The following is a 60,948-nucleotide window of genomic DNA, read 5'->3' as shown; positions in this document are numbered from 1 at the left end:
CCCTGCTTAGGCAAGAAACCTACAGCACTTCAGACAAATGGATATCCAACATTTTCTTAAAAACCTCTAGTGTTGGAGCATTCACAACTTCTGGAGACAACTTCTGTTCCACTGATTAATTGTTCTAACTGACAGGAAATTTCTTCTCAGTTCCAGATTGCTTCTCTCCTTGATTAGTTTCCCCCCATTGCTTCTTGTCCTGCCTTCTATTGGTACCTTAGGCTTATTTACGACGGAGGGAGCAGCAAGCGCTAATCACTTGATTAGGACGCCGGTAACTCTACCCGAATACCTGCCGTTCCTCCCTTCTATTTTAAAACACACCAAACTTCACTAAGTGAAACTGAACTTAAAACCCTCACCAGCCATTCCTCCCCCCCAAACCTCCAACCTCCCCCGCCGCTCCCCCCCCCCCCCCACAAATCTCATAGCGATTTCCTTCGAGCTCTTCTTCTGCTCTGGCTCCCTTCCTAATCACGTGCCTCCCATTCACTACATTGCCCAGAGTGCACTGGGGAGGGCACGAGCGAGACCCGCCCATTTTTCCTTCACGTCGACTTAGCGTGGGCCGACGAGGGCGACCTTCGCGGCCGAGACGGCCTCTGATTGGCCCGCGGCGCCTCTTGCGATGATTACGCCATAAGGGCAAAGGGCAAACGGAAAAAACGGAGAGGCGGAGCGGGGAGGCGGCCACCGCGGCGGAGGAGGCGGGATTCCCGGAGGCGCCGGCGGCACCGTGGGGCCTCCCTCCCTGCCTCCCTCCGACCCCCGCTCAGCATCGGGACACCGGAGCGAGAAGGCGTCTGGTAAGGCGGCAGCGGGAAGCGAGCGATGCGGGGTTTGGGCTCCGGTCCTTAGGCCTGGATTTCCCGGGGGTCCCTTCCGTCCCTTCCTGGGGGCGCCGTCGCAGGCCCGGGGATCGGCGTCCGCGGGCTGTCCGGGCTCCCCTCCGCCGGCGCCTCTTCTCCCAGGCGGCGGCTGCTGCTGCTGACCTTGGCGAAGCGTCCGTGCAGTCCGTGTCAGCAGCTACTGCTGCGGCGATAAGGATTCCCTTCCCTTTTCGGGTATCTCGAGAGGCGGTTTAATTTTAAATTTTATAATAGGACAATTTATTTTTTTTAAAAAATACAGTTCCGCATTTTAAAACCATCTGGAAGCCGTTTGGTGTCTTGATGCCCTCGGAGTCCCATTAGCCAAAGGTTTGGCCACCTGCCTGTCTCGCCCTGACGCGTTTCCAACCTGAGCGGGGATTTATTTATTTATTTTTATTTATTCCGTCAAACATGAATTAGAGAACAGATATAAGTACCATTATGAATACATCAAATGGATACAAACACAAGGGAATATTAGAACAGGGACGGTAGTTGCGTGTCGGTAGCCTCCTTAAAGACCTCTTAGGAATCAAGTTGGGAGCAGTTTACCTAAGTTTGTATCGTTTGTATCTATGATGTCCTTGTCTGTTGTTGTGGTTGAAGCTGAAGTAGTCATTGACAGGTAGGACGTTGTAGTGGATAATTTTATGAACTACGGACGGATTGAAGAGGGCGAAGTTCTAAATTGTCTAAGCCCAAAATTTCAAAAGTCTGGTGGCATAAGGTGCACTTATGCGCACTCTTAGGCTTGGAGTGAGGTCGACAGTAGACAGTCTAAAGTTAAAGTTTGGGGAGTTTGGGGAAGAAACCACGGATTCAGGTAGTGCATTCCAGGCATTGACCACTCTGTTGCTGAAGTCCTATTTTCTGCAATCGAGTTTGGAGCGGTTTATCATAGGTTTGTATCTATTATGTGCTGGTGTTTTGTTGTGGTTGAAGCTGAAGTAGTCATTGACAGGTAGGACATTGTAGTGGATAATGTCATGTGCTATGTTTAGGTCAGACTGAAGGCAGCGAAGTTATAAGTTGTCTAAGCCCAAAATTTTAAGTCTGGTGGCATCAGGTTTTCTGTTGTGAGCAGAGGAGCGGATGACTCTTCTCCTGAAATATCTCTGGACTCTCATGATTGTATTAATGTCCAATATGCAGTGCGGATTCCAGACAGACAAGCTGTATTCGAGAATTGGTCTAGCAAATGTTTTGTATGCCCTAGTTGCAGTTCAATATTACCGGAGGAGAAGCTTCACAAGATTAGGTTGACAACTCTTAATGCCTTTTGTGTAATGCTGTTACAGTGAGCTCTGGAACTTAGGTCATTTGAGATGAGTACTCCCAAGGTCCTTGACAGTGTGGGGGTCGTCTACGAGGTTATTGTCCTCTCAGCTTGTATTTTGTGTTCTGATTTTTTTCTGCCAATGTGTAAGACAGAGCATTTGTTGGTTGAGGTTCCCCTTTTCAGATGAGTAGCTGTATCTTTTTAATGCGAGTTTAGCATCAAGTGCAGTAGAGGAACTTGCCTTCCTTCCCAAAGAGGCTGTCAGGTTGGTTATGGGGTGGCAGATATTTTTGTACCTACACAGGTGTGTTCTTTGGAAGTTGTAAGAATAAAAACCAGAGAATCAACAATTTACTTATATTCCCCTTACATTTCTTTAGAGTAATAAAGGCCATAATAGTCTTTTGGTAGGTTTACAGGGTTAGATATTCAACATAACATGTCTGTAGAGATTCTCAGTCATCCAGGTCATGGTTGTCCCAAAGGTGCTTTCTCAGGAGGCAACAGGACTTTCTTGTTGGTTTTTTTTGGAAGAAGTTTCGCTTCTCATCCAAGAAAGTCAGCAAGAAAGTCCAGTTGTCTCCTGAAAACTCACCAATAACAACAGCAACAACAATCTATATTGTCACTGTACATATATACAACAAAATGGATTTAGCCTCTACGGTGCAATCCATAACAAAATATAAAACAACATGAATAATATAGAAAATGGTCCTTAGTAATTAGGGAGAAACCAGTCATATCTTTCCATGTATGTATGGAGTGATTGTAGTTGTATTTAGGAGTCTGGCAGCCCATGGATAAAAGCTGTTTTTAATCTTGTTTGTCCAGCTAGCTTTACTTCTGTGTCTTCTGCCCAATGGTAAATACGTATTTACCATCTTATAGCATCACTGCAGTAATAAGTATTACAGTAAAATGTAATACCTATTACTGCAGGGGATGTTATAAGAGATTTTATGATTCATTCTGTTGTTGGTAGTAGGACAGCCTTTAAAGGAACAGCAACTAGTTATATTTGTAAAGAACTTTAGAGTCTTGGATGAAATCCTGCCTGGGAAAATGGCAGGCTTCAATACCTTTACAGGAGCAACATTGCACAAACTCACTTTGGGTAATTTGAAACTTGTAAGCATTTGGGGATTAAAGTGTTGGTGGATTTTCGGTACAAGGACTGTCAAGATACTTTGGTACATTTCAGGTAACTTTAGCGGCAAAAGACAGGGAGTAATATAGATGATTTGAATAACCAGCTGAAATATTTTGTGCAAGTGCTGGTAAATATTAAAAGTTTTTACTTGGCTTAATAGAGAATTGAGTTATCAACCAGGTTTGATATCAGCACTTGTTTAATAATTTGCCTGGGACTGAAAAACTTATCAATATGTGCAACACGTATAAATATTAGCTATGTATCTTTATCACAGAGAAAAATCTATGGGTTTGATAGGAGTTGAAAATGACTTGATGGTACATAATTGTATATATTTACCCCCAAATTTACAATACTACTTTTTTTAGAGGCATAAGGTACATGGTGACTCTCAACCCGGCTGATCCTTCAGTTCAATTAATTTTGCAAGATTGGAGCAGTAAGCCCCACTGAACTATATGAAGTTTAATTTCCATCAAAACCACTAAGAACTGATAAGAAGGAAGATGGTAATTGTTATCAAACATCACTGAATATGGTAGACAAAAGCACCTTTGAATGTTTCATCAGTTTCAGTGGAAATAGGTGAGGACTGGGAAATCTATCGGTTCCAGCATAATCCTATAGGATGCTGCAAGTTAAATTTTGACCAAAACTGATGGAAATCTTGGAAGTAAGCGATTTAGATGTTTTCACTTCACCACATTCTGTTTTTCTATCACTGGGGAAACAAAAATGAAAGCGCAAAACAGGAAGGGAGGATACAGAGGCACATAATAGAAGTCTGTGTGACTTGGATTACTGGTGACTGCCTGGGCAAGTCTCTGCAGTTTTCTTGGCACCATTTGCAGAAATGGTTGACCATTGCTTTCTTCTTTCTACGCCTGAGAGATAATGACTGGTCTCAAGGTCACCTGGCTGGCTTCATGCCTAAGGTGGAACTAGAATTCATGGTCTCCCAGTTGCTACCCTAAACTAGCTCTTAATATTTTTAAATACATACCCACATTTTCAATATAAAAAAAATAGAAATATTCAGTATGCTAGCTTGTAAACAACAGTGCTTGGGTGTAATTTGGAGTTACTCGGCTCTGCCCATGGCTTTTAAATTGGAAGATCTGGGAAACAATTCAGTGTTAGCTTTGAGGTATTATGTTCGAAGTTTTTAATCATAAGCAGTAACTAGGTTTTATGCTATATTTCATTAAATTATATCCTGTCTTTTTTCAAGGAACTGAGAAATAATTTCTTGCTGTTGGTAGTATACTATTTTGCCATGTACGTACCTATGTCATTAAGCCAAGTGATTATTTTGTTTAAAAAAATATAATTCTAACTAAGGTGAAAATACACACACACACACACACATTCATTGCACTGTGTATGATTGTAGGTAAGAACGGACATAAATGAATATTCCTATGCTTAAAGAAAATCAAATAACTTACCCAGATAAAAAATGAAATGTCTAAAGAGAGGATTCTAGCCTGATTTTCTTTTTCTCCTTGGAATTGTGTTTGTATAGCATTTATAACGATTCCCATCTGCCATGTTTGAGCTAAAACACTTCAGACCGGTTTATAAATAATAGGTATCAAGATATGCTGTAGGCAGCTTGTAGGTAAACAGAGATATACTTTACATATTGTGTAATATGTATACATATATGCCATGAAATTTCATTGTAATGTATGCCAGTTAGCTTACATTCAAAGTAACAATAGTTATTCAAAGTCATATTGCACTGCATATTAATGTCTATATTAGTACACTTTACATACTTCAGTGGAACACTCGTGTATCCCATCTTTCTTCACATTTGTTTAATAATCTGTTCCATATGTTTTGTGTACTTAATAACTGAAAATTCTAGGTTAAATACTGTATGTGTCATCTTCAAAAAATCTTCCCTCTTATACCCTTTTGTATAGGAACATTGCATAATTGATTTGGGTAGAGAATTGTTTTGACCACCTGCTCTATGAATAATGTTAAAAATGATTATAAAGACACTTGCATCACATGAAATTTAAAATGTTAATTGAATTAATGACATATCAGAAAGGATTAACTATGAATTAACTATTGCTTGATACACATATTGTATCAAGCAATAAAGTAAACTGTTCTCATTTCATATTTATGGCAACTTTTTTTTTTACTATTTGTTATCCAGTTGTTTAGAGATACATTGGGGAATTTCATTTGGCTTTTTATTAAGTTAACTGGCCACATTGAAACCCATTGACTTTTTTCTTGCAAAAAAACCCCACCTTTGCTACCTGTGGAGTTAAGAAGTTGAATAAAATTTTCTCTTCTGCTTAAAAAAAACTTATTTCCAGATGATAAATTGCTTCTTGCTTATTGACAAATGCAAAATCTAGTTTTTCTCCACTTTATTTCTACTACATAGGAAAGGCTTCAGCTTCACTGATTACTTTTTGGTTTGTTCAGTACAGGTATCTGAAATAAACTAACCCTAATTCTTGGCTACTAGGCCTGGTTTTAAAAGGCAATTTTCTGATCAGGTAATTGGATTTAATAGTAATTTTAGCGCACATATATTGGATTTCTAATTTAGAACCACAATACTTCTCTCTCTACGCTACTGATTGCTCTTGGCCATGATTGCTCATATGTTATACGTTGATAGTGGCCAGATAAGTAGAAGAAACTCAAGTAGAATGAGGAGCTGTTTAATATAATGGCATCTTTTGATATTTAAATAGCAAAATACCAAATCTGAAGCTAATTCAATCTTCGTGGTTGTATAATTTGGGGATAAAGCCTATTTTATCTACCACTGATAAAATTATCCAATCATACAATTGAAATGTATATGTATGTGTATACTATACATATATTTCTTTGCGTCTTTTATTTGAGAGATATTAAATGAAATAACCTGTATTTACACAGTGCTGCGTAAAATGCAACCTTTGCTTACTGATCTTACTTAGCAGTACCTTGAGTATACATATCCATGGAAAGATATCACTAGTGAGCAATGTTAAATAAAAGTTTTGTCAGCAGCAATATTGAAGCCTTACAGGAGCAAAGTTCACCAAAAAGTTTGTTGACCTTTTGATTTCATAAACTTTGCAAATTAGATTGCTGAATGGTTGTTTAAAGAATATTTGCTCAATAGTGTGCATCTTTGTGTGCCCGTCTTCATTTTTAAGGGGGCATTTGTACTTCAGTGTAAATAACCACAGTTGTTAAAAATTAGGGGACATCATGTTATTTGGGTGAAAATTGATATTTGTTAAATACTCGATATTGGCTGGCTGTCAAATAAACCTGACTCAGTTGTCCTTTGTTATATCTTTGTCCTTCTGTTTTCCCCCCCAATCTAGATGCAGCTATTTCTTCATTTTATGCAATGTCTTCAGTTCCTTGCTTTGAAGATCCCAAGCTTTCATATCATCTAGTTTATTTTACTTGGCTACCTTAAAGTTTGAATGAAACATTGCATTGTAATTTATTTTAACTTAGTGCCATGTATTTTAATGTTTTCGTTGCATGGACTTGGGACAAGCAACAAGTCAGTTATATTAAGGTTGCAGATCAGATTTGTGCAGATTGATTCCCATTGGGTTTCCCCACATAATCCTTGTATGTATTCGGAGAGGTGGGGTTAATTTGCAGAAAACAGGAGCATCAGTTGTTTAGCTGTGAAGTACTGTAGAATTTATTTTGGAGCTAGACAGTGATATATTTTGAAGGAATAGGTTTGAATTTTGGAGTGAGAATGCCAGTCTTATTTATACAATTTTATTTGGCAATTTAATTGTCATTTAGCTTCATTAGTTTACCATCCATCCATTGCAAGGCATTTTTCAAGGCACAGCAACACTTTTATCAAGTTTCTACATGCCCACTGCCCTCTAAAATTGAGACAACTGGCGAGAAGCAAATATTGTACAGCGTTTTCCTGAAATACATACGTACGTACATACACACACACACACACACAGGCAAATGTGTGCTTTTTTTGTTTTAGCTTACGGTAATATTATAGGGTGTTCTTGGTGCAGGGTATCCATTGCAATTAAGGCACTGGCTGGCTCACATATTTAATCAGATCAATTAAAACTCTCATGTTCTGTGAATTTGCACCAAGTACTAAATTTAATTAATTTCAACCTTATCTTACTTTTTATGGCATAATATTTGATGCAATTCCAGCCTGTTTGGTTAATTTATGTCCGTCTGGGTGTATTGTGTAAACCAAGAAAATGTAATAATTCAGAATCCAGTCTGGGTCGGTCACCGGGACCAGAGGTTTAATCCTTCAAGCTTTCGGACTCGTGATCAACCCAGGCCGGATTCTGCAACTTTATCCTGGGACACGTACATTTGCCTTCATTTGAGTAATACTCCAGTATTACCCAATGGTTCCATGTTATACAAACTGAGCCAGCATGTTATAATGGTTGTCCTGCCAAGCAGAGAGACCTGTGTGCAAATCTGTATTCCTCAAAAACAATTACCAGTAACTTTAAATAACTAGCTTGTTGTATATAGTTTAGAAATAAAATGGGAAGTGATGACAGAATGCCTGTAGTCCAAACTTATTTCTTTCCCTATTTTAAAATAGAGTATGAACATACCATACTCTAGAGTTCATACTCTTATTTTAAACTAGGGGTACAATGGTTAAAGAGGCTGAACTTCGAGGTTCGAGACTCAAGTGCTGCACGACAGGGTGAGCTCCCGTTACTAGCCCACCTACCAGTTCAAAGCATGGGAAATGTGAGTAGATAAATAGGTACCACTTTGGTGGGAATGTAACAGCATTCCGTGTACCTTGGCATATAGTCAGGCTGGCCACATGCTCATGGAAATGTCTTTGGACAACACTGGCTTCCTCAGCTAAGAAATGGAGATAAGCGCCACCCCGTAGCGTCAGAAATGATTGGACAGGGGAAACCTTTACCTTTATTTTTATACCATCTTTAAAGTAATCTTTCTCAGAATTCTCTCACAAAAGCATTTAAAGTGTTCAGTGCTGCTTTGTATTCAAACAGCTAGGAGCTCATTTCAGTAGATGTAACATCACGAAGACACCAGCCCTGATTCATTTCATGTAGCGTTTCTTTTCTGGATTGCGTTTACTTAAATAAAAAATTGTTATGTACTGTAAATTTGGTGGATCTTACCGAAATCCGTCCTGTTGAGCAGGTTGTACCTGAGTCCTTGAGGCAGAGGGAACCAAACAATATGGCCCCCAAAACATCTGCATAATTACAGGAAGTTGTCTTCTGCATGCTTAGTTAAATTTACATTTTAGAATAAGTGGCACTTATGACTGGCTCAGACCATATGTTATTAGCAATACTACTACTATGAAGCTAATAACAGTATTTTAATTCAGCAATTACACAGATGTAATGTGAGTACAGATGTACAGATGTGCTGTAACAAAAACACAGAATTATGGGATATGAATTAAGAAGCTTGATATTAGAGAGTCCTGTTTTGATGCTATGGGTATTTAGTTATGACCGATATGCAAATTACTGCATTTATCGGAATAATTTAACTTAAAATGGGATTATTGCCTTGTGAATTATGTAGGAAGACAGGTAGGTGATAAAGTATTTTGCAAGTAAAGACAGCTTGGCCATTAATAAAAATGTATGTATGAACATTTTGGTATATATTTGATGAATAATCAGAATATGTATTCTATTCTAATGGATTATAATTGTATTCAAATTATATTTTAATTGATTTTTCAAATTTAAAATCCTTATTTATTCTCTTAACATTTTATACTGCATTTTATTCAATATCTCTAAGCCTCTGAAAGTAGTGTTAATAGCATTCTATCTGAATACACATGACATGTAGCTGATTAATAGTGACCACACACAATAGAATAGTTGTTGAATTGGTTATCTATGTCTGTTAGAAATCTGAGATGTCAAAATTGTTTTGTTTTTTAACATTGCAGTAATATTAGGTAGAAAGCGTACTTCCCATATTATAGCTCTGTGATGGCTAATCTGTGGCATGCATGCCACAGGTGGCACGCGGAGCCCTCTCTGCGGGCATGCGAGCCATCACCTAGCTCAGCTCCACCGCGCATGCGCGCACACCTCATACCAGCCAGTTCATTTTTGGGGAGTGGGGGAAGCAAGGACAGATGTGGTGCTCTCCCCTGCACTCCGTTTTTGATGCCAGGAGGTTTCAGGGAAGGCCTCCAGAGCCCAGGGGAGGCCGTTTTCACCCTCCCGGAGGCTTGAGGAAAACCTCCGGCGCCTGGGGAGAGCGAAAAACAGGATGTCCGGAAGTTCTGGAATTGGGCCTGTTTTCGGCCTTCAGAGGGTCTCTGAAGCCCGAGGGAGGCCATTTTCGTTCTCCTGGAGGCTTGAGGAGAACCTTCAGAGCCTGGGGAAGGTGAAAATCCCCCCCCATGATGGGGGGGGCAGTTGCACAGGTGGGCAAGGCACATTGTAATGTGGGTGTGGACGCACACGCATGATTTTGGCACGCGAGGACAAAAAGGTTTGCCATCCCTGTTATATAGCACATTGTAATTATTTTTAAAAGGGGAAGTAAGTACACACTTATGGAATTTCTAATATCAAATTTGAGAAATGGAGAAGAATTAATTTCTAGGCTCCGTTTCATTTAAAATGGTATCCTTTTATTTTTTAAACATTATACACTTATGTTTTTTTTAACTTTTAAGTGTAGTATGGGGCATTTCCGTGATTGAAAAGCACAATCTATGTTTGGAATTAGAGGATTGTATTTTGTGTACTTCCAATAATGTCACCTCTTCCCATCAGTATTGGAATATGGCTTATACATCGCTGACGGTTAAAAAACATTTATTGGTATTGGGTGGAGGTGGCACTTTTACTTTATTAAAGCTATCAACAAAATTTCCCCGCTGCTTTTCAGTCCTGTATTCAAGGTCAAGGAAGTTATATATGATTAAAAATTAACAGTTTATGTTGAATGAAAACTCAGTTTATGCAGAGTTATAAGTCATATTGTCAGATAGAAACCGTCCACTATCTAAACCCAGATAAAACTAGATAAAACTAAGTTTATCTTTTATCTAAAACTAGATAAAGCGACACAATGCTACTAATAAAATGATAAAAAGTATGTCTCATGTTTCCTCTAAAATGGTATTCAGCTTCTACCAGACAAAGGTTGGTTCTTGACAAGATTTAGTAGGGATTGCAGTGATCTAAAATAGAAGACTGTTGCCGTAAGTAATACCACTCTTTCCTTTTTTTTTGTTTTTTTTAAATTAATGAATCCTCAGGATCAACTTTGCAAATATTACATTTATAAACCGCCGTTCTCGTTCGGTTCTCCTTAAAACTAACCCCCCCCCCCAATAGGCAAGGGTTGAGAGGGGAACCCTCTCTCACCCAGGGAAATCACTGCTTCCCCCCCACCCCTCTTTGGCCCTGAAATGCCAAAATAGAGACCCCACCACCTGCGATTCTGACTGGGGAGGGGGGCTGAGGGTCCCCCCACCCCTTGTTCTTGGGATACCCGGCCTGTTTCTTTGCCGCTTCCAGCAAAATGAAGGAAAAATAAAAATAAAAGTGCCTTTCCTGCCTCCTCCCCCACCCCCATTTTGTTTGCTTAAAATCAGTGCAATATAACTTTTCCTACCATTTCTTTACACGGAAAAAAATGACTTTTGTACAACCTCGCCAGCGAGTGTGATAAAGTGTGCAGAGAGAGGCAAACGTCTACACATCATGTGAGCCGACCACCTTGTGAGTTGAATTGGGCTGAAGGACTGGCCCAGAGTCTCTCAGTTTCTCAGTTTGACTCCCTTTTTGTTTCATAAAGCCATAAGCATGAGATATAAGAACCGCATTGTTCAAAATCGAGTTGCTCATGTTGTTGCTGCAAAAAGATACAACTTAACGCCAAGCATTTTGGCTGAAGATACAGTGCTCCATCTATCCTTCCCCTGACCTAGAATTCCCCATCTGATCCCTTAAGATAGCAAAAAGGCTTGCACTTCTATTACTTGTCCATATGGCCATTTCATTTGCTAAGACTTACTTGTCATCCACGTTATACATGAGTTTTCTGTGCGGGAGACAAGTAGGGAATACAACCGATGCCTGACTTTGCTTGTGTTGCCCTGAAATGCTTCATTGTCTGCCTGTGCAACCTGCTGTTAGAAAGCGAGGCTGCTGTGTTTCATACAACTTTCAAGTGTGAAAAAAGCAGTAAGTAAGAACATTGATTCTTCCTGCTGGAGACTTTGCTATTGCTGATGTTCTGGTTAACAAAACACTGGATTTTCTTCTTGCCTTCTGATACAACAAAAGGCACATAGTTCTTACTGATTTGTGACATTGAAAGTAACCTCTGCCAGATAAAATGTCTGTTGTTCTGCCCATGGACCAGCTGTAGAAAGCATTCATCTCAATATGGTTAGGATGTGAAAGTTTCGGGAGACAGCTTTATTTTTGACTCAGTGTTTGAATTGTGAACAATTTCCTGACAAGCAGGATTTCTCTAAAGAGTTTGTTTCTGTTTTTAGAGTGTGTGCAGTATAGGAGGCTGCTGTTGTTGTCTGATTTCTGGATCCATTTTGTTGGTACAACACAAAGCAATTATTTTGATCTTTCAGTTGGGTTTCAGGCTAGGATTCAATACTGAGACAGCCTTGGTGGCACGTGGATAATTCACATGGAACCAGATGGAAGGGGGACATCCGCATTTATGCTTCTTTATCTTTCAGCGTCCTTCAACGCTATTGATCACAGAATCTTTTTGGATTGGCCGTGGGAGTTGGGAATTAGGGGCCATGCTGGCAATTGAAACCATTATATTACGGCGACTCTTGTCTTTTCTTCACGACCGGTTCCAGTTGCTGTTGGCAAAGGGGAGAGAGATTATCCTCCAGGCCCCTCTTATGTGGGGGTTCTGCAGGGTTGAATGCTCCATCCCTTCCTGTATTCTTACTTTTTGATTCATTTGATTAGCCAGGGAATAGCAATCCAGCTGAGCATGCTTAAAACTTTGTGTTTAATTGGGTTACAAAAAATCTGATGTTTGTATTGTTATTGTTGTTGTTCCTGGTTATCTTTCATAAGATGATTCAGCATTTGTAGTATGTACCATTATTGGGGTATTCAGGTACAATTGGATGTTAGCTTTAAGGTTTCATGAATATTCTCTATCCCAGTGATGGCTAAATGTTTTGCTATCATGTGCCAAAAGCAGGGGGAGTGCAGGGGGTCATGCGTGTGTGTGCACACCCATAATTCTATGCCCCCTCCCCCCACGCATGTGCACCCCCCTGTGCTCCCCTTGCTTTTGACACACGATGGCATGGTGGACCTGTTTTTCGCCCTCCCTAGGCTCCAGACCCTTTCTAGGAGCCTGGGGAGGGCAAAAACTGCCTTCTCCACAACCACCCTGGAGTCTACCGGAAGCCAAAACAGCCTGTTTCTTGACTTCTCGTGGGTCCAGAAGGCCCGAAAATCAGCTGAGCTGAGCTCGCGTACCCACCGATATGGCTCCGCGTGCCACCTGTGGCATGCGTTGCATAGGTCCGCCATTACAGCTCTATCCTGTTTCTTGTCCGCTGTTTAGAGGAGAGATTATGGTCATCTTGTTTAGGAGTTATAAAAACCAGAAATGTTTACTGGTTGCTCTTCTCGTTCAACGGCCGGCAATAAATGTCTAATCTGTTGTTGCAGAATTATATTCCCTGTCCTTGGAGCTATTGAAAGAAAGTTAAGAAAAAGTCGTTACAAAAATTATCAGCTGCGCTTAGAACTGAATTTGGCTAGTTTCCTCCCATTGTTTTAAAGCACAAAATGTTCTCCCCTTTGTTAAAAAATGAAAGCTATCCATGTATTCATTCTCACTTGTCCTTGTTTTCTTACAGTATTTATTTTATTGCAGAGAATCTAAGTAAAAAAAATTCTGAAACTATGTGGCAGGGCTAATCCTGAAATAGTCCTGTATCAATTCAAATAAAATTGTCTGGACCTCATGGGAATGGACTCAGATGCAGTAGGCCAAGGAATTATTATTTTTTTGTCCCTTTGCAATTCTGTTGAAATCAGTGCTCCCACTCAACTGACCCTGTCTATATCATATGCAAATCGAGAGGTTGAATAATAGGACAATTTTAAGTGACATTTACCAAAGGGGCTTTACCCCATCAAAAAGCTTGTGCTTGTGCATCTCTGCCCCAGATCTCCTGCTAAGTCATGGGAGTCCAAAGTAGATGTAAAGGTTGAAGATACTGTTCTAAATAATTAGGTGGTTAGTCATTTAGTTGAACTTTGAAACATTTGATTAAAAATAGCAAAATCTTGTGTGTGCCCTTTTATGACAATAAAGGAAATGTGAGCTCATAAAAATGATTATCATTGTAATAGCTAATTTCTCAATAAAGTATCATTGCAGTTTAGCTGGGGAAAAACCTGTTCAATTTCTACAGAAAACTTGTGTTCAGACTTTAGACAGTAAGTTTGTCACCTTTATATATAATGCAGGAGTGAAAGGTATTTAGGATAATGTGCAAGAATTTCAACATTAATGTTTATGGTATCTTAAGTATTAAGTATGGTATTTTGTCACTTGGTCCCTGGTGCCAAAAAGATTGGGGACCACTGCTATAGTAGATTTAACAGTTGTTTTGAATAATTTGAATTCTTAAGTCAACAACACAACATCAACAGCACATAAAATGAAGTAGTTTATATTCACATCCCCAAACAACATACCTCCAGCATGACCCAAGTATTATTTACATGTTTATCCATAAATACATAAAATAACCATTACACACACCTTGTTTTTTCCCCTGCTGAGCCATTAGGCTATGCCATTTCTTCCCATGTATGCTCTACTTCCAACACGCTTACTTATCTTATTCAGCAAACAAAGGTAATCTCCACATTCTCACTTAACACTTAATAATTCTAACATGCAGTATCAAAAACTTTCTTTAAATCAACAGATGTGCAATGATTAAAAAAAGAGGTTTAAAAACTTTGCTATTAAACATTTTTATTTTTATTTTGAATGTGTTATAAAGGAATAATGTGATTGGATGATATTGAAAATAGATAAAGGAATGCCACTATGTGGTTTTGTTTAAAAAAAAAACCACATTTTGGAATGTTTGTTATAAAGGGACGTTAAAATAACTATAGTGGTGCCTGTTCTCTTCTCAGTGTAAGTATCTCAATATCATAAACCACCATCATGAAGTCACAGGCAGACTTAATACAAATAATACAATACAATAGCAGAGTTGGAAGGGACCTTGGAGGTCTTCTAGTCCAACCCCCTGCATAGGCAGGAAACCCTATACCGTTTCAGACAAATGGCTATCCAACATCTTCTTAAAGACTTCCAGTGTTGGGGCATTCACAACCTCTGGAGGCAAGCTGTTCCACTGATTCATTGTTCTAACTGTCAGGAAATTTCTCCTCAATTATATATAAATATATGGGATGTTAAGTAGATATTTTGATATGAATTAGAGGTGATGACGGTGGAAGGGATGCACGAAAACTCTGTGTAACCAATTGACACACTTTCTACAACTTTGTAATGGAGGATGATTTTATTTGTTTTTATTTAAAAAATTTAAAAAATTGGGGGGAAAAACAGATGTGCAAGAAACTTTCTCAATACTTTCAGTGACTTGCTAAAGAGCAAAAAAATCTGTGTAGTCCTTGCTATGTTGCACTTCCCAACTTCTGCTCGCTGACAGCTCTCCTACCTGTCAATCAAAATTATGCCGAGTACCTTAAAGCAGGAATGACTCCCTTATATACTACATAGTGCTTTTATAAAATGTATATACAGTCCTCAACTTATAACCATTGATTTAGTGACCATTCAAGGGCACTTACGGTTGATCTTCACCATTCCTACCATTGCAGCATCTCCCCAGTGACATGATTAAAATTTTGGCACTTGGCAACTGGCATGCATGTATGTGTCCTGACAGTTGCAACATTCCAGAGACATATGATCACCATTTCTGACCTTTCTGTCTGGCTTCTGACAAGCAAAATCAATGGGGAGAGCTGGATTTGCTTAACAATTACACAATTCACTTAACAACTATAGCAATTCATTTTACAACTATGTCAAAAATCCAGTCCAACTTCCCTTATATTATTATTCATTTTTATAAAAATGTGTTAAAAACTTAAATTAAAAAAAAATCTTCCAAATACTTTTAGAGATATAGTTAACAGATTAACCCACCTATGGGTTTTTTTAACTTATTTATTTTTGCTACATTTCCCTATTTTATAGGGAAAGAATATAGTCTTCCAATAATTATGGACACACTTTACATGTTATACAAGTTGCACAGATGCTCCACAAGGAAAGCACATTCCTATGTTATCGTTTGTTCTCCTGTGTTAACTGTGTCTAACCTTAACGTCTTTCAACATGCTTATTATAGCATTTATGGTTTCTTTTTGTTGGACAATAACACAGCATTCATTTCTCCAGCAAATCACAGTCATTCCCATACAGGTTTCTAAAATTAGCGACTTTTAGCCTTCTCTCACTTTAGTTTCATCCCAACTCACTTCATTAGTTTTATTTTTAATTCCATTCACTCTGCAGGAGGTTCCCTGTTTGACCTGTTTCAATGGATTCCTGCTTTCATAAACATCCATTATTATCTGAATGACAGTAGTTCCTACTTTATGCTTCACTTTATATGTATTAATCACTTCGTTCAGGGGCAGCAAAGAAAGACAGCAGATTCAAACTTTTTTTGTTTAGTGGTCTGCTAGATGTTTGTTGATGCTTTGTTAGTGCAATAAAGATTCCAGAAAAGAGACTTCTTTCCATCAAAATGTGTATTCTCGTTCCCTCCCCCAGTTGTTTATTTTTTTATTTTTTACAAATATATCAAATCAATGCGTGAACAGTGTTGTATCTGTGTGTCATACATTCATACAAGTAAAACTGATAAAATTAATCATAATTATTTCATTCAGTCCACTTATGTTTTTTTTAAATAATAATACACATTTATATTAGGTTGTAATCTATGTTATTCAATTATTCCATGTTTTCTCTGGTTTTTTTTATTTTATTTTATTATATAAAAATATATACACAAATAGCCCCTCTGTCAGCGTTCCAAGTATCATGTAGAATTAAATCAGAGTCCAAGGCAAAACAATCCTTTCGGTTCCAATAAAGCAGACATCTTAGGCACATCTGTGTTAATCCCAATACTGGAAATGACGTCACAATTCCACCCAGTTAAAAGTTCATGATCTTGTCCCCACACCCACAATCCATCACATGGTCCAATCTTCTTCCATGCTGGCATCCACAACCAGCTTCTTCCGGTCAGGTGTACTGGTGCGGAGACAAAGGATGACCTTGGCTTCTAGTAAAGAATGAAAAACAATACATTCCACAATCCTACTCCTTCTATTTCCCCCTCCCATCGACTATACTAATGAAACAGCATAATGAAATAAGAGAAAGTGTGGCAGGCCAAAATTCTAAAAGGAATATAATTGCAGGCCTGACACCCTCTTCTCTTATTTCTATCACTTGTTCTAGCTTTAGTCCTGTCACCCTTTATTAAAAGGCTTTTTCTTTCTATCTTATCTAATTTCTAATCATGTCACCCACCTAGAAAAAGAAAAGAGACAAAAAAAGGAAAAATAAATCAGAACAATATCAAAAAAGAGAAATCATCTATCCATCATCTCTTGCCCGCTTCAGGACTTTAATGTGTATTCTTGATGGCTATGGCTTTTGGTACCTGTAAAAAGAAAAGAAAAATACTAGGTAGGTTTATATAGCTTTGGGGGTGACGTGTTTATCGTTATCAACTTTGTTTTTCAGAACTAACCAATTCGTCACTGCCTCTTGCTGGAGAAAATAAGAACTTTTAAGGAAGAGCCTTGATCTCATGAACGAATCAACAGATCTTGGGAATGCAAGCACTCTGGAGCCAGTTATACGGCTCAGGAAGGGACACATGCCCAATTCTGCTGGGCAAGAACATGATCATAGCAACAAGTCCAGTGAGCAGGAACCTCTCTTAGTAGAACCATCAGCATCATCTGAAAAGGTAACAGTGAATAATTGTTATACTGAAATTTGGAAACAAAGACAGAGTTCCTTGGATTATGAGTTTACTTGAGTTAATGATTACAATTGTATAAATCTGAAAGATGATTTTCTAGAGTACCTTGGGAATAATTACGAACCTGTTTTAATATACTTGATTCCCAAGCTGTAGGCAATGGTCATATTGCCCTTTAGAGTGGCTGACATTTTTTTGCCGTTTTAAAGACCAATCCTATATAATCAGTTTTATTTTTGTTAATATGTTTACCAGGGCAGACAATAAGAAGTGAAGTCTTAGGAAAATGACATATCGGTGTATTAGCCACACTGGATATAAGCCCCTTTTCTATATCGGCTGTTGTTTGAAAATTCAGGATAAATATTAGATCCAAGACTACTGAATTGCATCTCCATCTATATACCTAAGTTGTACCTACACTCACTTTTCTGTAGCATTGAAACAAAACAACAAAGCAACCAGTAACTATCCTGATGAACTCATTTTGTAGTCCTTCATACAAGGTATTGCACCTAATTGACATAGACGATGCTCTTTCAGCTGTTGGGCAGAGTGTTTATATTATTATTTCGATCCTTAATTAGGTTCCTCATTTAGCTGCTTTGTGTCCTCATGAAGAGAAGGAAATATTGCTAGCTGGCTGGCTTCAAACAGTTCAAGTTTGTAGATCTGCATACAGACTCTATGCCTCGAAGTCCACTGCTAGTTAAATTATGCATCACAAAATGGCTACTGTCCAAGAACTATAGTGCAGTGTTACTAAGGTTTATAAGTGGAATTTAGTTTAGGTTTAGGTTTATTGACATTTGTATGCCGCCCACTCCCTAGAGACTCTGGGCGGCTCACAGACAAGACAAGGGACATATAAAAAAATTAAAATAAGAATACAATCATTAAAATTACACAACATGCATGCTGCTTAGAGTGGGGCTGGATACTAATCATCAGCCCCAGGCATGCCGGAACAGCCAGGTCTTAGTAGCTTTACGGAAGGCCGGAAGAGTAGTAAGGGTCCGGATCTCTACGGGGAGATCGTTCCATAGGGCCGGAGCAGCTACAGAGAAGGCTCTCCCCTGGGGAGCCGCCAACCGACATTGACCAGCCGATGGTACCCGGAGGAGGCCCAATCTGTGTGGTCTTATTGGTCTCTGGGAGGTAAATGGCAGGAGGCGGTCTCTCAGGTAGCCAGGTCCTAAACCATGTAGGGCTTTTAGTCCCAATCAGTCCTGTCATAAAAATAGGCTGTTTATTTGGAAAACATGTAGTGTAGATATTTCTCTGCCCCTATTTATATTAAAACCTTGGTTTGATTAGAAACAGGAGCATATGAATAAAAATATAAGAAACTAGTACTGAATGTGATTATAGAAAATATATGATCATAAAGAGAGCAATGGATCCATTTTCTAAGACCACCTGTGGTAATGAATCTATTAGTGATCTTGAGGCATTGCCTCATCTCTTCTTTGAGACAGGATGATAAAGCTGTTTTATTGGACTATTTATTGGATGTTCTTTGAATTTTTAAATGCTCCAGCAAGTGCTTTTCTAAAAGAAAGAAAATGCTATTTGCTAATGGCATCTCAAAAAGTGAATTTGCATCAGATGTAACTTGCCTGTTGCTTTTCCTTTTTAACTGGATAAACGACTTTTGAAATTTGAAGTAATCTCTGTATGTACTTTGTTTAAAAAAAAACAGTAAGACTTACTAGGTGATAAGTATTCAGGAAGTGGGAAGGGCAGAATTCTTTATAACAGTGTTTTCAAACTTGGCAACTCTTAAGATTGTGGACATGAATTCCACATGCTGGCTGGGAAATTCTGCGAGTCAAAGCCCACTCACCTTTAAAGTTGCCAAGTATGAAAACTACTAGTGCATAATATATTGAGGATGATATTTGGATAGCCATTTGTCTGAAACGGTATAGGGTTTCCTGCCTAGGCAGGGGGTTGGACTAGAAGACCTCCAAGGTCCCTTCCAACTCTGCTATTGTATTATTGTATTATATTAGTTTTTCTATCCCAGTGGAGGTTAAAGATCTACCATATATAAATAGCAATAAATCTAAATGACTGGCTATTGCTTTAGAAAACAATATGTTTAGTCCTGGACTTTGTGCAGATTTTTTCTTTCTTTCTTTCTTTCTTTCTTTCTTTCTTTCTTTCTTTCTTTCTTTCTTTCTTTCTTTCTTTTTGCATTTGTGGGGATAATATTTTGTGGCACATTGAAATTATATGGCCAGCAAACAAATGTGGGCAGCAAATTTGTTTGCTGCCTAGAACCATATGGATTGGGTGGGGCTATAGGCAGTTTTTAAAAATAACTGAATAAACATTCAAGTTTCCCATCAATATTGCTGCTTTCTTCTCTGTGTTGGAGCTGTCTGTCCTTCCTTACTTCCTTTATTTTTCTCTGCCCTTTGCTCTTGAATAGTTGGAGTGTCTTTGTTTCCCCTGCTGTTTCTTCAGTTACTGATATCGCCTAAACAAATGCCTCTTACTGTGGTTTTTGTTAAACTGGCACAATCAAATGCATGTGACTTTTATCACCTGATGAATGGGCTTTTCATGTACAGCTCTGAAAAACCTGCACTTGACTCTCTCCTTTCCCCCACCCCCCCACCCCTTATAATCCTCCAGTGGCCAAAAAAAAAAAAGGAACAAAAGGCTGTTTTCTTCTCATTTTTTTTCCAGCCACCCTAGTTTTTTGCTCTTGATGGATGGTGGGTTTTGTCTAAAAAGCCAGCATCTGTGGTGTTCTGTGCATTTTTAGTGTGTGGCCTAGAAGCGTAACTGTGAAATTTTGGATCCGTTGCGCTGAGGCCTTCGGTACAGTGTGAAGAATAACGAACCATGGCACTTGACTCTTCCTCATGGCAAAAGCCCAGCTGGGACATTTGTTAGAGAACCGGGGCCTTGGTGACTTCTGAATTCAGCTGTTTGACCTTTTGGAAAGGATCTGTCACTAAGCCTGCTTTGAAAGTGTTTTGTTTTTTTAAATGCTTTTTAGTTACAGCAGAGTAAAAAGGAGAAAGAAGATATACAGCAGTAACAAAGAGAAATTAAGCTAAAATATTAAAAAGGGTAAAATATTTAATTTTTTTTCTTAGAAGTACAGAAACTGTTTTTAGTTCTTGTGAGGAAAAGGAAACAATAAAATTTCATGTTAACTTTTCAACAACCAGTGTTTAGCTATTTTTCATTTCTGTTCAATATTCTAAATATATTTGTAGTTACTTTCCTTCACTGCCTTTAAATCTTACATATCATTTCTTCCCCATCATGTTCTGATTTAATGTGTGTGTGTCTGTGTGTGTGTATTTACAACTCTTTGCAATACACACGCACACACACATACATATACATAAGCATATACACAGATACGTATATACCAGAGGTGGGTTCCTATCAGTTCGCACCTGTTCGGTAGAACCGGTTCGTCAAATCTACCAAACCGGTTAGAAGTGGTTCCATCAGTGGACCCAGAAAGCAGGCCACACCTACAGAAGAGGTTCCAAAATTTTTTGAAACCCACCACTGGTATATACATATATACATTGATATAGGTAGGTAGGTTAGGTAGGTAGGTAGGTAGGTAGGTAGGTAGGTAGGTAGGTAGGTAGGTAGGTAGGTAGGTAGATAGATATTGATATATTGCAAGGAGTTGCAAACATTCAGTATCAAACCCTCAAACATAACAAGGTTTTCTTTGTGCCCCTCACAAATGTATAGTGGGAAATTCCTAACTCTGTAAAACTGCTTTGGGAATTGTTAGGAAACCAGGAGGAGCTGCAGCTCACCAAAACTGATCTCTTTTAACAAAATTTGTTAGACTGAAAAGGTTTCACCAGATCTCTCTTAATTTTGGTCATGATAAACTAACATAGCTTTACTCTTGCAGTGACTACAGTTGAGGAATGCTGAAGAGGAGAATTCATTCTCTCAGTGATGGGTATTCTGTTGTCAAATAAAATACACAATTTCATACAATCCTTACAATGTCTTAAATTTTCTTGGAAACTAGTACAGTACACATTATAGCAAGGATGAGCCTCAGGACCTATTTATAAATCCCCCATTATTTTTCCTCTTGTCTTATATGGGATCCCAATATACTATCCATAGTAGAAGTAGGTTTGTACAAGGTCTCAGGATGCCTACTAAATATCCTTCCCTTCTTGATTCTTTTTTGGGAAGTCCAGAAGGAAATTTCAGAATTTTTCAGAACATTGGATTCCCAGATTGACATATATTTTGAATATCCCGAGTGTTTTATATCTGAAATTATGCTCGGTTGCAACTGATTTGTACAATTAACTGTAATGTATTCTCCATTTCAAATATGCCAGTATCTCCCCAAATTGGAGAGCTCTATGCTACGATATAGATAGCTGAGCTCTGCAAGCAGAGGTATTTGCTGCAGATATATTTTTGCTCTTATGCAAAGTTTACTGAGTTCAGTTTCAGAAGTTTATTGAGAAATCTTGCCACGTAATATAGTTTGCTCAAACACCACCTTGACTAACACCACTTTGAGAGTGGTGCGGTGGCCTAGAGGTGGAGCTCTCGCCTCACAATCAGGAGGCTGAGAGTTTGATCCTAGGTAGAGGCAGTTATTTCTCTTTCTGGGCACAATGAGAATAGATCTGCTAAACAAAACTCTGCATTGGCAATAGGAAAGGCATCGGGCCATTAAATGTGCTGCTAGAGCCAAGGTGGCGCAGTGGTTAAATGCAGCACTGCAGGCTACTGCTAGATCAGCAGGTCAGCGGTTCAAATCTCACCGGCTCAGGGTTGACTCAGCTTTCCATCCTTCCGAGGTGGGTAAAATGAGGACCTAGATTGTTGGGGGCAATATGCTGACTCTCTGTAAACCGCTTAGAGAGGCCTGAAAGGCCTATGAAGCGGTATATAAGTCTACTGCTATTGCTATTGCTAGCTCCATTCAGTTGCTCAGACTCCACCCCGCAAGGGATTATGGGGTCGTTAAATGGTGATGAAACACCACCTTGACTATGTGCTTGAGATTGCTTTGGTGCTGCTTTGCAGCATCTGTTCTCTGTGTATTAAAGTTATTCAAAGCTTCATTTGATGACATATCCAAAAGACAAGAAAAAACGCTACTTGTCTTTAAAAGTTAAAAAAAAAAAGCATGGTTGCACGAAGATTGTGTAGCAGGACTTCGGGAAGAAAAGCAGAAGTTTTTCAACAGCTGATGTAGCTGTGGTTTCGCTCCCCCCCTCTTGTGCTTCAGAAAGCCAACTTATGGCAGGGAGCTTGTGGCACTAAGGCACAGCTGCTTTGGGAAGTAACATATGGTCTAACGAGGTGGGGGAAGATGTTTTGAGGGCCTCTATGGCAGCTGCAGTTCTTAGTTCTGCCTGGTTTCAGAGGGCCTTCTCCAAATAAGTTGACTACACAGAAGCCGTTGCTTGCGTTGCTGTTGAACAGATATGCAAAGGTTGGTTATTTTGTCTGACACAGACTACGGGGAAAAAGTCATTATACTGAAACTCTTCTTAAGAAGGAGGACCGATTCATATTTTCTGCCTAAATGATATAAAACTATTATTTATTCATCACATAGTTCTCCATCTCACCAAAAGCAACTCTGGGTTGTTTTTAGATAACAAGGGATAGTGGAGAATTGGAATCTAGTAATTTTACCCATTTAAAAAAATACCGTAGAAACAAAGTTCAGGGGATTAGCTGTGTTGGCATGATAGACCAAATACAAGTAATATAAAATATTTTGATAAAATGCAGTCTGTTGCACTTAAAGCCGAGGTGGCGCAGTGGTTAAATGCAGCACTTCAGGCTACTTCAGCTGACTGCAGTTCAGCAGTTTGGCTGTTCAAATCTCACCGGCTCAGGGTTGACTCAGCCTTCCATCCTTCCGAGGTGGGTAAAATGAGGACCCGGATTGTTGTTGGGGGCAATATGCTGACTCTGTAAACCGCTTAGAGAGGGCTGAAAGCCCTATGAAGCGGTATATAAGTCTAACTGCTATTGCTATTGCTATTAAAGAATGTAAGACTACAACTGGGAGACATTTTGCATACAGTACTTTTGATTGCCAGATTTATTATTTAGCACCCTGTAAACAAACTTTTTTTTTTGCATCATAATGAACCTGATGACTTTAGTTTGATTTATAACCTTTCTTGACCTGATGCCCTTCATTTGGGAAGAGAGGTCCAGTAATGGTCCAGTATACATGGAGGATATCAGGATATGTAGTGCTGACTTGTGTCAGCCTTATATACGTCTAATATGTACAATGGCAGTGTAGTTCTTCTGGAATCTCTTGCCACCATTTAATGTTTCCATATAGCAGTAGACATATAGCCAGGGACGCAGTGACTCAGTGACTAAGATGCCGAGCTTGTCGATCAGAAAGGTTCTGCAGTTTGGCAGTTTGAATCCTTAGTGCCGCGTAGTGGAGTGAGCTCCCGTTACTTATCCCAGCTTCTGCCAACCTAGCAGTTCGAAAGCAGTTGGAAAGTAAAAAATGCAAGTAGAAAAATAGGGAAGGTAACAGTGTTCCATACGTCTTCGGCGTTTAGTCATGCCGGCCACATGACTACGGAGATGCCTTCGGACAGCGCTGGCTCTTTGGCTTTGAAATGGAGATGAGCATCGCCCGCCTAGAGTCGGGAACGACTAGCCCATATGTGCGAGGGGAACCTTTACCTATAGCAATAGCACTTAGACTTATATACACTCCACAGTGTTATTACAGTCCACTTTAAGGGGTTTACAGAGTCAGCCTATTACCCCCAACAATCTGGGTCCTCACTTGACCCACCTCGGAAGGATGGAAGGCTGAGTCAGCCTTGAGCCAGGAGAGATTTGAACCGCTAAATTGCAGTCAGCCAGCTGTCAGCTGGAGTACTGTGCACCATCGCACAGTGATAAATTTATCATCCATCCTCTTTGTGCATATTTCTCACTCATGACTTTGACTTCTACTATATTCTGCTCCACCTGCACAGATAACTCAAGCCAGCCTTTCCTCTCCAAAGTTTTTCTGGACTATTTTATTTTTATTACTGATTTTGTTTTTGCTTAATTGTTTCAGTCTCCTTTCACTTCTCTCCTGCTGTCCTGTCTTCTCCTGTCCTGTTTTCAGGACAAGGGAAGCATCTATTCTACAGAATGGGGAATAGCCTAGCTGTGTTCCTCCAGATTTCTAGTTTGCAGTTAGATTGTCCCTAGAAGATATAGCCAAAGATAGTAGATGCTTGAAGGTATACTTCAACAGTACTGGGAATATCCTACGTTGCTTTACGCCTACAGTAGAGTAGTGTTTAAGGCTCTGGTGGGTATTTATTTAGATGGCCATCATCAATATCATTAAATTGCAGAATGCTGTTTTCCTCACACTTCATTTCTACAAACTCTGACGATGTTAACTGACAAGATAATTTGCTTATCTTGTTCTAAACCTCCTACAATGTTTGCTGAAATTTTAAGTTTGCCAAATCTGGAACCCTGGCAATTCACAATCGGTGCAGGCATCATTGCAGCCTTAATTCAGAAGACAAAAAGTCTTTGCTCTATTGTGTGTCAATTTAGAATAATAATTAACTGCATCCAGATGGCATGCTTCCATTGGGTTACGTGCCCCTTTTGCAATCAGCCCTCAGAGCAAAAACACGCCTACGGAGCTGTCACACAAAATATCCTTGGGATTGGTTAGATAAGCAGCTTCCTTCTTAAGAGTCGGGTTGCTGCAAAAAAACCCGATGTGGTCACTCTTTTGAAACATTTCAGTTAAGCTCCTTTTCCCCTACTTCTGTGGAATAGGCTGCTCAGGATTGCAGTAGTTGGCCAAGAGGATAGGGGGAAACTGAGCCATTTTTTTTATCTCCGAAATCCTTGCAATAAGGCTGTTGAGCCAAGTTAATTACAGTGGGTGAAAAGGGGGAGCCACATTTTAGCTAACTGCCATAAAGTTTTTAAGTTTCTGCATGGCTGAGATCTTGCTCTCTGTCTCTCAAAACAGTGGTTCTCCACATGTGCAGGTGAGAAATTAAAACTTTCAAAACTTGTATTATTTTTTAAAAAGTATTTTAAAGCCTGGTAAAGCTGTTTTAAATGAGTAAGGAGCATGTTCCCGTACTCTATCGGTGCATTTTAATAAGGGTAAAATTCCATAGGTCAGACCCAAAGGGAAGAAATTCTCTTAGATGGTGTTTGTAGGGCAGGTATGAAAAAGCCATGAAGAGTTTGCAGTTGCGTGATTCTTCTTCAACTTTTTTTTTAAAAAAAAGAAAAGTGTTAGGTATAGTACTTGATAGCAAAGCTCACTGCAGCTTGCAAACTCTTAAAGGGTGTAAAGACAATACTGTTATGGTTAATTGTTGTCTTACCAAATGCAGCTAGATGCAAGGGAAAAAATAATGTTGCCTGATATGAATTACTGTAGCTATAAAGGTTGGTTCATTCTACAAAGACCTTTGTTTCCATAGATTCTAGAATCCTGCTTGTCTCTTTCCAGTTCCCCAGCAGTATGTTCCAGGTGGATGCACTTCATTTCCAAGGTCCGATGAAATGTTTCAATGAAGCCTGTGCATTACACCGGAGGCACAAGAACACTCTGTTCATTCTCTTACCACCTGAGATGCAGAACAGAGGTCTATTAGTTGATGAAAAAAGGGAGAGAGAGGGCCTACCATTGTAATTTGCTGCTACTTCGCTGTTTGGAGGAGGGGCACATTTTCCTCACTCTTCATAGAGCTATTAAAGAATAGGGCAATGGGAACATGCACCATGGGAAGAGTCATAGGACCATCTCTGTTTAGCTCAGAGGTCTTCAAACAAAACGGTTAACCATCACTGTCCTATAGTATTGTCCTCGATATAGTTCCTCTATCTCCTCTTTTAGATTTTAAACTGTCTGCTACAGTCAAAGGATCACATATCATGCTATGGAAGTTCTACTTTGTAATTGTAGAATACATAAAAGTCTCAAGTCGTATTTTGGGATTTGGTATTAAGCATTTGTTTCCTGAAAGAAAAATATACATTAAGCTCTCTGAAGTTGTATGTATATTAGGCTCTGTTATTAATGATTCTAAAACCAGAGAGTTGTCTAAAGATTTATACTAATTACACAGAAGTGATGTGTGTTCCAACACCTGGTTTATTAAAAGAACCAGGTGAGGTTGTTTAGGACTTTGACTAACGCAAACCAATGACCCTAATCCCACAGCCGTTTAAAACCTTGTTTTTTTTCACCGTTTTTCTTTCATTTTCTTTTCATGCACTCTTCATTCTTATAGGAAATGAAGAAAGAGAGCAGGGAACTACTTAATTATATTTAAATGTGCTTTTCTCAGATCGTTTGTAAAATTATATATCAACTAATATGGAAGGGAGAGTCATATTTTAACTTCTCCCTTTCTATAATTTCTATTCAAATGTTCCCCTTTTCTTATCTTTTAAATTCTTAATCTGTCAACTAACTGCAGTGCAGTGCAGTGATGCTATAATGCAAGGATCTGTTAAAATAATTTTTTCCTGATCGGACACTCTGTACTTTGATAAGGAATCTAGGAATTCTATCAGCAGTTTTGAAGTCATAGCACATTAACTTGTTTTTGTTTGTTTGTTTGTTTGTTTCTGATTTATTATAGTTAGCAAAGCAATGTTCTTACGGTTCCTTGCAGCATCAGGAAATTCTAAATACAAGCTCTAAATAAAAGCCCCAATAATACAAAGAAATCTTGGAGAAAAGATCTAGGTGTTTTATTATTCTGTGGTCATTTATCCCAGTTTAATTATCTGCTCTGCTGAATGGGGGTTTGCAGGCAAGTCTGCTTTTGAAAATATGTAGTGCCATCTGCTTCACAGTTAAGAGTTTGTTTCTGTATAAGAGTATTCATTGTAAAGTCCATTTACAAGTAACTCAATACACGGAAAAGAAGAAATACAAATGCAGGGATGCACACAGTAATGGGTTCTGGATCCCATTCCAACTGGTACAGTTGGAAAGGGCCCAGCGGCGTTCACATGGACACGCGCCGCGTGCATGTGCATCTTACAGTCCAGTGACGCCTCTGCGATCCTCCAGCTGCATGGTGGAGCATCACGCAGGTGCTGTACGGGCCATGCTTGGAAGCACCGAGGACTTTAAAGACAGGTAAGGAGCGCAAGCGGGCGGGTGGGCTCTCTGGAGCATTATACCAAAACGGTACCCGTTGTTCCAGGCAGGCTCCGGTACAACTGTACCGGGGCATACCGCCTACAACCCACCACTGGATGCACATCAACTTATGCTTTGCAAGCAAAAGAATCAAGACCCAATATCCAGCATTCTCTACCTTAACTGTCTCTGAATAGGAAAGACCGAGGTGGCGCAGTGGTTAAATGCAGCACTGCAGGCTACTGCTAGATCAGCAGTTCAGCGGTTCAAATCTCACCGGCTCAGGGTTGACTCAGCCTTCCATCCTTCCGAGGTGGGTAAAATGAGGACCCAGATTGTTGGGGGCAATATGCTGACTCTCTGTAAACCGCTTAGAGAGGGCTGAAAGCCCTATGAAGCGGTATATAAGTCTACTGCTATTGCTATTGCTATTGCTATGACTTAAGGAATCCTTGCCAGTTAGAATACCACAAAGTGAACCAATTCAGCATCAGGCAACTTTACAGGTAGTCCTCAAATTATGACCACAGTTGAGCCCAAAATTTATGCTGCTAAATGAGAACTTTGTGAAGTGAGTTTTGCCCCATTTTATAACTTTTCTTGACACCTTTGCTAAGGGAATCACCGCAGTTGTTAAATTAGTAACACGGTTGTTAAGTGAGTCTGGCTTCCTCGTTGACTTTGCTTGTCACAAAAAGTGATGACCTGACCCCTGAGACACTGCAATCGTCATAAATATGAGTCAGTTGTCAAGCAACCAAATGTCTTATTGCAGGACCATAGGGAAGCTGCAACGATCATAAGTGTGAGAAATGGTCATAAGTTTTTTCAGCACTGTTGTAACTTCAAGCGGTCACTAAGAGAGCTGTTGTAAGTCAACCGCTGCATCTTGGAATTAGACAAGAACAACCTCTCTAAAAAGTTTTAAGATTGTTTTTTTTTTTTTTAAATGATTCCTGGATGCTGTAGCCAAATATTGGATTGCTATAAGCAACAAGCACTTTTACCTTCTTTGCTCCTAGGTAAGAAAGAAGTGCTTATGAATCCATTAACAGCGATTGGATTTTTGCAAGAGCAAAAAGTACAGGTAGCCCTTGCCTCATGAGAAACAACTGCAGGGAGGGAGGGGGAGAGAGAGAGAGAATCAAAAAGCCCTCTGCGTTTTAAGTAAATAATAAAATTCAATGGATAGGTATTCATATCCTGCCAACTGATCTGTTATATCACTCAGTATTGACTTTACCACCCATCCATTGCAAAGCATTTTCTAAGGCACAGCAACACTTTTATCAAGTTTCCACATGCCCACTGCCCTCTAAAATTGAGAAGCTCTACACACACACACACACACACACACACACACACACACACACCAGGCAAATGTGTTTTTTTTTTCTGTTTTGGCTTAATAATATTATAGGGTGTTCTTGGTGCAAGGTATCTATTGCAGTTAAGGCACTGGCTGGCTCACATATTTAATCAGATCAATTAAAACTCTCATGTTCTGTGAATTTGCACCAAGTACTAAATTTGATTAATTTCAACCTTGTCTTACTTTTTATGGCATCATATTTTGGGGCATAATTCCAGCCTGTTTGGTTAATTTATGTCTGTCTGGGCGTATTGTGTAAACCAAGAAAACGTAATAATTCGGAATTTAATCGGGGTCAGTCACCAGGACCAGAGGTTGAGTCTTCAAGCTTTCGGACTCATGACTGACCCAGACTGCATTATGCAACATTATCCTGGGACACGTACATTTGCCTTCATTCCGGTAATAATTCGGTAATGCCCAATGGTACCATATTACACAAACTGAGCCAGCATGTTATAATGGTTGTTCTGTCTTCAAATCTGTATTCCTCAAAAAAAAAAAAAACCAAACCCCAGTAACTTTGAATATCTAGCTATCTTTTTATGGTATATTCATACTCCTATTTTAAAATAGGGGCACAATGGCTCAGTGGTTAAAGATACTGAGCTTCTTGTCAGCTGGAGAACATCCCAACATGAATATGCAACTTGAGTTGGGCCTCCCACGCTTCCAACATCTGTTGTGCCCCACTGGACAGAGTCGGACAGTGAGGAGGTTGGGTGAGGAACATGGGTGAGGCCTGGAGGTTGTGGAAAGCTCAGATGAACGCTCTGCATTGGAGGCAGAGAGGGAGTCAGACAGCAGTGAGGCAGAACAACAGCTGGAGCCTGTTCCCAGTGCGCACATGCGCAGAGCCGTCAGAAAACAAGAACAACTAAAAAAGCAGGGTCTACTTAAGAGTAAAGCCACACCTTGGAGACGATTGGCCCCCTCCCATAGGAAACAAAAGAAGAAAGAATGGGGAGTGGGCTTTTGCAGGAAACAATTCGTTCATTCGGTCTGGAAAGCTCTGTTTGTGATTATAAGAGACTCTGTGCCAAGTTTTGCTTTGCCCTGTGTTACTTATCTTGCAGCACTCTAAACGAGATAAGGTGCGTGTGAATAAACATTCCTCTGAAAGACTGTTTGCTAAAGGCTTGCTGACTGTGAATGAAAGGAATTCACAGTCGTGTAAATAAAAGAGGTTTTGCTGGGAACAAGATGTTGCTTCTTGCTTTCTAAGGAAGCCTGAGTCAGAACAACATCCACCTGAGTGACCCCTGCACTCCTTACCCTACTACACTGCCTCTCTGCTAAAGCGCTGAAAATCCTTCTTGGAGTCTGGCTCACCCTGAATCTCTCGGAACTGCTGAAAGAGCTGCCTGCCAATGGATGTCAGCTCCTTCTGTTCGGGGAAGAAAACTCCTTTTACAGGGTGCAGGAGTAGAGCTCAAATACCCAGGATTTACCATATTTTTCCAAGTATAACATGCACCGGAGTATAAGACCCACCAAGATTTTGAAGAGGCAAATTAAAAAAAAAGTTTTTGCACTCTGCAGACCTCCCAAAAATGGCCTGTTTTTCACGAAAACAGGCCTGGTTCCCCCCCCCCCCCACAAAAAGGGCATGAATAGCCTTTAGGAGGGTTTCGCAGTGCTCCTGGGGGCTGGTGGGGGGGGGCAAAATGAAGCAAGAAACGGCCTGTTTTTCGCTCATTTGTGCCTTCCCCAGCCCCCAGGAACACTCTGAAAGCCTCCTAAAGGCAATGCACGGCCATTTTGGTGAAGAGGGCGGGGTTTCAGGAGGCCAAAAATGCTGTATTCAGTGTATAAGACGCACCCAGATCTTCACCCTCTCTTTTGAGGGAAAAAGGTGCGTCTTATACTCCAAAAAATACAGCAAGCTCTGTTTCTACACTCTGCAAGAGGATGTCAGACCTCCATGCAGATCTCCTTCAATGGATGTTCAGACCTCCAGGATCTCAGCTCTTTTCTCCTCCCTGCCAAAGTAGTTCAGCTCCTTTCCACTTGTGGAAGAGGGGGACACCTTTGGGTGGGCGCAGGAATGTTTTTTTGCCACCCTGCCAAAGGAGTCCAGCTCCCCTCAGCTGGCAGTTCTTTCAACAGACCCCAGAAACAAGAGGGAATCCTCTCAGCAAGTGGCAGCAGCTGCCAGCCTCCCCACTGACTTTCTGAGAAAGCTGCCTGAGAAGGATGCCAGTGACAATCGTGGGACGCTTGGCAACCTGTCATCAGTGCAAACAGTTGCCAAGCACCCGAATCGGCACTCATGTGAGCAAGGTGCAAGGCAGTGTGATATTTTACAACCGCCGGAAGTGCTTTAGAGGCGCTGAAGCAGCCTTCCCAAGATTGTTGTAATCGATCAGTTGTAAGTCAAGGACTTTCTGAAATAGATTATATTCATGCTGCGTACTTGTTTAAATTTTTAGGAAACAAGTAACTTTGAAGATTTTTAGTTCTTCTCCGAAAGATATTGAGACACACAGCAGGAGACAGAATAGGAATAGAATGGGATAGGGGTAGGGATAGGATTGGAATGGAATGGGATGGGATGGGATGGGATGGGATGGGATGGAATGGAATGGAATGGAATGGAATGGAATGGAATAGAATAGAATTCTTTATTGGCCAAGTGTGATTGGACACATAAGGAATTTGTCTTTGGTGCATATGCTCTCAGTGTACATAAATATATCAAGAATCATAAGATACAACACTTAGTGATAGTCAAAGGATACTAATAAGCAATCAAATCATACTAGGAAACAATAAAAATTTATAAATTGTAAAGATACAAGCAACATGGTTATAGACATAAGTAGAAAGAGATAGGTACTAGGAAAGAGATAGGTGTTAGGAAGGATGAGAAGAAGAATTGTAATATAGTCTTAGTAGGTAATTTACAGTGTTGTAGGAATTAGTTGTTTAGTAGAGTGATGGCATTCGTGAAAAAAAAAACTCCTTGTGTCTAGTTGTTCTAGTGTGCAGAGCCCTATAGCGTCGTTTTGAGGGTAGAAGTTGAAACAATTTGTGTCCAGGATGTGAGGGGTTTGTAGATATTTTCACAGCCCTCTTTTTGACTTGTGCAGTATACAGGTCCTCAATGGAAGGCAGGTTGGTAGCCATTGTTTTTTCTGCAGTTCTAATTAGCCCTTAAAGTTTGTGTCTGTCTTGTTGGGTTGTAGAACCAAACCAGACAATTATAGAGGTGCAGATGACAGACTTATAATTCCTCTGTAGAACTGAATCAGCAGCTCCTTAGGCAGTTTGAGCTTTCCGAGTTGGCACAGAAAGAACATTCTTTGTTGTGCTTTTTGGATGATGTTTTTGATGTTAGGCGTCCATTTTAAGTCTTGAGATATGATAGAACCTAGAAACTTGAAGGACTCTACTGTTGATATTGTGTTTTTCCTGTAGATACGGCGGGAACTACAACCATTTCTATGGTTTTGAGTGTATTTAGTTCAAGATTGTTCTGGTTAGTTGTTCATCCTCCCATCTGTATGGAGATTCATTGTTGTCTTGAATGAGACCAATCCCTGTTGTATCATCTGCAAATTTCAGTACAGCTATATGAGACAGCTAGATTCTGCCATCCTCTCTCCTTCACTTTTCCTCCAACCAGGCCAAAAGCAGCTTCCTGAACCACATTGTACTCAGTTACAGCTAACCAAGGAACCTCCGTGGAACAGGAAGCTAGACAAACTATCGTAGTGGTTAATCTCCTTGCGTTTGTGCCTAGACTCACGTTTATGGCTTTGTAATTTACATTTCACTCATACGTTTTGTCCTTTGAAAACAAAGCTTTTGCTTACCATTTTGTCTTTTCCCCCCTCGTTTCAGGATTCTGGCAAAGATGGGGATGACAATTCAACTCAGGAAGATGAGGGCTTTATGGGAATGCTGCCTCTCCTCCAAGCCCACCATGCAATGGAGAGAATGGAAGAATTTGTATGCAAGGTAAGATGTTGCAAAGCCAAGGGAGGGGCATCATGCACTGGTGAGCTTTTACAGAGTTTGTGGGTCCCCGTGGCTAGCAGTGCATGCCCTCCTGGCAACAAAGAGGCAAGGCACGCAGTGGGTGGCCATCCACAAACCGCCGTCACCTCTGTGGTTACTTCGGTTTCGGTGGGTGTATCTTCAGATCTCATGCCTCCCATAATTGGATAAATTAGAAAGCTTAATATGAGGTGGATTACAAGTGGAAATGCGGGATTAAACATGTGGTACCACTGTCGAATCTCCTTTTAGAAACATCTGCAGAAGTCCAAGCAGAATAATGCTCTGTGCTTCCCATGTTTCTGGGTCACAGGACTTTCATTTACAAGGTCACATTTCTCCCCCTCTCCCCCTTTCCTTTAGAAATCCTTGCAAATCTTTTCGAATTACCATATGCCCCTTTTGTATTGGAATCTCATTGTCTCCGCGGTACAAAAAAATAAAGTCCAAATTCTATTGAATCGCTATCTTGGGCAAAGCTATTGTATCATTCTGGGAGCATTGCTTGTCTATTTAAAAGGGGACAGGTCATACTAGGTAGCAGCCTAAATACAATGCGGCTATTAATTTGAGAAATAAGACAATAGAAGAATGTTGTCCTTCTTTTGCAACTTCTGTATCTGCGTCAGTGGAACGAGAGATTTAGCAACCTAGTTATCTAACACACATTGTATTAAAATATAATCCCATTGTAGAAATGTAGCAGAGGAATCTGCTTCTTATTTTTTATCCTGTATCGGAACTGTTTCAAACATTATAGTATATTTGATTCCTGTTTGGGAGGATCGACTTTTGTGTTTATTGAATAAACGGGATGTATTAGGTTAGGAGGGGTCCAAACTTGGGAACTTTAAGATTTGTGGACTTCAACTCCCAGAAGGAATTCTGGGAGTTGAAATCCACAAGTCTTAAAGTTCCCAAGTTTGGACACCCTTGTATTAGGTTGTCATTGCTTTCATGCATTATGTGTACCTCAGGTGAACTATGATAGAGATTTGTAACCCAGAGAGATATCTGCATGATATATCTATACATGCTTATTTCTTCATACATCTATACATGCTTATTTCTTCATTCCTGTTTTTAATCACCTGCCAGATGGCTATTGTGAAAGAACATTTTCTTATGGGAAAGGATTTCACACTAAGCTAACATCCTAGCCATTGTTGCAGCACATGCCTTATGCATCGGTTCAAGAAATAATACATATTTTCAAAATTTGCATATCATCCACCCACTGCGTGCTCTTGAGCAATTTTAGAAGAAAGCATGTGGAGTAGTAGGGCTCGGTTTTGAGGGTAGCAATAGCAGTCGCCCTTAAGATTTACATACCGCTTTACAGTGCTTTCCAGCCCTCTCTAAGCGGTTTACAGAGTCAGCCTTTTGCCCCCAACAATCTGGGTCCTCATTTTACCCACCTCGGAAGGATGGAAGACCGAGTCAACCTCGAGCCGGTGAGATTCGAACTGCCAAATTCCAGGCAGTCAGCAGAAGTAGCCTGCAGTGCTGCACTCTAACCACTGCGCCACCGGGGCTCATAGTAGTTGTCTTCTTTTCGATATAGCTCAACTAGTGAGGAATCCTAATCATCCCGTTTTCTAATTCCACATAGAAAATCAAAAGCACATATATAAATGCAACATATATGTCAATTTCCTGTAGCTCTGTGCCATCACACCATGATCCAGAGTGTAACTTCATATTACTTCCTTCAGGTATGGGAGGGCCGATGGCGTGTCATTCCCTTCGACGTCTTGCCTGATTGGTTAAAAGACAACGACTACCTGTTGCATGGGCACCGGCCACCCATGCCTTCTTTCCGGGCTTGCTTTAAAAGCATTTTCAGAATACACACAGAGACAGGCAACATCTGGACGCATCTACTAGGTATGGAAACATTGAAACTCTTCTTACAGTTCCTATTGGAATAGGAATGAAAGGAATGGAATGTGCCACTCCGGTAATTCTATTCGAACAAATAGTTTTGATCCAGCAGTAATTTTTGTTGACTTCTTCGATCCTAGGTAGAGGCAGATATTTCTCTCTCTGGGCACGCTGAGAATATATCTGCTGAAACAAACTCCGCATTGGCAACAGGAAAGGCATCTGGCCAGTAAACACTCGGCTTCATTCAGTTGCCCAGACTCCCCTGCCCCCACCGCCCGCAAGGGATTACGGGGTTGTTAAAAGAGAATGGTTAATTTTTGTTGACTTGAACCTGATATTCTGATACAGCTCAGCTAGCAAGTTGTAATATGCTCTTCTGCCCAGCTGTGGCTGGTAACAATTTGCAGATTGCTGTTGACCTGCCTGATTGCCACTGTTGATCTGCTAGATCAGGTGGCACGCAGAGCCCTCTCTGCGGGCACACGAGCTGTCGCCCTCACTCAGCTCTTCCATGTGTGCACATGTACCTCTTGCCGGCCAGCTAGCCCATTTTTGCTCCCAGGAAGGGGCAGGGAGGCCTAGTAGGCCCAAAATGGAACATGGGGGGGGGGTTAATGCGCCCCCATGGCCCATTTTTTCTCCCAGGAGGCTGCAGAGAGGCCTACTAGGCACAAAACGGTGGGCGGGGGGGAACCCGGGGGGTGCATGCACATGCGCAGAGGGCTGGGGCGCAGGGTCTGTTGCACACGCATTGCATTATGGGTGCTTTTGGCACGTGACGACAAAAAGGTTAGCCATCAAATGTGCTAGATGCATATGAATGGTGGCACTCAATTTTAATTAAGATCACCCTACCTTTTTCTGCGATAACCATCCAACCTGTGCATTATAGGGCTCCTTTAACAAGCTTGAGTTACAATGTCAAACTAAAGGTGGTTTCTTTCTTTAACTATCAGTATTGTCCCATTGCATCAGCTGAGTTTGTTTCCCTTGGGAGATGTCTTGCATTCATTAAAGCTGCTGAATCAGGATTTCTGGCTCCAGGCTTTGACATGGGCTCTCTGAGTTGCAGTGATGGAGACCAACATTATCCTTTGCAACTCTCTGGGTTGCCTTTGAAAGTCCCTTAATTACCTTTGCTTCCTTTACCGTTGGGACTAATGTTCAGCTAGCAATTACCTTGAAGTGCCATTGCAGTCAGAATATAGCACTGATCTGGAACAAAACTTGTTTTGCTGACATTTTAAAAAGTATGTAAATTGCAGCTGTTTTACTTGGCAGGTTCTGCTTGAGTCAAAGTACATCTGCCCCAAGCCTTAGTGGCTCACTGATCATATGTGTGTGTCAATGCCACTTCTAGTGTGCGTAATTATACTAAGCTGGACCCAGCTCTGGCTTTGATCCCTTGTTTTGTTGGGACTTCATAATCCTGCTAAAATGTTTCATGCAGCAAGAGTAACCCTGAAATAAGAAGGGAGGACTGTAATCAGGTATTAGTGTGGGAGAGCCAGAAATTCTAGTAGGATAGACTTGAAAATCTGGAAGGAGCAGTTAGGAACGTATTGGGGAATGTTAGCAAACCTTTGCCTCTTGTCAGAAAAGAAGCCAACGGAAAGTAGATCAACCATTAGCTGGAATATGCACAGCCATAAAGTGGATGATTTAGGGGCAATATTTTGTGGTTATGCCCCCTTTGCCCGTCTTCTAACACCCATGTCTTCCTTTGTCTAGGATGTGTGTTCTTTCTGTGTTTGGGGATCTTCTACATGTTCCGGCCAAATATGTCCTTTGTAGCACCCGTTCAGGAGAAGGTGGTGGTTGGAGTGTTCTTCTTGGGAGCCATCCTTTGCCTTTCCTTCTCATGGCTTTTTCACACAGTTTACTGCCACTCGGAAGGCGTTTCCAGGCTCTTCTCCAAGTAAGCATTTGAATGAATCAACCATGAGCTTAAAACTCCTTAGTTTGCCTGATTTGACATATGGGCAACATGGGTCAATGTATATAAACGTTTTTGAAAAAATGGTAGTGCATTGTGTGTACATAGGGAGTCCTGCAATAGCACTTAGACTTATATACCACTTCACAGTGCTTTACAGCCCTCTCTAAGCGGTTTATAGAGTCAGCCTATTGCCCCCCCAACAATCTGGCTCCTCATTTTACCCACCTCGGAAGGACGGAAGGCTGAGCCAACCTTGAACCTAGTGAGATTTGAACTGCCAAATTACATGCAGCTGTAATGGGCAAGCTCCATTATGATCACATCTCGAAGGCTACCTGTACTGAATTTCTTAGGGCTAGATGGGAAATAAGGGAACCTTCACAAGCTGAGACAGTTTTCCTGTTTGGGAAAGTTTGCAAAAGTTTTGTTTCAGTGAGCAATGCACTATATATGTCTTACGTTTCAAGTTTACAAGCCAGGTGAATACAGATCTCCAGAATTGTTCTTTCCTATACTTTTACCAGTATCCAGAATTTATTTTCAGAATGTAATTATATTACAAATGAGATCAGGCGTGGTTCTTACTGCTTATAAAATTAAGTGCGTCAGCACCATGAAAGGTGCGTGATCAAGGAGCAGGCAAGGATGTTAGAGGATGTGGAGTTCTCTACAAATGACATTTCTCCCCCCCCCCCTTCCTTTGTTTTAGGCTGGACTATTCTGGGATTGCTCTTCTCATTATGGGCAGTTTCGTCCCGTGGCTTTACTATTCTTTTTACTGCAACCCTCAGCCCTGTTTCATCTATCTGATTGTCATCTGCGTCCTGGGCATTGCAGCCATCATAGTTTCACAGTGGGATATGTTTGCAACCCCTCAATATCGAGGAGTACGAGCAGGTGAGTTTCCTAGAATGTTCTTTGCAACCCGTCGTATGTCTGAGGTGGAATGAGATATTGAACTCGCATAAATGACACCGTCCCCTTTGAAATTGCATGATGGCAATTGTCACTTAGATTTGCATAATGTAACATTCCAAGCATCTCTCTTTCTGTAGTAGAAGGCCTCGTGACAACGTTAAAACAGATCTGTTAACAGCCCATGAATACCACTTCATACACATATAAAGTGTTACCAGTTCCTAATCTTATATTTTGGGGTGTATGTACAGGTGAAACTCGAAAAATTAGAATATCATGCAAAAGTTCATTTATTTCAGTAATACGACTTAAAAGGTGAAACTAATATATGAGATAAGACTCATTACATGCAAAGCAAGAGAGTTCAAGCCGTGATTTGTCATAATTGTGATGATTATGGCGTACAGCTCATGAAAACCCCAAATCCACCATCTCAGAAAATTAGAATATTACATGCAATCAATAAAACAAGGATTGTACATAGAACAATATCGGACCTCTGAAAAGTATAAGCATGCATATGTACTCAGTACTTGGTTTGGGCTCCTTTTGCAGCAATTACTGCCTCAATGCGGCATGGCATGGAAGCTATCAGCCTGTGGCACATAGATTCTCTATGGGGTTCAGGTCAGGCGAGTTTGCTGGCCAATCAAGCACAGTAATTCCACGGTCATTGAACCAGGTTTTGGTGCTTTTGGCAGTGTGGGCAGCTGGAAAATGAAGTCAGCATCCCCATAAAGCTCGTCTGCGGAAGGAAGCATGAAGTGCTCCAAAATCTCCTGGTAGACGGCTGCGTTGACCCTGGTCTTAATGAAGCACAGTGGTCCAAAGTCCTGTTGTTCAGTGGTCCAAAGTCCTCTTTACTGAGGAGAGCAACTTTTGCATCTCATTTGGAAACCAAGGACCCAAAGTATGGAGGAAGAATGGAGAGGCACACACTGCAAGATGCTTGAAGTCCAGTGTGAAGTTTCCACAGTCTGTGTTGATTTGGGGAGCCATGTCATCTGCTGGTGTTGGTCCACTGTGCTTCATTAATTCCAGGGTCAACACAGCCGTCTACCAGGAGATTTTGGAGCACTTCATGCTTTCTTCCACAGACAAGCTTTATGGGGATGCTGACTTCATTTTCCAGCAGGACTTGGCACCTGCCCACAGCACCAAAACCTGGTTCAATGACCGTGGGATTCCTGTGCTTGATTGGCCAGCAAACTCGCCTGACCTGAACCCCATAGAGAATCTATGGGGCATTGCCAAGAGAAAGATGAGAGACAGGAGACCGAACAATGCAGAAGAGCTGAAGGCCGCTATTGAAGCATCCTGGTCTTCCATAACACCTCAGCAGTGCCACAGGCTGATAGCTTCCATGCCACACCGCATTGAGGCAGTAATTGCTGCAAAAGGGTCCCAAACCAAGTACTGAGTACATATGCATGCTTATACTTTTCAGAGGTCCGATATCGTTCTATGTAGAATCCTTGTTTTATTGATTGCATGTAATATTCTAATTTTCTGAGATGGTGGATTTGGGGTTTTCATGAGCTGTACGCCATAATCATCACAATTATGACAAATCACGGCTTGAACTCTCTTGCTTTGCATGTAATGAGTCTTATCTCATATATTAGTTTCACCTTTTAAGTCGCATTACTGAAATAAATGAACTTTTGCACAATATTCTGATTTTTCGAGTTTCACCTGTAGATTAAACCCAACTCCCAAACATGAAATGTTAGCTGTGGATAAAGCTGTCAAATTGGCTACTCTTTGCAAACATTTAAGCCAGAATATATTTGTTTCTGAAAATATCACAAGATTGTTTTCCCTGCCTCGTGTGTTCTAGTTGTACCATTATTCAGCATTGTGTTTGTGGGCCTGTAAGCTAAGAAACTTAGCCATTGATGTCCAGCCTATCTGATGAATAGGACAGGTGAAAGCCTGCCTAACAAATGGGCATAATTTTCTAGCACTGTCTGAATGGTGAATTACACTAGATGTGAGATATTTAGATTTAAGACACTTTATGTAAAAATTCCACAGGCTCAGCAAAAATACTAGCTGGTGATTTTGGGGTGAGTCTTTGGGGTATTAAGACTAAAATTAAATGTATGCAATTTTGAAAAGAGAAAGTGAGTTATTGCATTAAAGTTATGATTGGTTACCTTAATTTTAAGAGGTGTTTATAATAAAATTATGCTCATGAAGTGATTTTGGACTTGGTATTTTTAGATATTTAGACTTGTGTGCAGCATTGGGTACAGGCTACATTTACACGAAACACAAAAATAAGTTTAGTACTGTTTACCAAAGGAAAAAAATTGTCAAAAATTACTTAATGTTATGAATTATAAAGGTGGTGTATTTTTTTTGGGGGGGGGGAGAGTGTGTTGCAGTAGAATGCTTTTGGTTCAGTAGCAAAGCAGGTTTTGTTGGTAGTTAATCATGTAAGTTAATATAAATTAATACCACGTTTCCACGTCTTTTGACCCCGAAATAAGCACTTGGCCTTATTTTCAGGGAGGTCTTACAATTTTTGAGGTGCAGGAGGTGGCGAGCGTGGTCACCTCATGGCTGCTGCTGTGTTGCAATATTTTCGGGGTGGTATTATTTTCAGGGGAGGGATTATTTTAGTGCATGGGCTCAAAAGCCCGATTGGGTTTACTATCCGGGGAGGTCTTATTTTCAGGGGAACAGGGTACTTTCACCACAATGGCAGAGGATATGGCAGCTCAGGGCTTCTGGATTTCTTTCTATTTGAGTAGGTAACGATAAACCATGGTTGGCTTTCCTCTCTTAGTGATGGCAGACAGAAAAGTACTCTTCTAATGGAAGTTATAACCGGAAGAACCACTTTATAGGTAGTCCTCAACGTATGACTTAGTGACCATTTGAAGTTATGAAGGAATCCCCCCCCCCCCAAATAATAATAATACGTATTTACAATCTAGATTCAAAGTTCTGACTGCCAAGTGCCCCCCCTCCCCTGATCACATGATTGATTGGTTGTATTCTGTGGTCAACATGACTGCAATCTTTTTTCCTTTTTTTGCTGGGAATCAGCATTTACTTAAAGTTTCTTGAAAAAACTGCCCATTGGGGACAGTGGATTCATTTTAACAACTGTGGCATTTATTTAACAACCGGGATTTGCTTAAATGGCAACAGAAAAGTTTTAAAAGTGGATCAGCCACACAAGGACCCTTTTAACAGCCAGCACAACCTAACGACTGGGCTCAATTACGGTCGTAAGTCAAGGACTACTTGTAATTAATTGGAACAGTTAGTCCTATCGGTTGATGAAAGCCAAGGGGGTCTCCAACTTTGGCAACTTTAAGACTGGCGGACTTCAACTCCCAGGATTCCCCAGCTAGCAAAAGCCAAGGTTGGAGACCCCTGCTTTAGACAATAAAGAGCTTTGGTGTTTTTTCTTTCGAGACCCTGAGTTTTAACCCTATGATCTCATTTTTTGCCCTGGTTCACTTTATATGCAAGGTTGACTCTGATACCCTTCCTTTGTCTCCTAGGAGTGTTCCTGGCCCTGGGCCTTAGTGGCGTGATCCCCACCCTGCACTTTGTCATCTCGGAAGGGCTCCTCAAGGCTGCCACCATGGGTCAGATTGGGTGGCTGGCCCTCATGGCCTGTTTGTACATCACTGGCGCTGGCTTGTACGCTGCTCGTATCCCGGAGAGATTTTTCCCGGGCAAATGTGACATCTGGGTAAGTTATAGCTATGGACTGTCAGGCATCTGCTGCTACATTGGAAGCTACATCACAGTTCCAGCAGGGCTTCTCTTTAGTTCTGTTGTGAAACAGGAGGTGGATTAGGCAGTTAAAAGCCACAGCAACTAGCAAATTCATTGGCTTTCCAGAAATGGGAGGAAAAAAACCTACTTGAACTATCTCAGTGTTTACTGTCAGAGACAGAGTGGCTATAGAAATGCAGCTTTTGGAAATAGCCATTCACAGCAAATTTGTCTTTCTCATTTTAAACCTCGAACAGGTGCAGTTGCCACTTGAGGCTTTACTGGGCTCAAGGACATGGAACAAGAGAATTTCCTAGCAGATAAATTGGTTTGTGCCAGGGGTGAAATGCTATCGGTTCGCCTGAACCGGTAGTAAAAAAAAATGTTTTAAAAAGTAAAAAAAAAGTTTGTCAGAACTTTTTAAAAACTTTTTTAAAGCATTTTTTTTACTATCTATTGGCCTGAACTGGTAGTAAACAAAAAGGTTAAAAAAAAAGTTTTAAAAAAGTTCCAACCATCATCTGTGCCACAATCAGCTGTGCCTGATTGTCTGTGAGGTTCCTGCTTGTTGCAGTGGCCATTTTGTGGGACGTCCAGCAGCTTTGACATTGTGTGTGAGTCAGTTGTGCAGCCACGCCCACCCAGTCACATGACCAAGCCACGCCCACAGAACCGGCAGGAAAAAGTTTTGAATTTCACCACTGGTTTGTCCCTTAGCAGGGATCCTTAATCCTGTTTGTAGGAGATTTGTAAGACTGCTGTTATCATTTGGTGCTTGTTCTGAAATATATATATATATATATATATATATATATATATATATATATATATATATATATATATATATATATATATATATATATATATATATATATATATATATTTCATTTTCTAATAGTACTCTTTTTAAAAAAAAAGTTTTTTATTTTTTCATTTTCATAACATATAATCACATGTATACTATTACATAGCCACCAACATATTGTATTATTAAATGTTTACATCAGTTCATCTTACCATCAACTCCCAAAAACAATTATTGGCTCTTCTGCTTTCCATATATTTGTACCTTATCCATCACTTTCTTCTCCATCTCTCCTCTCCCTCCCTCCCTCCTTTCTTCCCTCTGTCATCCTTCTCTACGTCCCCTTCCTCTCTCTCCTCTCTCCCCTTTCCATCCGTCATTTCTCTCCTCCTCTTCCCCCCCTTGCCCTTTCTCCTATCACTCTCTTCTTCCCTTACCTCTCTCCTCTTATTTCCCACTCTTCATCTCATTTACTTGGTGAATTTCAGCTTCTGAGCAAGCTCCATTTTATGTTGATGGTATTTATAATTCCTTTTCAATATACATATTTAATTTTAATATGTATTCTCCTTTTTTTAAAAAAAATGGAACAAAAAAGTATACATATATAGTCATTGTGCTTTTAATCCCCCCCTCCATATCTTGGATTAGATTACCCTTAATTGTCTATACATGGCAATCCTCGCTGTTCAATCTTTAATAGTACTCTTTTTTTCTTTCTCTCTCTGTTTTCCCCCCTTTCCTGTAGTTCCACTCCCATCAGCTCTTTCATATTTTCGTGGTGGCTGGTGCTTTTGTGCACTTCCATGGCGTTTCAAATCTTCAAGAGTTCCGTTTCACCGTCGGGGGAGGTTGCTCAGAGAACGAGATGGAGTAAAAATCCGTCGGCCCCTGTTGAGGATCATAACCAAAACTGAACCATGGGAGCAGTCCATCCACACTTTGCCTACAATAGTGTGGAAGCTTTGCAGGGAATCTTAAGTATAAGATGGGAGAAATATTCATACCTCAAACAATGGAGTGAATTGGTTCGGAAGACATGGACATTCTTAAATCTTAATTTATTCCTGGGATCTGCAACTGAAGCAAGAAAAAACAAAACCTTTTCTTAATCAGCTTACGTTCAATGCCATATTTATTTGTAGAAAATAAGAGAGGTTATCTTGGGGAAGAGCTTGGCAATTTTTTCTTTTTTCTTTTCTTTTTTTTTTTTTTAAAATCTAGCTTAATTAAGATTTGTATCTTGTTCAGGTAAATTGATTTTTAGATGCCCTTTTGGGAGAAAAAAATGTAAATAAGATTTCTAACTTTCTGTTTGATTAAAAAGTTTCTATAAATGTTTTAAAAATGGGGGGGGAGGGAGGGAGATGGATTTTTGTATTGGTTGCAACATGCAAGTACCACACACTGTTTCTATTTTGCACAAATTCTTAAACGTGCAAGAAAGCTAGGTGAAACTCCTGAAATCAGGCATCTGGATCCTGTAGATTCTTCCTAATTCTGGTGTGTACTGATTGGCTCGATCCAGGGGACCCAGCCCGCTGCCTACAAGGCCCCGAGAGCAAAGAAGAGTTGATTGATTGGCCTTTTCCAGAGGTGAAAGGGCGCCAAGGCCACGCCTTCTAAGCTCTCCTCTGGGGTGGTTTTTATAAAGATGCCTTCATTGGCCTTTTGCTACATTGGGGTTTGACGGCTTAAGGCACAATGTGGCATATATATCCTGACCTTTTTTTTGGGGGGGTGGGGGTGTCTCTCATCAGTGTTTCACCATTCTTTTGGGTGTGCTGTTTTGTTTATCCAAGTGCAATTGTTGGGTACCAACCTTCTAGGTGATCTGGCCTGAGGTAGAAGTGGTCTCATGGGGGGGGGGGGGGGAATAGGAAGAACACACAAGAAAGAATTTTTTTTGTTTTTAAATCTAAGAAGAAGACTGGCTGTCTATGTGTTAATCCGTTATGGTGTGTGTGTGTGTGTGTGTGTGTGTGTTGCTGAGTGACAGTAACACCACAGTAGTCTGTATTACATCCACTGAACTCTTGCGGGCTGCAATAGTGACACTGCCATTCTCTCCTCCCCCCCCTTTTCTTTTCTCCTGGGGCTTAAGACAATACTGTGCACTATTTTTAATCAGTGAAAAGCAAACGGACCCCCACAGGATAGACGTTTCCCTCTGCTTGTTAAAGTGCTTTGTGGCAAGAGAAAGTGGCCAGCGCTTTCAAAGGTTTCCCATTGAATGGACTGAGGCCAGGAGTGTTTGAAGAGGAGAGAGTTATGACACAACAGAAGCAGTCAACAGGAGGAGGGAGAAGAAGTATGCTTATTGTTGATGAGCAATATTGAAGCTAGAACACGGGTCCCTAAACTTAACAACTTTAAGACTTGTGGACTTCAACAGAAAAGCAGAGCTGGCTGGAGAATTCTGGGAGTTGAAGTCCACAAGTCTTAAAGTTGCCAAGTTTGAAGACCTCTAATCTAGAAAGAAATACCTGAGCAAAATGCAGGATTCCTAGACTAGCCATTGTCTCAACTAATGTAGCCTATAAGTGAAGTTATCAAGGATCGATTGTGGAGCAAAATCACTGGTGGTGGTTTTAAAACGTGACCTTTTTATAAAGGAAATCCTAGGTCTTCCCCTCAGCCCTTCTTCTGAAATGGATTCCTCTGAAGTATTTTAAACCTGCAGGAGGTGCTTAACTGATTCTTGTAGGCAAATCCAAATACAGATGTGTTCAGGAGAGGATCGGGAGACTAAAGACAGGTTAAAAAAAAAATGCAGCCTCACATATTTCAGTGTGTTGATCCCGAACTGAAAAAAACAAACAACAGAACAGTATTAACCGAATCCCTTCAACCAAACTGGGGAACCAGTGACCAGAAACTTTGGAGTTTTGTGTTTATGGAATCGGCTGGTAAAAGGACAGCTTTACCTAAGGTGGGGAAGTGGTAATACATATCACACCCAGGCTCACCTGTTTGAGAAGCACTTTTACAGGTGTATCTCTATATATACCAGCAGAGAATATATATATATATATCTCCCTACTCTGGATTATCCGTGCTCACTCTGAATGTGGCACTTGCAATCCAGTCCAAACAGCACAGAACTTGTATAGACGACCAGGCAACATTTTGCTGTCCTCAACACCCGATCTTCCCCCTTTGAAGATATTTTGTATCCCAATATGAAAACTGCATCGTTGTGCACTTTTTCGGTGGTGCTTGCTGAGACTTCCTCCCAGGTTGGCACCTGAACGCCTTACTCTCAGCAACTGGAGGTTCATTTTGCTTTCTTTTGGGGTGTGTGTGTGTGTGCGGGTGCGTGCAGGGTTCAGCATAGCGTAGTTGAGATATACAGCTCCCCCCATTAACTAGTGGCCTTGTTCAGTATTTTCATTTCCAATTGCTCACTGTTGGAGGCAACAAAGCACATCTTGGATTCTGAAGATTGGGGAGGGGTCTCCAGCCAATGGGGACCCCATTACTTGTTGTATTCTGAACTTCTAATAAAAAGAACAAATGTAAAGCAGGATTGGATTTTTGCTTTTAATACAATACAATAGCAGAGTTGGAAGGGACCTTGGAGGTCTTCTAGTCCAACCCCCTGCCTAGGCAGGAAACCCTATACCGTTTCAGACAAATAATTTTGCTGCTGTTGCTGCTCTTGTTGTTGTCTTTTTGTGCCAGTATAAATTTTCAGAGTAACCTCATTTGTAATGTAATACTCACATACACTCCCATGCAGCTAGTCCTCGACTTACGACACTCAGTCGTGACCTGAATTTCTATTGTAAGTTGTTGCGCTTGTGAGTCAGGCCCAATTTTGTGACCATTTTTTTATAGTGGTTATTAAGTGAATCCAGCTTCCCTAATGGGCGTTTCCTTTGCTGGAAATTGGCACACACACAAAAAGAAAAAGTTGCAAATTGTGGACGCATGGCTGCTGGGCGTTGCAGCTGGTGAATGTGAGCTGGTTGGCCAAGTGCCCAAATTGCGATCATGTGACTACAAGGGTGGTGTGACAATTATAAGTGCAAGCAGGGATTGTGGGCTGCTTTTTCCAAGGCCATCCAAATTTTGAGCCATCAAACAAAGGATCATAAGTCAAGGGCTCCCTGAATGTTATCAGGTAATTTAATCTGTGATGTGTTGAGCAGTTGGTTTAATATCAAAGGTAAATACTGAAAGTCTATGGAGAGTCTCAGCCATCCAGGTCCTGGTTGTTTTTTTCAAGAGGCAACTGGACTTTCTGGTTTTTCTTTGAAGACATTTCGCTTCTCATCCAAGAAGCTTCTTCAGTTTCTTCAGAACTGAAAAAGCACCTTTGAGGTACATATTGAAAGTTCTAGGGTAGGTTTCCCACCACTTAGGATTATTATTTGTTTGATATGACAGAGCTGAAGCTGAAGAAATCTGAATGCTCAACCACATCACACAACTCATCTATTAACCATACAATTCACAAAGCTATATGTACGCCTGTTGGATCAGAACAAGAAGACTTCTTAAAGTCAAGTATGATTCCTGATGACTTCATGCCTGCAAAGTTTCCTTGGCATGATGCAGAACAACCAATACCTGTAATTAGGAGGAGGTCCCCCCTCCCAACTTTCAGTCTAGTCTGGGATTCCCTGGTGATCTTTCATATTAGTGAGACCTATGTTAGGTTTCCGATGGATGCTCATGAACCTCTAGCCAAGCTTCAAAAGAAATCCAGTTATTTATTAGGAGCTACATGTCGGCACGTTCCCAAGTGAAGCCAGCTCTGACCCCACGTAATTTACGGCCCCAATCATGACCCTGTTTCCCCCCTCCCCCAGGGTGTGTCATCAATCACATTCGCAATGGGGCAATTTTGCGGGTTGTAGAGATCACTCTCCTCTGGCTGATGTAAGTAACTCTGGGATACAGCCTTGAGAGAGAGAAGGCTGGAATGTGCATCTGTCTTTTGCTGCCGTTTCATCGGTTTCCTATCCCCCCTTTCCTATGGCAACTCAGGAGCAGGCCAGGGATTCTTTGCAAGTTGACAACCTGACCTTGCTTAGTCCTAAGGATGGACAAGATTAGCCAAACGCTGCAACAAGCACAGATCCATCTTAAATTCTTGTCTGCATTCCTAGAGGTAGTCTATGTGATAATGGAACTAAGTAATGAGTATTTGCTTACTTCCATTATCACATATCACACGGTAGTAATGAGTACTGTGGAACTGTGGGAATTTGCAGTTCAGCATCAGAAGAACTACCCATTCACAGTTGATTTGACAGAACTATTTGATTTAAAACACAGTGGAGTTGATTTAAAAGAGCAATATTATGAAGCTAAAGTACAGCCACCAATGTGCACTAAGGTTGGGAGGAGTGCCCTCCTAGTATTATTCTATCATAAAATTTAGAAGGAGAGAAGAAAGGAGGGAAGGAAGAAGAGAAGGAGAGAAGAAAGGAGGGAAGGAAGGAGGGAATGTAGGAGAGAAGGAAGGGGGAAGGAAGGAGGAAAGGAAGGGAAAGGAAGGAGAGAAGGGGAAAAGAAAGGAGGGAAGGAAGGAGGGAAGGAAGGAGAGAAGGAGGGAAGGGGAAGGAGGGAGGGAAGGAAGGGGAGTAGGAGAGAAGAAACAAGGGAAGGAAAGAGGGAGGGAGGAAGAAGTAGGACCGTTGTAAGATAAGATGGATCTATGGGATGTTAAAAAAGCAATCTTCAAGTATATTGTTAACAGTAGGGAAAAATTGTTATAAATACATATTATTAATAACAGTTATGAGATCATATAATTGTGAATGTATATATGAAATTGATAAAAAAAAATTATGAACCCTCCCCCCTCAAAGCAATACTGTAATATAGTATAGTGAAATGGTTAGGGATCTGATGTAGCTCAAGAATATACATATATTGCTCCGAATCTTCTGACAACTGAAAATAATGGTCTTCCACTACCCTTCTTTTTTCTTCTTAACAACATGATAAGTTTGGCTAGGTTGAATAGTTGAACAGGCTACACCAGTGATGGTTGACCTTTTCGGCATCAAGTATCGAAACGAACAAACCTGCCAGACCGCCGGAACCCAGAAGAGAGCAGTTGGATGGGGCGCATGCGCGTCAGACAGCTGGCACGACAGAGCCCGGAAGAGCAGCTGGTGGCGGTGCACGTGTCCAGAGAGGGAGCTCTGTGTGCCACCTCTGGCACGCATGCCATAGGTTTGCCATCATGGGGCTACAGTGATACGGAGTGTGATATAGTTTGTCAACTATGCATTTGAAGGGGTGCCGAGTCTAATCTTTCTACCTGTATCAGAGTTGCTCAGGGAATGTAAGTATGAAGCTACTAGGAAATCTTTTCATTGTTAATACTGTTTTTGAGGAAAAGAATCCGAGGTAAGTGGATTGATACAAATTGACATGAAAGTCTGATTACTATTGCCTTAAACCCTGTAGATACATTTATTGAAGATTATGCAGAAACCCATTGGTGGGTTCTTACCGGTATGCTATGCGCCCAAACCGGTTCTCTGGGCAGCGCTGTAGGCGCCGTCTTGTCATTTGCTTCTGCGCATGCGCAAAACAATTTTTATTGTCTGCCACCCCTGGCAGAAACTATATTAATTTGAAACTAAACAAGTATTGTCTGTCTTTTAGAGCCGAGGTGGCACAGTGGTTAAATGCAGCACTACAGGCTACTTCAGCTGACTGCAGTTCTGCAGTTTGGCTGTTCAAATCTCACCGGCTCAGGGTTGACTCAGCCTTCCATCCTTCCGAGGTGGGTAAAATGAGGACCCGGATTGTTGTTGGGGGCAATATGCTGACTCTGTAAACCGCTTAGAGAGAGCTGAAAGCCCTATGAAGCGGTATATAAGTCTAACTGCTATTGCTATTGCTATTTTAATTCGTTCAAGAAAGCCTTGTCTTTTAGTTAAGACTGTGTTTTGAACCTTCTTTCCTTTTTTTTAGGAACATCAGGTTCAATAATTATCATCTTCATATTATGACTACTTAGGTGGCGAAGAGATCTGTGCATCACTTAACTTTTATGAAGATTTTAAAACCGAGTTTGTAGAACCATTTTTTAAATCTACCCTGAGGTTTGTTAGGCTGCCTCTTGAGACACTTGGGCAATAAATAAACAAATAAAGATAAATGCGGTTACAGTAACATTTAAAAAATATGAATGGTCTGTGCAGGGGAGAGTTGGCTTCATAAGATTGATTCTATGACGTGGTTTTTTTCAGAGACTAAAAGAAAAGAAAAGAAACAGTGCCAAAACTATATTTGGCTTGGAATTGGAAGAACAGATGCATTAGTACAGATTGCTTTAAAAGAGGACGGCATTCTATGGAAGAATGACAAATTAGCATGATGTGTGCATATGCCAAGGTCAATTGATGTGATATGGAGACTTTTATCTTTTTGTTTAAATATTCTAAAACAGAAGGAAGTGTACCTTCACGAAAAGAACATTCCCAAAATCTACTTGTCTATGGCAATAGAGGGTAAATTGCTTATGTCTATGTTCTGACTTGGGCTTCCTGAGAGCATGAAGCAAATTCCTTGTCCTGACAAAAACCCCTTTTATTAATTTACTGTGAATTCTGCTCATTCACATCCAGCAAAGTCTTTCAAGGGAGGATTTAGTCACAGACCTTATCTGGCTTGGAGAGCTGCCAAGCCGATATCTGCAAAACCTGGCAAGGAGTCTCTGAGAGTCAAGAAACAATTAAGCAAACTAATTGTCTCCTGCAAACTCCACTCCCCTGTCACTCCTCTTTTATTTCCTTTGGAAGGGCCCTTCATCATCCACCTGTGGCCTTACTCCCAAGTCAAGCCCTGTGCTTTAGCTGTTCCCTTCGTCTGGAAACTTTGCACATGCGCACACTGGGAACAGGCTCCAGCTGTTCGTCTGCCTCACTGATGTCTGACTCTGAAGGCAGCTGATAACTGGCATTATAGAGCCCTCATCAGAGCCTTCCCCAGATCCCAGGACTGGCCCATGTTCCTCCCCAACGTCCTCACTGTCTGAAATTGCTGCCAGCTCTGCTGGCCGCTGGCAGGCCATAACAGTCTAGGCTCTCTGAAAGAAGGCTTTAAGTTGGTCATCTGAAATTCACAGCCATGCCATCACTGGAACCATCTTATCTCTCTTTATGCTTCTCCTGTCTGGACCAGGAGACGGGATGTGGGTTTCTTGTCAAATATTCTGACCTACTGATTTGATCATTCCTAACCTTTGTTCTACAACTGATTCACATGCATGCAAAGTGTCCAGTAATATTAAAATATTCTTAACACTTGAAGGGTAAAATTTAGCCCATGTGAAGAAAAAAATAACAAAACATGCCAGTCAGATGTAATAGTTTAATTGTTAGTGCTGTTGTTGTAATATATTTTTAGATGCAATCTTGGTGTTATCCTGTAATTTTCGCTGCCTGCTGTTAAGTATTGAAACTGTTTTATTGCATCTTTGAGTGAGAAAGCAAGGAAACACTAACATCTTTCATTTATTTCATTTATATGCCACCCATCTCATTACCCAGCGTGACTGATTTGGACCCAATCACCTCCCAGTCACACGCAAAGGTTGGGCTTTTGTAACCATTTCCTGAAATGAATTTCCACATATCCATGTGTAAGTGAAGTAAAGCACATTAGTAAATAGTCCAATTTATGGTTGCTTCAGCATCAACTGAAAAGTAATATTTTCTGCTTGTCAACATGACTATGTAATATATAGTACAAATACTATATGGGGAACAGGATGTGTGTGGAAGCAAAACAAAACACTCTGGCACAAATTTTTTTTGGGGGGGAACTTATTACTCAATAAAATTGGATTCTAGCACTGAGGAGGAGGTTGGATTTGATAGTGTAAATAGCTTCCAACTTTATAGAATAACAGATTTGGAAGGGACCTTGGAGGACTTCTAGTCCAACCCCCTGCCTAGCAGGATACCCTACACTACTTCAGACAAATGGTTATCCAACATCTTAAAGACTTCCTGTGTTGGAGCATTCACAACTTCTGGAGCCAAGTTGTTCCATTGATTGATTGTTCTAACTCAAGAAATTCCTCCTCAGTTCTAAGTTGCTTCTCTCCTTGATTAGTTTCCTTTCATTGCTTCTTGTCCTGCTCTCAGATACTTTGGAGAATAGCTTGACTCCCTCTTCTTTGTGGCAGCCCCTGAGATATTGGAACACTGCTATCATGTCTCTCCTGGACCTTCTGTTCACTAGACTAGACATACTCAGTTCCTGCAACCGTTCTTCATATGTTTTAGCCTCCAGTCCTCTAATCCTCGTTGCTCTTCTAGAGTCTCCACATCTTTTTTTACATAGTGGCGACCAAAACTGGATGCAGTATTCCAAGTGTGGCCTTACCAAGGCATTATAAAGTGGCATTAACACTTCACGTGATCTTGATTCTATCCCTCTGTTTATGAAGCCTAGAACTTGTGTTGGCTTTTTTGGCAGCTGCTGCACATTGCTGGCTCATGTTTAAATGGTTGTCCACTAGGACTCCAAGATCCCGCTCACAGTTACTACAGTTATGAACTACTAGTCCTTTGGATGGTGCTTTGTAGGGTGATGATTTACTTCTGATCACTCAGGTTGAATTAATGTAACTTGTTTTGAGTCTTATACAGTAAGAATATCATATATATATATATTTTGCTGCATACCAACCTGGTTCTTAAATTCCTACGGGTGAAATCTATAACCTCTCAAAGCAAGCATGAAAAAAATTGTCATAGTTTCTTTCACAAAGCTTCCAAAAGTATAAAGAGATTCCACATCTCATGGGTGCCTCCTCTTAGATGTGCATCATGCCCTTAATAACTTAAAAAATATATTATGCAGCCTACCAATGAGGAAGGGAAAATAAATCTTTGGCATAAAGTGGCTGGCTGTGGAAGCAACAATATGATCCATTGTCTCATTAAACTTCGGCGGCAGCCTTAATGTCCACAGTTTTTTTTCCCCAAAAATCATTTTTGAAAACATTGTCATTGCCAAATCGAGTGTGCCTTAATTTGTAAGTTCAGCCTGATCCTTATTAAAATTATTTCTGTAATTTATACAGGGAATCGTAATTCTATAAAATGTTCCAAGTGTTTAAGAAACAAAATGTAAGAACCATAACTCTGGCTGAAAAGTGCCATAGTTAAAAAAAATAAAAAATCCAGAGTACATCACTGACCTATCTATCTATCCTCTTGCCAATGTTCAATTTTGGAGACACAATCAATTCTCTCTGATATTCCTCACCGGTTTTGTCCAAACCTTTAAAATTATTCAGCCAAGCAAAAGGTAGTCCTCAACTTATGACTTGTTACTTAGCAACTGAAATCCCGATGGATCTACTTGATTCGAAGTTCCAATGGCTCTTCTCCCACATGGTCACACATGGTCTCACTTTGGTTACTCAGCAAATGGCCTGCATTTTTGGCCAATGACAGTCCCATAGTCAAGTGGATTATGTACCAGTAGTCCTCCACTTAACAATTCACTTAGTGACCGTTTGAAGTTACAACGGCACTGAAGTGACTTATGACCATTTTTCGCATAGCCTTTGTGGCATTTCCACAGTCATGCGATTTACATTCTGATGGTTGGCAACTGACTCACATTTATGACGGTTGCTTCTGACCTCCTGGTGAGGAAAGTCAATGGGAAAACCAGATTCACTTAACAACCATATTTCTAATTTAAGAACTTCAAGGATTCACTTAGCAAATATGCGGAAAAAAGTCGTAAAGTGAGGCAAGATTCACTTAACAAATGGCTTCCTTAGCAACATAAATTTTCAGTTGTGTGTTACAATGGTTTTGCTGAAAACGGGCAAAACCAGCCCATAGTGAACCTTTGATTCACTTAACAACTACGCGGTTAGGCTAGGGGTGTCAAACTCAAGTCATGGTAGTGTCACATGACATATTGGGATTCCCCCCCCCCCTAAACCGGACGTAGGTGTAACCAGCACGTGACGCATTCAGCCCATGGGCTGGAATATTTACAGCCCTGTGTTAAGACCATTGCAGAAAAGGTCATAAAATCAGGCTGGTAATTTAACCCACCTGCTTTATGTTTGTCATGAGTTATGACCCTGATGGGCAAGCTCCATCAGGATCGTAACCTGAGGACTACCTGTATTAGAGGCTTAAATCCAGTAGTTAGCACCTTTCTCCAGGTGGAGAAAGCTAATTCATTACAGTCTATTCCAGGGGTCTCCAATGGCTGGGGAATTCTGGGAGTTGAAGTCCATCAGGCTTAAAGTTGCCAAGGTTGGAGACCCCTGGTCTATACACTATGCTAGATAGGACAAAGTCTAATAAACATCATTCCCCCATCACTATCCTTAGATGAACTTCTCCCTACTGTAGAGACGGAAAGAGTCAATTGTTAGCTTTGCCTCATAGTTATTATCCTTCTTCTGTCGTGCTTGTAAATACAATGTAGAAGTCCTAGGAAGTCCTTCAGGAGGGATGAGGTCAAGTTCTGTTTGAGGTCCATGTGAAAATAGCAGTCCAGGCTCAATGGAAGGACTGCAGTGCACTTCGTCACCGCAGAAGTAGCGCTGTTGTGGCCAGCAGAAACAGAAGCAAAGTTGAGGAGGCTGAAATCGCTGCAGCTCCTCCACAATCTTGGGCATTTTCCTGAAAAAGGGAAGGCCAGCAGGTGGTCAGCAGTTCTAGCAGTAGTGTAGGATTGGCTCCATGGGAAATGAAGCAGACTTTACAAACAGTGGTGGGATTCACATTTTTTTTACTAGCAGTTCTGTGGGCGTGGATTGGATGTGGCAGGGGAAGGATACTGCAAAATCCCTATTCCCTCCTGACTCCAGGGGAAAGATACTGCAAAATCCCCATTCCCTCCCGACTCCAGGAGAAGAATACTGCAAAATCCCCATTCCCTCCCCACTCCAGGGGAAGGATACTGCAAAATCCCCATTCCCTCCCCACTCTAGGGGAAGATTACTGCAAAATCCCCATTTCCTCCCGATCAGCTGGGACTCAGGAGGCAGAGAATAGATGGGGCAGGGCCAGTCAGAGGTGGGGTTCACTGACAAAAGGGCGAACGACAAAACCGCGCCCGACTAAACCGCGATGACAAAACTGCGTGTTCTAAAGCGCTCCGATGAATGAGCGCTGAATCGCGCCGACAACAGCGCGGCGACAGAAGCGCGCTGTAAAACTAAACCTAACCCTAAACCTAACCCTAAATGTAACGCTAAATGTAACGCTAAACGTAACGCTAAACCTAACCCTAAACCTAACCCTAAACCTAACCCTAAACCTAACCCTAAACCTAACCCTAAATCTAACCCTAAACCTAACCCTAAACCTAACCCTTACCTTAAATCGGCTTTCCGCTGACACGCTGTTGTAAAGTGCCCTTCTGTCTCCACGCTGTTGTCTCCGTGCTGTTGTCACCGCGCTGATGATGTCGCGGTTTTAGCGACGCGGTTTAGTCGGGCACGGTTTTGTCATTCGCCCTTTTGTCGGGTCACGAGAGGTGGTATTTACCGGTTCTCCAAACTGCTCAAAATTTCCGCTACCAGTTCTCCAGAACTGGTGAGAACCTGCTGAATGCCACCTCTTGTGACAAGGGTATTGTTATATTGTACATATAATTCTATAATTTTGGCAAATTATTCTGTAACCAAAAGCTAACAGATCTTACCTCTGGGTGGAATGCATGGCAGCTGTCTGGTCGGCGTCTTAGTTTCTGAGAGCGCATCCTGTCGCATTTCACCGAATTGTTATGTACGCAGCTGTTAAGGCTAATAGCAGTGTTGGGAAGTGGAGAAATAGGGACATCTTACTTAAAATATCTAGAGTCAGCGGATGCTGTGTTGGCCAATAATTTAAATTTGTGACTAAAAATACCAGCTAGCCTACAGAAATGTGTTTCCATCACATACATAGCATTTCCTGATGCTCGAGCTAAGCAGGAGGCTTCAGCCCATCTGAATAATACTGCAGCAACGGGACAAAGCCTACACATCAAGTCTTTGCCATAGGAAGAAGGTTTCCTAACTATTTTTCTGCCACCCCTGTGAGTAGCTCCAGTTGAGATGAGCTGGAATTAGTGACCATGTTTTCACAAAAACATCCCCAAATCATATTGAATCCGACAGGACTTCATCATAACCAATCTGGCCCACTTTACTTGTCATGACTTTTAGCTGGATTGAGGCCATCTGGGAGCAGGGGTGGGCTTCACAATTTTTTTAGCAAGGGGTTCTCTGCCTGGTTGCTGGGTAGGAGTGGCCATGGTGGGGGTAGCCTAGACAGCCTCCTGCAACAAGGTGGGGGATGTTTTTGCCCTCCCCGGGCTCCAGAGGCTTTCCTTGACCTTCCGGGAGGGTGAAAAACGGCCTCCCCAGACTCCAGTGGCCCTCTGGCCCATTTCCAGCCTTCCCGAACTTCCGGTAGGCCTGTTTTGCGCCCTCCCCAAGAATCTGTGTGCGCCATGCACTTAACCTGCATCCAAAACAGGCCGCATGGGGACTCGCGGGGTGGGTGGGGCCAGCCAGGAGTGGGATTTGAGGGTTCTCCGAACTGCACAGAATCTTAGCTAGAGGTTCTCCCAAACCCCTGTGAACCCCCAGCTGCCCACTTCTGCAGGCTGGGAGCCTTTCTGGATGGGCAGCAGGCTGGATCTCTTGAAAGCAATGGCTTTCCCCTAGTCTTGGGACCCAGCCTGCAAGTTCATTTCCTCCTTGTGCTGAACTGAAGCTTATCAGGCCAAGACCAGATGTAATGTTTCATTAGATACATTTTCTGCATGTTTTATCTTTTCTCATCAACTCACTGGTTCAGAACGAGCATTTCCTAGTTATTCTAAAGAGTTAGTCTCAGCAGGCGAGAGCTGAACTTGGAAACTAAATCTTGAAAAGCTAAGCAAGGTTGAGATAGGAGGATTCTGGAGAATCCTAGAATAAACAATGACGAATACGATCGTCAAGAAAACTTCATGGATGTGTGAATGAAGTAGTTGACAGGAGCTAAATTTAAGTCAAGGGAGTCTTTTTTTTTAAATCCTGAATTCCCTGCAATTTCTAGGTAAGATTAGTAATATTTTTATTTTGGCAGTTGTACCTGGCCATCTATAGTACTGTTGCAGATCACTATGGATTCCTGATCCCAAAATTGAGAACATTGTCTTCACATACTATGCCAATCCAACCAAGTAGTCAGGCTATAGCAAGTCATGTGGATCCAGAAATGTAGGTGATCGGGGTAATTGAACCAATCCTGATTTAGAGTAAACTCTTGGGTAAAACTGCAGTGCTAACCCAATTGCTAAAGTGGTTTGTACACAGCACTCGAGATAAAATCAAAAGCATTTTGCTTGTAGTGTTGTAGTTTCTAATAGAACGACCTGTCCTTCTATATCCCCACTGACTCCACAGGCCTTGAAAATTAAAATTTTAAAGAGAATTTGGAAAACAGCAAGACTTATTTTTCCCTGCTTACCTTCGTAAGAAAGATTTACGGAATCCAGAAGAGCACACACATTTCACTTTGCCTAAAGTGTAACAAGCAATAATAAATTACTGTGAGTAGCAACTAGCAATATAGTACTGTTTGGGAGTGATGCGGTGGGCTAGAGGTGGAACTCTCACCTCACAAGAGGCTGTGAGTTTGATCCTAGGTAGAGACAGATATTTCTCTCTCTGGGCACACTGGGGATATATCTGCTGAACAAAACTCCGCACTGGCAACAAGAAGGGCATCTGGCCAGCTCCATTCTCTTGCACAGACTCCACCCCGCAAGGGATTAAAAGAGGATGAATATAATACTGTTTCGACCTCACTTTTTAACAGTACTGTTTTCATTCCACATTTAAACAGAAGCAGGTTCTATTAATCCCTTTTAGAGCTATGAAGGAAAACTCTAGATTCGTACTTCATTTGTATCTAAAGAACTGCCAAAGGGTTGCAGTCCAGTACAGGGAATTGCCAGGGAAAAAGATATATTTGACTTCTTTAGCTTTCAGTGCAAAAGATGGGAAGATGCTGCAATCACAGGTGGCATCGGTTACCAGGAGCAGAAGGTTGCTGTTCATAATTTGCTGTGCCAAAAACATCCTGCAAGATTGAGAAGGACACCCGCCCCCCGAGAGAGACGTTATATTTCTTCCCAAATATTATTCATATTAAGAATTTTAATGGCAGTAGTAAAAAACAATTGCAAAGTAAACTTTGCAAAAGAGGAAAGAATAGGATGTGTAAGGAAAGAGAAAAAAGAGTGTGTAATTAAAAAGAAATACATTTATAAGGAAGCAACATTCAACCTTCGTCGCAAGTATCAACAAATTTAATAAGTCTTCGCTCCCCATAAGGTTAAAACAAGTCTTCATCAATTCAATTCTGGAAGTTGGGGGTCCACAAATCTTAAAGTTGCCAAGACAGCCTTGGATGAGATCCGTGATGGCGAATCTACGGCACACGTGCCAAAAGTGGCATGTGGAGCCATGTTGCCTGGCATGTGCGGCATCACCCGTTCCTCTTCCGGGTTTCTGGCACGCATGCACAAGCGACGATCCACTGGCCTTTGTACGTGTGGCAGTGCCAGAAACCAGAAGAGCTGGTCTTCAATTTTCTGGTGTGCGCATGCATGCCAGTAACGAGAAAACTTGCTGGCTGGCGCACATGTGGCAGCCCGGAAACCGGAAGTTCATTTTCTAGCGTGCAAATGCCCCCTGGGCAGCTCCTCTTCCTAGTCGCGGCCCAGAGAAGTGAACGCACTCGGACAAATGCACAAGTGCGAAGTGCTCCCTTTTCGGCACTGGATTAGATCCTCCCAGCCCAAAGAAGAGAAACTTTGTTTGTACTAGTTCCAAGTATCTGAGAATTAGTTGAAAAAGGGCAGTGTCATAATTTGGAAATGATGGACTGAAATTGCAATCCAAGCCCAGCCCCCTTTGAACATGTATGGGTGTCCCTCCAAAATACATAATGCTGGGGGTTGGGCACAGATCTTGTTGCTGCTCCCAAAATTCTTGAAGATTTTCACAGCCCCTTACTAGACAAATTGGCCCCACTTTTGATTTTCCTTAACATGTTGTGGGTCATGGGAACAGGAGCTTCCTCCCCAACGTTACCTTACACCCGTGATGGTGAACCTATGGCACATGTGCCATAAGTGGCATGCAGAGCCATGTTAGCTGGCACGTGCGGCCCCACCTGTTTCTCTTCTGGGTTTCTGGGTCTCTTCTGTGCTTGCGACAATCAGCTGTTTTTTGTGCGTGTGGCAGTGCCAGAAACCGGAAGAGCTGGTGTTTCGGTTTCCGTTGTGCGCATGCATGCTGGCCAGCTGAACATCACACGCGCCTGTGTGCCAGTAACCAGAAGACAAGCTGACTGGGGCGCATGTGCGCACCGGAAACCAGAAGTTCATTTCCTGCTGTACGCATGCCCACTTGACAGCTTCTCTTCCAGGGCGTGTCCCTGGCGAACCCCAGAAGAAGGTTCGCATCCCTGCCTTATACTATGAAGTCTGTGATGTTGTAGCATCATTTCATTTTTTAGATACATTAGCTGGCTGGCTGCCTGCCTAACTTAGTCAATTATCAAATTGAATTTACCTGCTTCCTCTTGTCTATAAAAAAAATACCTTGTTGTGTTTCAAAGGAAGGAAACTGAAGGGAAGGGGATGAAAAGTTGGATCCCAAAGCTCATTTTCATAGTCTTTGGAGAAGAATGCATAAATTATTTTGCGTAAAGTTGGTGGTTCAGCAATTGTAAAGGCTTTATTAGGATGACTGGTGGCCAATTTGGTATGTATAGTCACCCAAGGAACCTAAATGCTTTATTACACTGACTTGTCCTTATTTGTTTCCTATAAACTACTTTCTCTCATAACAATAATGTGGCACAGTAGCTTGATAGACAAATAAAGTTAAGAGGTATTTGTAAGTCACTGCATGGGAGCCACAGTGCTCTGCTGCCCTCTACTGGAAATATATAGGTACAATTGAATCATGATAAAATCTAGAGAAAGGGAGACTTCTAGTTTAATACTGAATGCCACCAAAGATTTTGTCTAGGAATCAGTTATATTGGTGGAAGTTTCATTAAAGTTTTCGTATACACAGGACCATCCTGGAAACAGTATTGAGCTGGAAACTTGGTGTGAATTAACTGCATTTTCTAAAACTAGTAGTATCTATATACTAGTTTTCTAGCAGCAGTGACGATGCAATCAACTCAATTCACCCATTTCCTTCCATACATCAATGCCATTGTGCTGCCACAGCAGTATATAGCTAGTGTAAGAATTAAGAACTGTCTCCTTTAAGAAACTACCTCTTGGGAAATGTAGGCAGAGACTGCCTTATGGGAAATGTAATTCCATGACATGTGATCACATCTCTGTTTCTGATTGGCCACTGGGGCATTTTGCCCGCATGCAAAGTTTATAGCCAGTCAGTTTAAATGCCTTTGTGAACAGGAATAGTAGTGTTTGTATCTCCACTCAGCATGGGAGTGAAATCATCATCTTTTTACACCACGTGATGGGAAAGATTATGGAAAGTCAGAAGTATCTTAACACTGAACTGTAAGTTTTGCTATTAAGAATGCCTGATAATAAACTTGATCTGAATGAGATTCCTAAGCGTGGAGTTAACTGCATGCCCCGAGCAAGCCTACAACGCTCGAGGCAGAACAGCCACTATAGGCTATGGAGCTGCAAGGATCATGGAGATGCTTTGACAGAACACCAGTTCGAATATAGGAGGCAATTACAGCAAGCCTCATAGATGGCCCTCAAGATGCTCATTCAACATTGTAGTCAAAAAAAGACTCCGTACCGAGGCAGTCACTACAACTACAGGTAGGCCTTGATTTATAACTAGTTGCCTAGCAACAGTTCAAAATTTCAATGGACTCCACCAAAAAGACAGGACCTGGTTCCTAGATTCTGATGGCCTTCTATCTACTTCCAAGCTTTTAGCAACATTGCCTCATAGCAAACAATGAGTTCGTTTAACGACTATGGTGTTTGCTTAAAAGCCACGGTTCCCTAACAACCGCTTCAGAAAAGGTTGTAAAATTGGATTGGTGATCCATTTTACAGTCAGGCTCCATTATGATCATAGGTTGAGGACTAGTAGTCTTAGGTAGCTCCTTCCACTAGGCATTTGTGCTTGTGTGTCTGTATGTGAGCCTGTTTGTTAGTGTTTTGGGCAGCTGCATCATACTGGGTTTGGGCTTTTGTTTTTTTCTGAAATAGGTAAGGGTAAAGCTTCTCCTGGCACATATGTGCTAGTTGTTCCCGACTCTAGGGGGCAGTGCTCATCTCCGTTTAAAAGCTGAAGACCCAGCGATGTCCAACGATGTCTCCATGGTCATGTGGCTGGCATGGCTAAATGCCGAAGGTGCACGGAACGCTGTTACCTTCCCACCAAAGGTGGTTCCTATTTTTTTACATGCTTTTGAACTGCTAGGTTGGCAGAAGCTGGAACAAGTAATGGGAGCTCATTCCATTACGCGGCACTAGGGATTCGAACCATCGAACTGCCAACCTTTCTGATCGACAAGCTCAGTGTCTAAGCCACTGAGCCACGGTGTCCCTTTACTTTTTCTAAAATAGATATTCACAAATTACCAGAGAATCTTCTCTATCACCTTCGTTCATCATAACTCACGTGTTTTTGTCCCTAATATGTTGCTTTTTTACTTTTCTCTCCCAAGAACAGAAGTCAACAAAAGTTCAAAGTATCTT

At 41.1% G+C, this 60,948-nt stretch overlaps 2 protein-coding genes across 2 annotated transcripts in view; one reads left to right on the top strand and one right to left on the bottom strand.

The window, feature by feature from the left end:
- The first annotated feature begins 665 nt into the window (after nucleotides 1–665).
- ADIPOR2 (adiponectin receptor 2) lies at nucleotides 666–43,438 on the top strand. Its single transcript, XM_014068470.2, has 8 exons — nucleotides 666–806; nucleotides 17,168–17,396; nucleotides 32,783–32,899; nucleotides 34,654–34,825; nucleotides 36,557–36,743; nucleotides 37,474–37,661; nucleotides 41,204–41,397; nucleotides 42,977–43,438. The coding sequence occupies exons 2-8, from the start codon at nucleotides 17,235–17,237 to the stop codon at nucleotides 43,103–43,105; spliced, it is 1,149 nt and encodes a 382-aa protein (XP_013923945.1). The 5' UTR covers nucleotides 666–806; nucleotides 17,168–17,234; the 3' UTR covers nucleotides 43,106–43,438.
- A 9,852-nt stretch (nucleotides 43,439–53,290) lies between these two features.
- The window catches only part of CACNA2D4 (calcium voltage-gated channel auxiliary subunit alpha2delta 4), a 191,653-nt gene continuing 183,995 nt past the window's right edge, over nucleotides 53,291–60,948 (bottom strand). Inside the window, exons 37-39 of the mRNA XM_087722902.1 lie at nucleotides 57,196–57,308; nucleotides 54,895–54,977; nucleotides 53,291–53,867 (exon numbers count right to left, since the gene is read on the bottom strand). Of these exons, the coding sequence (XP_087579028.1) occupies nucleotides 53,772–53,867; nucleotides 54,895–54,977; nucleotides 57,196–57,308 (292 nt within the window). The 3' untranslated portion in view covers nucleotides 53,291–53,771. The remainder of the gene's footprint in view (nucleotides 53,868–54,894; nucleotides 54,978–57,195; nucleotides 57,309–60,948) is intronic.

Source organism: Thamnophis sirtalis, unplaced genomic scaffold, assembly GCF_051295495.1.
Source record: "Thamnophis sirtalis isolate CommonGarterSnake01/CBP01778 unplaced genomic scaffold, rThaSir2_p1.2 scaffold_9, whole genome shotgun sequence".
Classification (NCBI taxonomy): domain Eukaryota; kingdom Metazoa; phylum Chordata; class Lepidosauria; order Squamata; family Natricidae; genus Thamnophis; species Thamnophis sirtalis.
The sequence above is the reverse complement of the archived record's forward strand: the minus strand, read 5'-3'. Positions and strand labels throughout refer to the sequence as shown.

Excerpts from the sequence above, each read along its gene's own strand:
- ADIPOR2 (XM_014068470.2), top strand. The coding sequence starts at position 17,235 with ATGAACGAATCAACAGATCTTGGGAATGCAAGCACTCTGGAGCCAGTT. Across the intron at positions 17,397-32,782 it reads CATCAGCATCATCTGAAAAG|GATTCTGGCAAAGATGGGGA; the intron begins GTAACAGTGAAT and ends CCCTCGTTTCAG. Across the intron at positions 41,398-42,976 it reads CGGGCAAATGTGACATCTGG|TTCCACTCCCATCAGCTCTT; the intron begins GTAAGTTATAGC and ends CCTTTCCTGTAG.